Raw genomic sequence first — 72,089 nt, 5'->3', positions numbered from 1 at the left:
AGACGAAAGGCGGCGACTGATCCACGTAAGAGGCGAGAATTCCTGACAAATTCAACATATAATAAATTCCATTTGAAATTTAATTATAATACTGTGTTGGAACCAGGACATTTAACATGGACACATAACACCTGTCACCATCTCCCCTCATCCGAATATATTTCCCAACTAATGAAATAATATTGTAATAATACAACGTTTCTCACTGAGAAAAGCAACAGACACACTTTCCAGTCTGTGGTCAGTCCCTTGTCTCAGACAACAGCCCAATGATAACTGATCCACAGGGGATTTTTTTTAATGAACATCTTAATATTCTGTCCTTCTGCATATCGGGTTCCCAAATCATTCCCGCGCGCCTGAAAGGCTTGGTCTGTTTTAACATGAGATCCAAGCCACGGGCCCCCCATTCACACATCCAGACACAGACATCAGAATTGAGTGTGAGGGGCCGCCGCCGCTGCTGCTGGGGAAGGAGACTGGTCCCAAAGGGATGGGCGCCTCAGGGATGGGGAACTGCCACAGATTCAGAGGCGGCTGAACTCTCAAGTGGAGACCTCACTCACTCACCCGGGAGAAATGCAGCCAACGGCATGAAATAGCAGGCTGCCGGCAACATGACCCTGTCTCTGGGTTGCTTTGCTGCCTGAATGAGCAGAGTGCGGTCCAATACTGCGTCTGGAGGAAGCTTCCTCGACTGCATCTGATGACATTTCATTGCCGTTACTGTGTGGGGCGTCACTTCCTGAGAAACGTGCCCTCCAGCCGAGAACTTTTCTGACCAATAGATTCTAATCGCCCCCCCCCCACCCCCCCCCCCCCGCCCCCCCTCACTGGGTGGGAATAACTCATGACAAGAGATTCACTTCCAGTAGGTATTGTGTGGGGGAGATAAAGACTGTCAGTTGGTCTGGCGGCGTCTTGTTAGAAAAAAATGTTCACAGATAGATGATAGTTGGAAATACTTAGCAAAAAAGTGCAGCTGGCACCCGGGGGGTGGGGGGGGGGAGGTGGTGGGGGGAAATGTTCTCTTATTTCCTGCAGCAACACACTGCGGTCTGTAATACACTGCCTGAACGGGTCATATTAGCGGAATAAGATACATGTTTCTCAGCTGCTCTGAAGCAGTGCAACTTGTGAAGGAGAGCAACATTTCTTTTCAATGTAAACCGCCTCTAAAATAACTTTGCAACCTATTTAAGACCCATTGTAAAATATCTGAAACGCTTCCAGTTCTGTAGTGCGAGGTGGTCCACTTTGGTAGGAATAATGGTAGGAAGGATTATTACTTGCGTGGAGAAAAACTGCAGCAGGCGACGGTGCAGAGGGACCTTGGGGTCCTTGTGCATGAGTCACAAAAACCCAGCCTGCAGGTGCAGCAGGTGGTCAGGAAGGCGAATGGGATGCTGGCCTTCATAGCGAGGGGGATTGAATATGAAAGTGGGGAGGTCTTGCTGCAACTGTACAGGGCACTGGTGAGGCCGCAGCTGGAGTACTGTGTGCAGTTTTGGGCGCCGTACTTACGCAAGGATATTTTGGCCTTGGAGGGAGTGCAGAGGAGGTTTACTAGGCTGGTGCCGGAGTTGAGGGGTTTGAGCTATGAGGAGAGGCTGAATAAACTAGGCTTGTACTCGTTAGAGTTTAGAAGAATGAGGGGAGATCTCATTGAGACGTTTAAAATGATGAATGGGATGGCTCAGAAAGGATAGTAGGACTAGGGGGCACAGCCTCAAGATAAAAGGGGGGCGGTTTAGAACGGAGTTGAGGAGGAACTTCTTCACTCGAAGGGTGGTGAATCTCTGGAATTCTCTGCCCGTTGAAGTGGTGGAGGCTGCCTCGCTAAATATTTTTAAGACTCAGGTTGATGGGTTTTAAGAGAGGGGATTAAGGGTTATGGGGAGAGGGCGGGAATGTGGAACTGAGCCACGACAGATCAGCCATGTTCTTATTGAATTGCGGGGCAGGCTCGAAGGGCCAGATGGCCTACTCCTGCTCCTATTTCTTATGTCCTTATGTCAGAATGTTCCTCGATGGATATTAAGGCCCTGAGTGTTATTGCTTTTTATACGATGGTCATTTTGGAATGTTTGTAACCTTCTCACAAATTTATCAGTGAGGGATATTTTTTGGGGAGGAAAATGACGGTTCGCCCAGGAAGAGGGTCATCCACTCGGTGAGAGACTCTCTCTTTTGGTTCGGCCCAAACCTGTTGGGCTTCGAGTGCCCGGAGTTGTCCCCGGGCCAATTATTGCAGACCGGCCCATTTCACAGCCCAGGACTATGTGCTGAGAGGGATGCACTAAAGCTCGGGGCAGCTGCCGCAGAGCCGCAATTGGGGGGTGTGGGGGGGGGGGGGGCGGGGGGTCACTGTCCCAAAAAACCTTTCAACCCACAGTGAACCAAGGGGAACAGAACCCTCCCCCCCCACCCCCCGCCTCCTCGGGATAAGGGCCAACTGAATGAATAAAGTGAATACTACATATATCTCAGTTACACTGAAGCATCTCGGAGTGCAGCCGTTTCTACGTAGACAACCTTTAAAATAACTTTACAACATTTTTAAGACAATTTCAAAATGTCTGACACGTTTCCCTTTACTGTTCTGAAGCATTGGAGCATGTTTCCTGATGTGTGTAAAGATCCTGAATATCATTTTGCAATGTTTGTAATATCCTCACAGATTTACAAATAAAGTATTTTTTTTTGAGGAAATAAAATTTGCAGAATAAGATGTGTAGATCAGACCGATTACCCACACAAAATTTCTCCATATTGTACAAGAATATGTAGGTTAGATGGATTGGATAGTGTAAATTGCCCCTTACTGTCCAAAAATGTGCAGGTTAGGTGGATTGGCCAAGCTAAATTATCCCTCTGTGTCCAAAGATGCGCAGGTTAGGTGGTTTAGGCGATGCTAACTTGTCTCTCAGTGTGGAAAGATGTGCAGGTTAGGTGGATATGAAAGGTAATTTCCCCTTCGTGCCCAAAGATGTACAGGTTTGGTGGATTGGATATGGTAAATCGCTGCTTCATACCAACGCTGTGTCGATTAGTTCCATTGGCCATGCTAAGTTGACCCTTAGTGTCCAAAGGCGTCCAGGTTAGATGGATTGGTCATGCTAAATTGCCCCTTAGCGTCCAAAGATCTATAGTTTAATTGGGTTGATTGTGTTAAGCTGCCCCTTAGCGTCCAAAGATTTGTAGGTTAGGTGTAGTGGCCATGATAAGTTGTCTCTTTGTGTTATAAGGTGTGTAGATTAATTGTATTGGCCATTTTACATTGTCCCTTCATGTCCAAGGATAAGAAGATTGGCCATTCTTAATTGCCCCGTGGTGCCCAAAGATGTGCAGGTCATGTGGATTGGATATGGTAACTTGCCCCTCCGTGTCTAACGATGGGCAGATTAGTTGGATTGGACAGGTTAAATTGCCCCTCTGTGTTCAAAGATGTGTAGGTTACATCTATGTTTATATCACTGATCTGAAATGTGGGAAGTGATGAATTCAGAAACCAGATACCCCACCCCAAAATTACCCCCATTCCCCTTACCCCAACACTCTTGCTGCCCTGAAATCTTGCTCTATTTTCCTTGGATTCATGGAAATCACAGGACTCCTACAGTACGGAAAGAGGCCATTCGGCCTATCGAGCCTGCACCGACCACAATCCCACCCACGCCCTTACCCCATATCCCTCCACTTTTACACACTAATCCCTCTAACCTACACATCGCAGGACACTAAGGGACAATTTCTTAGCACGGCCAATCAACATAACTCGCACATCTTTGGACTGTGGGAGGAAACCAGAGCACCCGGAGGAAACCCACGCAGGCACGAGGAGAATGTGCAAACAACACACCGACAGTGACCCGAGCTGGGAATCGAACCCATCTCCCTGGAGTTGTGAAGCAGTAGTGCTAACCCACTGTGCCACCGTGCCGCCCCCAAAGCTCTGAGGAAGGGTCATCCAGACTCGAAACCTTGGCTCCATTCTGTCTCCACAGATGCTGTCAGTTGAGATTTTCCAGCATTTTCTAGTTTCTGTCTCAGATTCCAGCACCCGCAGTGTTTGGCATTGATCTTAATCCATTGTTACCACCTCGAGTCTGAGAATGAATCCGGGGCAGGCGATTTTATAACCTGGAGGTTTTTGTCGCTGTCCACCCGCTTTCTCAAACGCTGTGCCACACTACAAGTGCAGAAGTAGACAGCAGCGTAAGATCGGGCGACGGCGGTGATGTTCAGAGTGAACGAGATTTGGCTGAGTCTCCTGGACTCAAAAGACTCGGATGTGTAACTTGTAACATCAGCTCCTGCTCCAGCAGAGTAGAATATTGTTAATATCTTTCTGTACATCTTGACTGTATACTTAATTAAATTTTACTTGATAAAATCACCTTTGTGGGTCATTTGAATTATACCTGTATTTAAGAATCTCATGCTCACCCGAGCCAACTTAAAGTACAAAACCTATCATCCATGTGGGATTTGTAGAACCACGACAGAGTTTTGGGCCTGAATTATGACAAAAAAGGAAGGTTGCTACCTCTATTCACTGCAGCTAAAGCAGAATAAAATTGTGCAAAAAAATCACTGTAAATATTCGCACACCATCGGTACAACGACACACATTTGGGGCTTTTCTTTGAGGCATTTCAGTGCCGTGGTTCGATCCCGACAGCTTGAAGAAGCAGATGTCTATTCTTGGCACACATTCAGCACGCCTCTCCATGCATTGGGACTGAAACATTGCCCACAAACGGGTGTATGGCACAGCGTTTCCATCAGAATTTGGGGGCAGACGTTAAGGGCGATATTGTCTGTTCCAAAAATGTATTCCTGACCAAATTGGCACCAGGAAAACGAACGTGGTGCTGGCAAATAGAGTTTAGAACAAGAGATTGCGAAATAGACGTGAGTCTCGAGCTTGTTAAATTTAAATACAAGAAGAGTTGTAATGTAATGACGTTCATCTGAGAAGTTTTAATCCACCCGTTTTCAAAACAGCAGAAAATTAATTATATTCCTCGAACAGCAACAGCTCATGCCAGATGAAATGATATTTATTTTTTGCAGGACGTGGAAAATACAGAACATTAATATTTTGAATTGTCAGATATGTTCAGATTAATTTTCACTGGAGTTCAGACAAATATGGGGGGATCACGTAGAGACACGGTGGGTCGTGCGTGGGCTGCTCTTGGATGTTTCGAGAGTAGCCTAGTACTTTGTGTCGTTAGTTGACACTTAAAACGGGACCAACTGATGGGCACCACGACAGCTCAGTGACCATCACTGTTTGCTGTGCAGACACATGGATTTGGGCCAGTGTCTGTGTGGGAGTTTGAGCATTCTCCCCGTGGTTGCGTGGGTTTCCTCCGGGTGCTCCGGTTTCCTCCCACACCCCAAAGATGTGCTGTTACGCTGATTGGTGTACCAAATTGTCCCTAAATTATTCTCCCCTTAATCTGGTTTCCAATGGGGGTACCATGAGCGTAGACACGGGGTCAAGGGTGGAGGAGGAAAATCACATTGTTAAGATGGCGGCACAGGCTCGTTGGGCCGAAGGGCCTGTTTCCCGTGCTGTGTTCTTCTTTGTTCTTTGACTGATAAAATTCTAACAGGGCATACAGGGTAGACGCAGGAAGGATGTTCTCCACAGTGGGAGAGTCCAGAACCAAGGGGTACAGTTTCAGGATCCAGAGTAGACCATTTAGGGCAGAGGTGAAGAGGCATTTTCTTTTTTACCCAATTGTGGTGAGCCTGTGGAGCTCATTGCCACAGGAAGTAGCTGATGCCAAAACTTCGAATGTATTTAAGAGGCGTCTGGATATAGCTCTTGGGGCAAATGGGATCAAAGGTTATAGGGAAAAGCAAGATTAGGCTACTAAGTTGGATGTTCAGGCATGATCGTGATACATAGTGGAACAGACTCATAGGGACTAGTGGCCTTCTCCCGCTTCTATGTTTCACTGGGATTGCAAAAATTGCATGCTCTCTCTGAAATGACGTTCAGTCAATGTGGGGGTCCCTCGTGGGTTGACCCTGAAACAAATGGGGGATAAGGTTGATGTCCAGTCCGGCCTGAAATGGCACTGTTCTTTTCCGTTTGCAGATTGGGGCTTTGAGTGTTTTTTTTCACTCTTCCACTAAAAATACTGGGATCACGTATGTGTCATTATCAGTTGTTATGTTTAGCCATTAACTGAACAATTGTAACCGGATATTTCATGGCATTCCAGAGCTGCTCCCTGAATTTGGATTGGGTCAGTCCATAAATAAATGTGTTTGTGCAGCAACTAAAATTTTGCAGCATGAATCCAACTTGCTGAAAAATCAATTCAGGATTGGTGTAACCCCTTGTGTTTTTTCCAGCAATGATATAATAGAAGAACTCTATAACATTCACCAACCACAGACATATGAAGCTGCCAGATATAGTGAAGAGTAATATCACAGACTTCCTTCTGCTCTCCATTTCCCGGTCAGTGCAATTCCCTGTGCTGTGCTGAGACCTCAGACTTCTACGGACTCGACTGGCCACTAAAATGTGTCTGACTGTCAGAGAATTGAGCAGCAGAACTAAGGCAAATGGAACTAATGGCGTTAAAATTGTATCAAACCAGTCTAATCCCACCCAAATCGGATCAGTAAAATAGTCTGGCTTTATATTACAATACCACAACACATTGTTGATTATCGCTCCAGGTTCATATGAAAAATAAAACGGGATGTTCTGTAAACAGAGCAGGATGCATGTTGTTTCAAGAATCAAAGTCGCGGTTTTTCTGGTACAAAAATTCCTTTTCAGATCCTGGCAACAGATGGTCACAAATCGATCGAACGAGAAAATGACGGTGAACCAGACTGAACAGTCTGTGGCCACTTTGATCAAGACAATGCGGGCACTACACAGAGGGGTGATGTCCAGGAAAGATGATGGGAAGTAATAATAATTGATCTGAGTCAGTATGACCTGAGTAATAATGACCAGCAGATCCGCCATTGCCATAGATACAAGATAGAGGGTGGTGCATTTGGAGAGGTCACATTTTCCCCGGGAGAGAATCACGATTCCAAGCACATTGGCTATAGGGAGAGAAAGGAGATTGTAAATCACCCATCAGATGCCTGCCCACTGGAGCCCTTGGAAAACACAGACACTGTGGCTTTGAGGTCAGAATTATTGTCCTTTCCATCCCAGTTATCAGACCCCACCAGTAATAACACTTTCCCTAGAACTGGCCGTTAGCTGACTCAGGCACAGCTTGACGAAATCCCTTCTGGTCGGAAAAGAAAACAGTATGATGGCCCCCTCCTCCAGAGTGCACGCTCTTTCAAATAATGCTCATGTTTGCCACTTTGACCTATCCCCAGTATTGAACATTGTTCACACTTTTGTAAACACATTTCTTGCCCAAAGACCCTGGCCCCCAAGGAGTTGACCCATTCCAGCGTTGGCCATTCCCAATTTTTGACCACCTTCCATATCAGCTCAGGTCACTGAATAGGAGCTGGCTGTGGTTGGATTGTGTAGGCCTGATGAATGTATCACATCCATCTCAGAAACAAAATGTAAAACCTCTGACAAAGGGTCACCCAGACTGAAACATTGGCCCTATTCTCTCTCCGTCCGACCAACTGAGACTTTCCAACATTTTCTGCTTTTGTTTTTGTCTCTTCGGGGTGACATCTGCCTCACGGGATTTTAACAACCCAAATCAGACTTTGCAATATTGAAGCACTGTTCAGCATCAGGTACAACTGTCCAGGACCAGGGACGAGCCTGGATTCAGTGAATTCCTTGGAATACAGCCACTCAGCACAGCGCCCCCTGAGGAGCCCACTGCCAGCAGTAACTTTATTCTACCCTGTTCTTATCCCTCACATCAGTAACACCTTCTTGTGATCAGACAACAGTGAGAGGAGCAACCTCCAGTTTTCCATTCCTTTCCAGGATTTGGAGACCGTCACGATGACATCGAAAGTTTGGTCCCCATTAGGATCAGACCTGTTTCAAAGAATGCCCTCAGCATCAGACACTGTCTTGGATGTGTAGACAGATTTCAGCAGAGGTTAGCCACACATTCCTTCTCTCAAAAAAATCACAAGCATTTAAAATTCAAAAATACGTGGTTTGTACGATTTAATTTTCAATCTTTTTGCAATAACCTTCTCCTTCGCAAGGTGGAAGGGGAGTGACGATCTTCTTTTTGTTTGCCATTGCCTTATGGATGAATCACTCGATTAAAACAGCTGAAAAATCATGTTGTGTTTGTGAAGGGATGGGAAATGAACATAAGAACATAAGAAATAGGAGCAGGAGGAGGCCATCTAGCCCTTCGAGCCTGCCCCGCCATTCAATAAGATCATGGCTGACCTGAAGTGGATCAGTTCCACTTTCCCGCTTTCTCCCCATAACCCTTAATTCCCCTGTTTATCATAAACCTATCTACCCGTGACTTAAATGTATTCAGCGAGGTAGCCTCCACAACTTCAACGGGCAGAGAATTCCAGAGATTCACCACGCTTTGAGTGAAGAAGTTCCTCCTCAACTCCGTTCTAAACTGCCCCCCCCCCCACCACCTTATTTTGAGGCTGTGCCCTCTAGTCCTGCTGTCCCTTTGAAGTGGGAAGAATCTCTGTCCCTCGACCCTATCCATCCCCTTCATTATCTTGTATGTCTCTATGAGATCCCCCCCTCATCCTTCTAAACTCCAACGAGTGCAGACCCAGTCTATTCAATCTCTCCTCATAAGCTAACCCCCTCATCTCCGGTATCAGCCTGGTGAACCTTCACTTTGCCACTTTGTGAACTTGTTTGAGAGATTTTAACAGCCGACAGCGCTGATGTAACGTATATTTGTGATCCTGAGATTCCTGTCAGCTGGCTGTAAAGAGGTATGAAGGATGAGCGTTTGTCTAAAACCAGAAACCAGGTAATCTTTCAGTACAATATGGAGAGGAGCCACAAAAGTAGCTTTTAATTTGTTTTCAAACGTTGCTTAACTCAAAAACAATCTTCACACAGTTGAATAGACAGCTTCTGAATAACTTGATCATTTATTGTACATTAATACCTTTCAGCCGCAGTGCTTTGAAGAAACTAAAATATATCTTGATGCAGATGTAAGTGCGTCTGCTGCATTATTCTTAAATTGAATCCCTCGTTAATTGATAGAATCTGACATACACACAAATGAATTTGTATTTTTTGAATTACAGTAATCCCTCCACAGCATAATCACACACTCGGCATCACAAACCTGGCAAAGTGTGACATAAATCTCAGGATAAATGCAGGATTTGACACCCCCCACCCCTGGATTAAACCCCCCTGGCGAGGAGACAACTCTCAGGAGTAGGTGACTCCACTGGCCAACCTCAGAGACAGACCCCCCTGCGAGGGCTGTATCAGGCACACCATCCTTGGTTTGGGGCTCTCCGAGTGTGGTGAAAAAGCAGGAACAGATCTTCCACCCTGGGAACCTCTCAGGCTCAGAGTCTTGGGCGGGATCAGACTCCCTCAGATTCAGACCCACCTTTCTGGAAGCGAACAGCTCGTAGTTTGAGGCAATGATCCAGGAGATCTCTCCCCATCCCCCTCAAGGTTCAGCATCATCTCTCGCTCCTTCCAGGAAGGAATAACCCGCTGCAGATAAGACCACCCACAGTATTGGACACCCCAGGAACATATGTCCCTAACTGGATCAAACCCACAATGAATCAAAACCCCTCAGTGTCATAAAGACTCCGCAGTATCGCAACCCTTCAGAGAGGCATTGAACCAGAGAAACGTAACAACGCAGGAGGCCATTCAGCCCACTTTGTCCATGCCCTTCTAATCCCATATTCTGACATCCGCCTCATGGTTCTGCAGATTACCATCACAATAGTGATTGAAGAGGAACGTCTTGGAATATTAATTGTAGAATTCAAGTGATGGAGTATCTGGAAAGTGATGTAATATAAAACCATCCTTCTTGATGATCGAATGTCTCACACTGATACAATGTCTGACACGAACAGGGATTGAATATAAAAGCAGGGAGGTCTTGCTGCAGCTGTATAGGGCATTGGTGAGGCCGCAGCTGGAGTACTGTGTGCAGTTTTGGGCGCCGCACCTGCGCAAGGATATTTTGGCCCTGGAGGGAGTGCAGAGGAGGTTTACTAGGCTGATACCAGAGTTGAGGGGATTGAGCTATGAGCAGAGGCTGAATAAACTAGAGTTGTACTCGTTAGAGTTTAGAAGAGTGAGGGGAGATCTCATTGAGACGTATAAGATGTTGGATGGGATGGATAGGATAGAGGTGGAGAGACTCTTCCCGCTCAAAAAAGACAGTAGGACTAGGGGGCACAGCCTCAAGATAAAGGGGAGGCGGTTTAGAACGGAGTTGAGGAGGAACTTATTCACTCAAAGGGTGGTGAATCTCTGGAATTCTCTGCCCGTTGAAGTGGTGGAGGCTGCCTCGCTAAATATTTTTAAGAAGCGGGTTGATGGGTTCTTGAGAAGAGAGGGGATTAAGGGTTATGGGGAGAGGGCGGGAAAGTGGAACTGAGCCACGACAGATCAGCCATGATCTTATTGAATGGCGGGGCAGGCTCGAAGGGCTAGATGGCCTACTCCTGCTCCTATTTCTTATGTTCTTATGTTCTTATGACACTAATACAAGCCCTCACGCTAATACAATCCCCCACACTTCCACAATGCCTTCCCCAAAGCAATTCCTCACACTAATACAGTCCCTCCCACTGATACAATGCCTCAAAATTTTACAATCCCTCTCACTAATGCCGTCCCTCACACGAATACAACACCATCATGGTAATGCAATTTATCCCTCGTTTTAACACAGACTAGTTTACTTCAACTGTAATTTTGAAATCTTTCTCTTGATACAGTGATAATACAACGAGATCCAATGACAGTCAAACTTGTACTGATTCCCATAAATTAGACTGGCGTGGCAGAAAGGTTACAACATAGAACATAGAACATTCCAGCGCAGTACAGGCCCTTCGGCCCTCTATGTTGCGCTGACCAGTGGAACCAATCTAATGACCCTCTAACCTAAACTATTCCAATGTTATCCATGTGCCTATCCACTGACCATTCGAACGCCCTAAAAGTTGGCGAGTCCACAACTGCTGCAGGCAGGGCATTCCACGCCCTTACTACCCTCTGAGTAAAGAACCTACCTCTGACATCCGTCCTATAATTAACACCCCTCAATTTAAAGCGATGTCCCCTCGTGTTAGCCATCACCATCCGAGGAGAAAGGCTCTCACTGTCCACCCTATCCAATCCTCTGATCATCTTGTATGGCTCAATATGGAATGCAGAGACTGTTCGCCAAACAAGCCTGATTTCAGTGTAATGACAAACTATTCCATTCTAGCTGGGACCAAACACTCAGTGTAATGTTAAGAGGACCCAATAATAAATGGTCGCTGGCAACGTATAGTCTAATTTGACTTGGGATCGCCAACACCAAGCACACACACACACACACACACACACACACACACACACACACACACACACACACACCCATACACACACACCCACACACATACACACAAACAGACCCACACACCCACACAAAAACACACACACACACACACACACACACACACACAGACAATACAATTCCACCCTGATAAAAAGACAACCTTGAAAGTCTTCCCCGAGTGAACACCGAAACCCCGATTTGTGTGACACCTGCAGCATGTTCCTGTTGAATCAGTAAGATGTTAATTGGTGGAATTTGTGAATAAAATCAGCGTTTGGTTTTCAAACAAACAAGATTATTGAAACAATTGACAGATAATCGTTCTAAGAACATGTTATCGCTGAGAGTTTGTCTTTAAAAATGTGATTAATCTCAGAATAATGACAGGAAACAACGCAGATGGATCTGGTCACGTACCTGGAACACCAATGATGGCAAGGATCGTGTAGAATATTTTCCCGATGCCAATTGATGGTTCATGCATTTTAATTGCGAGCTGATCTCTCCTTTTGTGCAGTTGGGAAACTGCCCGTGTTAAGCTCTGAGTGATACATTCAATGTGCCTTTAATTTATACCCTGTGGAATCGCCTTAGAGATAACGAGGTTGCACAATTTCAACTGTGTTGTTTTTTTCTTTGGTTTGAACAAATAGGTTGAGACATTAATTAATTTAAGTTTGCACATGGGTACATCAAATGCAAAGTGAAAAACATTTCTGGGCAAACTGACGAACGAATAAAATTGGAATTCGCTCTCCCCCAGCATTTCTACTCAAAAATAATCAGCATGATACCAATTCCACATTTAATTCCGTCACTTGACTCTGATCATTCAGGAATGAAGCTCAACATATCCGAGTGTCTGCCTCAGGCCTGTTCTTTTGCCCCCTGAGCTGTAGTTGGCCTTTTCAAGTGTGTACATTGAAAGTGTGTGTATAAAGTCTCACAACACCAGGTTAAAGTGCGACAAGTTTATTTGGAATCACGAGCTTTCGGGGCGCTGCTCCTTTATCAGGTGAGTGGCTTCTTCATTTACCCGATGAAGGGTCAGCGCTCCGAAAGCTCATGATTCCAAATAAACCTGTTGAAGCTTAACCTGGTGTTGGGAGACTTCTTATTTTGCCCAAGCAGGTCCAACGCAGGCATCTTCACACCATGGCATTTGGTATAGTGATTAAGTGGAAGTTTCTGACCATTAATTGCAGAATTCATGTGATAGGGTATATGGAATGTTCTGAAATATATAACTATCTGTCAGGGTGTGCAAATGGCTCAGGATCTTTGTCCACTCTCTCCACTTCAGTGAAGGAACTCACAGTATTACAATGCCTGACACTAATAAAATCCCTTATACTAATATAGTCCCTCACACTAATACACTCCCTCACACTAATACACTCTGAATTGGTAGTTCAGTGTGCTCAGCGTGTGGAGTTACTTCCTCCTGCATTGTCATCAGTTCAATAACTTTGACTGCCTGTGCTGCACAGTCCAGAGCTTGGGTGCAATTGGTCAACCCTGCTGATTGATGTGGAGACCAAACAGCTGAAGGTGGCTTATCATTAACATGTATGGAAAAAACATCAGCAACAACTTCACCAATTCACACAAAAACAAAGCAACAATAGGAATAATAACAACAATATACAACGCTTAACAAATATGTCTCAGTTGCTCCAAAAAAAAACCCTGCCATGAACAAAAACCGTTGAACAAGTTCAACACAGCAAAGTCTGATGCTCATGTGATAATGGAACCAAGTCATTTTGGTGAATTCTGCAGTTCTCTTAATAAATTCAGAACAGTTTGAAGTCAGAACAGCTTCTCAGAACACCAGGTCAAGCCACCAACAACAGACTTTCCACGCCAGGAAGGCAAGACCTTACATTCAGATAACAAGTATAATTTCCAAATAAAACAGGGAAAGAGACAGAGAGACAGGGAGAGAGAGAGATGAGAACCCATGACGTTCCTCCGAACAATGCAGGGCAATAAAACAACACAAAGTAAAAATAAACAACCCAATTTTAGTCACGTAAGAAGCAATAACAGGACTCTGCAATAATGAAATCTGTTCAGGCTGCAAGCTGAGAGAACATGACGTGGAATAGGTTGCTGCGCAAGATTAAGTTACATGGAGTTGGGGGTAAAGTGTTAGCATGCATTGAGGATTGGCTATCTAACAGGAAGTAGAGAGTTGGAACAAATGGGTGCTTTTCCGGTTGGCAGTTGGTGACTGGTGGTGTGCCGCAGGGATCGGTGCTAGGGCCTCAACTGTTGACCATATATATAGACCATCTGGAGGAGGCGACCGAATGTAGGGGAACAAAGTTTGTGGATGACACAAAGATGAGTGGGAAAGTTAATTGCATGGAGGATGTGGAAAGTCTGCAGAAAGATTTGGATAGGCTGAGTGAGTGGGCGAGGATCTGGCAGATGGACTATAACGTTGGCGAGTGTGAGGTTATCCACTTTGGAAGGAATAATAGTAAAATGGACTATTATTGAAATGGTGAAAAATTACAACATGCTACTGTGCAGAGGGATCTGGGAGTCCTTGTGCATGAATCGCAAAAACTTAGCTTGCAGGTGTAGCAGGTGATCAAGAAGGCAACTGGAGTGTTGACCTTTATCACGAGGGGGGGATGGTGTATGAGAACATAAGAACACAAGAAAAAAGAGCAGAAGTAGGCCATCGAGCCCCTCGAGACTGCCCCAACATGCAGCAATATCATGGCAGATCTGATAGTGGTTCAGTTCCACTTACTCGCCTGCTCCCCAAAGCCATTAATTCCCTTCTTGGTCAGAAATCTATCTACCTGTGACTTAAACACATTTAATGAGGTAGCCTCCACTGCTTCAATGGGCAGAGAATTCCAAAGATTCACTACCCTCTGGGAGAAGAAGATCCTCCTCAACTCTGTTCTAAATTGACTGCCCCTTATTTTGAGGCAGTGCCCTCTCGTTCTTGTTTCCTTTCTAAGTGGAAATAATCTCTCTGCCTCTATCCTGTCTAGTCCAAAAGCAGGGAGGTCTTCCAGCAATGGAACAAGGTACTGGTGAGGCCCCAACTGGAGTACTGTCTGTAATTTTGTTCACCTTATTTGCGGAATGATATTTTGGCTTTGGAGGGAGTGCAGAGAAGGTTCACCAGGTTGATTCCGGAGATGAGGGGGTTAGCTTAAGGAGAGATTAAGTAGATTGGGCCTGTACTCATGGGAGTTGAGAAGGCTCAGGGGACATCTTATAGAGACAAATAAGATCATGAAAGGGCTAGGCAAGGATGCCCATAACCTCTGACCCAAATACTTATGGAGACTGTACGACACACACACACACACACACACACACGTCCAGGCAATAAGGAAGTCCTGCTGCATGGAAAGGCGCTCCAAGTACAAACTTCTGTTTCTGTGTTTTCAATCTGTCGGGATTGATACACAGTCTGGAATTAACTCAAAGAAAAACCCAAATTTGGGTACTTGCCCCGATCAGTTGGTGGATACGAAGGTTTACTTATTTACACAATTTTATTCTGCTCTAGTTGCAGTGAATATAAGCAGCAGACTTTCTTCTGGTGGATTTTTTTCTGCAAATGTCTTTCACTAAAAACTGGAAAGAGTGCACGGACAATTTAGGAGTCAGCACTCATTGCCCTGTGTTACAGGGAACGGTTGGCGAGGCCAGGACTTTATTCCTTGGAACGTAAGAAAATGAGGTGACCTTATTGCGATTAATAAAATCATGACGGGCATAGATAGGATGGAGACAGGGAAGGGGAATTGAAAATAACAGGGCATAGGTAAAAGGTGAAAGGGGAAAGAATTAAAGGAGACCTAACAGGCACCTTCTGAACACAGAGGGTGATGTTTATATGGAATCAGATGCCCGAACAACTGGTTGAGGCAGGTAGGAAAGCAACAATTCTTTTTAAATGGATATGTAAATTAATGGAAAAGTTGAGAGGGATGTGGGCCAGGCGTGCGCAACTGGGACCAACTGGGAGGACACCATGGTCAGCATGGAAATGTTGGGTTGAAGGGCCTGATTCCACACGGTATTGCTCTCTGACTGCAGATATGCAATGCACAGAAATTTAAAGGAAGATATTTGATGTTTTACAACATTGTCATGACATACAGTTAATTCCATCAAACAAACGTTTATATATAACAAAGTGGATTTGCAGTGTTTGTAATAAGTTTCAGCTGAAGACATTTGGGATTTTGTTCTTTATTTTAAGCAGAGTTGTTTCTCCCAAGTTTATGAGTCTCTTTTATGCAATGTTGATGATTAGAAGTCTCTTAACAATACAGCACAGGAAATAGGCCATTCGGCCCTCCAAAGAGAGGGACTTGGAGTGAGGACTTGGAGTGAAATGAGTTCTACATTTGGAGTGGGAATTATGCAACACAGCTATTTCAAATGCTTTAGTAAAGTGTACCCCTCATGATGACGTCTGCAAGCCTCCTGTGAACTGATGTGAGCGATCTATCTGATAGGTATTGCAGAATCCAGTGCAGGCTGAAAATTTGGGATCATCTTCCAGTGCTGATGGGACATCACACCTTTGTCTTGGCTTCTTAAAATAAAAGAAGTTATTTAAATGTTGCAACATTGATGCAGAGATCATGAGCGAAGAGTCAGCAACATGCAAAATCTACAATGGACATGACGAACACTCACCGCGCTTCCCCTGACCATATTAAAATAATTTACAGAGATCTCAATCAAACAACAAAACCTTTGTTAATTTATACATATTAAGATATTCCTCATTAATCATTTGGAATTACATTTGGCAGGAGACATTAACAAAGGCAGTAATCACTGAACAGAAATAGACACAAAAACAGCATCCCTTTATAATAGCAGGGAAACCGTTTGATCTCTGTTCTTTGACTTTTAAACTGCTGTTTCAAAGCTAGACCTTGGGCATTCCCAATCCACCCCATCACAAGTGGTCAAGGCGAGAGTGAACTTGCGTTGTGTTGGGGCCTGCTGAAAGCTGAAGACTGATGCTCCAAATGGGAGCTGTCTCTCGATTTTTCAACTCAGTGAAATTGGTAACAAGTTCTACTGTTTCTCGTTGTTCATGGATTTCCAATGTTAATTGGGAAGTTTGGGCCAAAGTTTCATCCAAGAGCCACCTACCACAAGATTTTTCATTAACATTTCAAATATCCCAAATTTTAAGTCACCATTACCAATTAAAACCATCTAATTCTCACATGTGTATTTGAGTCTGAATTGAAATTCTCACATGTTCAGCAAAATATCTTGGAATCATGCTGCTGGTCCATAACCATTGTACAAGATTAATGACTTTTGAAAATGAAGCTTTATGTAATACAATTTTTCTTCTTTATCTGTTTGTCTTGTTTCTGTGAGTGAGTGAAATGACCACTCCGGGCTCAGGGTGCAGTTAAATAACCGCACAGCTTTATTATCTTTTACATCAATGGAGGTGCAGTCAGGACATACAATCGGACTGTCCCGGAAGCGCTCTAACGATCCGCCGCAGTGGGCTATAGTTATACCTGAACTTTGGTGTAGTGTGCAATTCAAATGCTAATACTTTATTTACAGTATTCAACCTTAGCCATCCTGTCTCGATGTTTTCAACTGTTAGAACGATTGTTTTAAGTGTGTGTTAATCGTTTTTGTCTGATTAGTTATTAATGGTCTAGAATCTCTGGGGTTTGAACAATGGGTGTGTGATTGATCTCAAAGAGTTTGAGGGGCCAGGGATGTTTCCTTAGCGATGCTAATTTTTAGGTGTCTCCATAGGTTATTTGACTGGTTTGGAAGTGCTGATTTGGTGGGGTGGGGATGTGTTTTTTAATTTAGTTCCTGTCGGTGCCATCCTGTCCATCTTCCCTTGTGTGCTAGCCCTCATTTGCATTCTAAAAGCATGCTCTTGCCTGCTAATCTGTGTCTGTTACTTTGTGATTTTCACTGCAGAGGCTCTGAGTGTAATTTTAGACCGTTTCCATATTGTGTGGCCAATTTCAAAAAATTTGTTGTCCGATAACAAATTGATTAGTGAAAACTGCACTGAAGCAAAGCTTGATTGGTAATGATTGGCTGAGGTGGCAGCTTTTCATGAATTTGGATGACTTGCATTGCTGCTGGTTGAGGGTGACAACAAGCTGATACATCCTGGTTGGCTACAGAATCTGTCAGCCAGTCTGTGTTTGGCAGACATGGCTGTCAGGCTGAGAGCAATCTGATTTCCTGTGGTAACATTGAGTCACTGTTTAGATCTTACTAAAAGCCTGAAGTGGTTGATGGTCAGTGGACAAATCATTACAATTGGTGGTAGTTGATCACCAATAATCAGCTTTGTCTCCTTGATTGGCTGAGAAGAGAAGTGTGATGCTGTCAGTTGATGTATTTCTTCACTAATTCAATAATTGATGTGAGTGGATATTTCACTCTGATCCTGATCTGTTCTCTGAACTTGGGCTGAGTCACCACGTAAATCAATGTGTTTGTGCAGCAATTCAAGTTGCGCAACATAACTGCAACATGTTGAAATATATATTCAGAATATGTGTAATAACTTGGATCCTTTCCTGTAATTTTATTATGTAAAAAATGCATTACATCTCCCAACCACAGGAGAATAAAGGAGCCAGATATGCTGAAGAGTAGTATTATAGACTTCTTCCTGCTCTCCAGCTCTGGGTCACGATAGCTTTCCCCCTGAACCTGGCCCCTCAGTCCCTTCCGGACTCGACTGGTCACTAAAATGTGTCTCACTGTCAGAGCATTGATGAATGGAATTAAAACAAATGGCAGCAATGGATTTAAAACTTTATCAAACCAAGCAAATGCCCCCCATCTGTGGTCCGTATAATAACTCGTTTTATCAATACAGAACCATGGCACATTTTCGATGATCTCTCCAGGTTCCACTGTAAAGTACGAGGGTATGGATTTCAAACAGAATAAGATGCCAGTTGTTGAGAGGACCACAGTCGCAGTTTTCCCAGTGCAATATTTTGTTTTCATCTTCTGGCAACAAATGGCCACAAATCGATCAAATGAGAAAGCGGTGGTGAACCAGACAGAACAATCAATGGCTGTAAAAATTATTGCATTCAGAACGGTGCACACAGGGGTGATGTCCAGGAAAGTCGTTCCAAAATAATAATAAACCATCCTCCAAAGTACGGCATTAGAGATTACGAGCAACAGATCTGCCATCGCCATAGCCGTCAGGTAGCGAGTGGTGCAGGTGGAGAGGCCACACTTTCCCTGGATTAAGATCACAATCGCCAGCAAATTAACTGCAATAGAGACATAGCAATGTAAACTGGGCATTGACTGCTCACTCATTCTACCTATGGAGAGGAAGGACAGGATTATGTCATGGAAGTAACTCAGTGAGGACTTTTTCCAAATTAGAAATAGTGGGGTGGGTGTGTTGTGTGGAGGTTGAGGGCTTGGGGGATCAGGCTGGGATGAGGTACAGTAGGCATTGCAGTGTCCCAATTTAGTGGGTGCCCTTGGCCTCGTGATTTCGGAGTTGATGTGAGTTTAAGAATCAGGGGTGGAGAATTCCATTTGTTTTATTTTTATGGAAAATGCAAGATAATAATGGGTGTAGGGCATTTTGGTATTTTTGTTGTTTAGGTGGGTTGTGGGTGCTCTGCACTTGGGATATTGGTCGGGACTGAGGTTGGGAGGGCTGGGAGTGAGCCCCTCACGAACTGCTCAACATCACTGAGGACATAACATCCTGTTTTATTGGCTTCCACGCAACAATAACACATTCACAACATTCACCACCAATGGACATGCGCACCTGTGCGTTCCAACTAAAAGATGCACAGAAATATCTCACAAAACTTAGTGGGACAGAACCTTTCATTCCACAAGCTCTATCATCCTGAAGAACAAGGGCAAGGAATACAAGGGAACCCAAGCAGAGAGAAGTTCCCCTCAAAAGAACACAACATCCTGACTTGGGGTTACATCAACGTTCGTTCACTGTCCCTGCATCAAAATCATGGAACTCCATCTCTCATAGCACTGTGGGTGTAACTGCACACCCGGGACTGCACCAGTTCCAGAAAGCAGGCCTTCATCACCATCTCAGGGCGAATTGCAGCTGGGCAATAAATTCTGGTCTTGTCAACGATGGACACATCTCAAGATTATATAAAACAATATGACAATCAAGGTCATATTTGGACACATTTCTGTTTTTTTATGTATGAGTGACTCGCCGAATTTGAAAATTATAGTAAATTGTCAGGTGCAAAACATTTTAATTTTCCAAGGTCCTGCTGGCAAGTTAGAAAACACAGACTCATGAAGAATCTCAGAACAAGTGGAGTTTGAGGACAAGCAGCAGAATGGTCAGCAAGCTGGCAACAATATCACTTTATAGGACCCTTGTCAGACCCCAGTTGGTGTACTGTGAGCAGTCCTGGTTGCCTCACTACAGGGAGGATGTGGAAGCTATTGAGAGGGTGTAGAGGAGATTTACAAGGATGTTGCCTGGATTGGGAGTCATGCCTCATGAAGATAGGCTGAGGGAGCTGGGTGTCTTCTCCCTGGAGAGACGAATGTTGAGAGGCGACCTGATAGAGGTTTATAAAATGTTGAGAGGAACAGATAGGGAGGATTCTCGAAGGTTATTTCCCAGGGCTGAAATGGTCGCTACGAGAGACACAGGTTTAAGGTGCAGGGAGGCAAGTACAGAGGAGATGTCAGGGGTAAGTTTTTCACTCAGAGGGTGGTGAGTGAGTGGAATCGGCTGACGTCGGTGGTGGTGGAGGCGAACTCGCTGGGGTCTTTTAAAAGAATTCTGGATGCGTATATGGGATCGAACGGCATTGGAAGTTACAAGTAGTTCTACGGCTTGGGAGGTATAGATGTCATCGGCACAACTTGTGTTTGTGCTGTAGTGCTCGATGCTGTGTGTTCTATAAACAGGGAAATATATTTGCAAGTAGTTGTTCCGATTGGTGGTCAGTAGGAACTGGAAATTCAGGGGGTCAGCACTGGGATCACGGTCCTTCACACTTTAAAGAAATGCTGTGGTCTTGGGAAACTGAAATGTGTTTTCAACTACTCCAGCCAAATCCAAATTGAGAGCAGATAAAGCAGAGGAACAATGGAAACGAATTCCATTAACATATCATTAGTAGTAACTGATGACTTGCACATTAAACATTTCAGTAAGAGTTTAATTACAAGCTTTCGATGTGACAATTGCTGCTATCTGATAGGAAAATCAAGATTCTCAACACGCTGCTAGGAAATTAAGGGTTTGAATGGGGTAAAGGGTTTTTGTGGTTGAGGGTAATCGATTTACCAATCAATTAAAATAGCAACGCAGGTTCACAAAAATATCTTATTTTAAAACCTGCAGTCGAGTTCATTCCTCAAAGTGTGGAATTGGGAATCAAAACCACAACCATGTGTTTCATTCTGCCACAGTCCTCTCAGAGTTTAAATGCCAGTTGCTCTTTGACATTTGTTTATGTTGGAACCGTTCAATTGTAAATTGAGTTATCGAGACAATTCAGTTTACACTCACCAACAAACATGTTCAGTCCACAGTGAATCATTTCCCCTTGCAAAATCTATCAGATTGTGGAAGCACAGGGACAGCTCCATTGAATGTAGATATCACTGACCAGGAAACAATAATTTCCTTATAGAATAGTCCATTCCAGTTCGAGTCTCACGCTCAGGACATTTCTACATTGGCACATATTCCTGGTATACATGTTCACTGGAGTCAGTATTTCCTTTCTGGAGAGTGACCCAGACTCAATGCATTTCGACACTGACAGATCCCGGTATACATGTTCTCTGGAGACAGAATTTCCTTTCGAGTGAGCGACCAACACTCAATACTATTCTACACTGACAGATAATCCCAATTTCGATGATTACTGGAATCAGCATTTCCTCTCATGTTCGTGATCCACACTCAGTACAACTCTACACTGACAGATGCTCTTGTTATACATGTTCACTGGAGATATTTTTCCACTCGGGTTAGTTATTCACACTGTACAAATCCACAATGACAGACATTTGGGTATATTTGTTCACTGGAGTTCGTTTTCACATCCTGGTTGGTGAGTCAGTGTAAAATCACTCTGTATGATTTTACTCTAACTCCCACAAACAACGTCTTTCAGTGAGCTTGCTGGAACTCAGGGCTGGTTCAACATTACAGAATAATCCAGTAAATGTACAATCTGATACAATGCAATCTGTTTCCTCATCATGATCGAAAACAACACAAATTGTTTCCACATCTCTATCTAAGACACTACAATAGGACTAGACAGAAAAATGGTTCGGCACAGCCAAGAAGGATCAAAAGGCCTGTTTCTGTGCTGTAATGTTCTCTGATTCTATGGTTCTATCTCATCATAATACAGCATAATAAGATTCCACATCTCAATCTCACTCATCAATATAATATGATTCTACATCTCAATCTAATTCAACAACATGATGCGAATCCACATCATAAGCTAATACATCACATCACGTTTCTACATCTCAATCTGATATAACATCACAATATGATTCCACATCTAATCCTAACGTAACACAATAAGACTTCACATCTCAACTGAATACATCAATATCATATGATGCCACATCTCAATCTAATGCATCAACACGCCATCATTCCACATCTCAATCTCACACAGTTTTTGCTTTGCAAGCATAGAATAGTGGGGGAATAGTGAAAAGCCATAGCGGTAATTCATTTCACCCGATGACTGGAATGATATGGTTGACCAGATGTTTGTATATCGGTGACAATCAGTTCACTCACAGAGTGAAATATTTGTTCAGTTCGCACACCGTATCAGACAGCTACCATGGATATAATCACTTACCAGGAACTCCAAAAACACCCAGGAATGAATAGAATATTTTCTTCGCCGTTTCAAATAGAAGTCCCATTTCCTGTGTGGTGTCTTTTTGAACTGCGTGCAATCTCTATCTTAACTCTGAAGTAATGCAATCTCCTTAATATATACCCTGGGTATCTTCTGGGATCCAGGCGTTACACACTGACTCAACTTATTTTCTTTTCTTTAAATGACCAACACATGACAGCATTGGATTAGTCTGGGGAATATACATGTTTCTGCACTCGAGATGCCGTGTTTCAAAGACCAGGCAGTATTGATGACATGAAGTAACTAATAAAGTTAGAGAGTGCATTTTGCCATCAATGGCGCTATCATCTCAAACATCAAATCTCTAACTGTCAAGTTGATCCAATATTATCCTTCACCTGGCTGTGACCAATCAATAATTCAACTTCCAAGAGAGAGTTTATTTCTCAGGGCTGTTCTGCACTATCCTGGGATATGTTTACTCTGTTTAACTGTAACATCAAGTTGAAAAATACAGCTTTATGTCGGTGATCCGTCATTGCAGGAATCGAATAATAAAGTATCTGTGTTTCAACAGCACAATATCATGTGATTTCTCATGCCAGTCTAATACAGTGCAATATAATTCCACATCGCCATCTGATAAAACATATTTTCCCACATTGTAATTTAATTCAACAACACAATCTTTTGCACATCTCAATATAATGCGTCAGAATATAATTTCAAATCTCAACTTAATGTTACACACAGTAAGATTCCAGATCTAATACAACACCATATGTTACCATGTCTCAACTTAATCCAACACAATGTGCTGCAACATCGAAATCTAATTCAATAACACAATATGTTTCCACAAGTCAATCTGATACATCATAATATTATTCCACACCTCAATCTAATAAAACCTCAGAATCCGATTCCAGGTCTCAATCCAATACAACAACACCTTACAATTCCACATCTCAATATAATACAGCAACACAGTATGATTCCACGTTTCATCAAACATAACACAAAACGGTTCCATGTCTCAATCTAATAGAACAACACAATATGACTCCACATCTCAATCTGGTAGAACAGTACAATATGATGCTGCATCTCAATGTAATACAAAACACATCATGATTGTGCCTTTCCATCTAATACAACACAAAATGGTTATGTACCTCAATCTAATAAAACACAAAATGATTCCACATCTCAGTCCAACACAACGGCACAATATGGTTGCACATCTCAATCTAATACAATACAAAATGTTTGTGCATCTCAATATAATTCAACACAGTTCTGTTTCTTAATCTAACACAAAACAACATGTTTTCCACATCTCAATCTTTTTTAACAACACAATACTATGCCACATCTCAATCTAATGCAACATGGCAATATGATTCCACATCTCAATCCAAAAGACCAACTCAATATGATTCCAGATCTCAGACTAATACAACACAATTTGTTCCAATATTTCAATTTATTGCTCCAACACAACATAATTCCACATCACAGTCTGATACAACTCAATATATTTCCTCATCATGATCTAATACAACACAATATGATTCCACAACTCAATCTAATATAACACAATATGATTCCATATCCCAATCTAATATAACACAATATGATTCTACATCTCAATCTAATACAACACAATATGATTCTACATCTCAATCTAATACAACGCAATATGATTCCACATCTCAATCTAAAACAACACAATAGGACAGGAGAGGGCCATCTAGCCCTTCGAGCCTGCCCCGTCATTCAATAAGATCATAGCTGATCTGAAGTGGATCAGTTCCACTCTCCCGCTTTCTCCCCATAACCCTTAATTCCCCTGTCTATCAGAAACCTATCTACCCGTGACTTAAATATATTCAGCGAGGTAGCCTCCACCACTTCAGCAGGCAGAGAATTCCAGAGATTTGCCATGCTTTGAGTGAAGAAGTTCCCCCTCAACGCCGTTCTAAACTGCCCCCCCTCCTTATCTTGAGGCTGTGCCCTCAAGTCCTGCTATCCTTTCTAAGCAGGAAGAATCTTTCTACCTCTACCCTATCCATCCCTTTCAATGTCTTATACGTCTCTATAAGATCCCCCCCTCAGCCTTCTAAACTCCTATGAGTACAGACCCAGTCAATTTAGACTCTCTTCATAGTCCAGCCCCCTCATCTCCGGTATCAGCCTAGTGAACCTCCTCTGCATTCCCTCCAAGCCTAATATATCCTTCCGCAAGTGCAGCGACCCAAACTGCACACAGTACTCCAGCTGTTGACCAGAATTTTGTCTGAATTCTCTTTACTGGGGTACAATGCTTTTGAAATCATTGCGAATTTAGACGTGGATATCAAAAATATTCGTGAACAGAATTTTGAGAATGCCATGAACATGGCGACAAAAATAGACAGTCAAGCATTTCTGAACAATAAAAGCCCCTGTGCATTACTCGTTACATGTTCCAATCAGCATTTCATCTGTAATGCTGCTGTTACAATCCTGTGAAGAATCTATACATTTTGTTTTGACTTTGTTGAAAATGTTTTCTTTCAATCAGTCATTGAGTCTCACTCAGTCTGTCAGTCGGCCTCACTCAGTCAGTCAGTCGGCTTCACTCAGTCAGTCAGTCGGCTTCACTCAGTCAGTCAGTCAGCCTCACTCTGTCAGTCAGTCAGCCTCACTCAGTCTGTCAGTCAGCCTCACTCAGTCTGTCAGTCAGCCTCACTCAGTCTGTCAGTCGGCATCACTCAGTCAGTCAGTCAGCCTCACTCAGTCTGTCAGTCAGCCTCACTCTGTCAGTCAGTCAGGCCCAGTCGGACAATCAGTGGGGATTGTTCGTTCGTCAGTTGTTCTCACTTGGTCAGTCAGTCAGACCTCACTTGGTCCATCAGTCTGCCTCGCTCAGACACTCAGCATCTCTGGATTAGTCATGGTTTGTAAGGGGCACGGTTAGTAAGTGTGCAGATGACACTATGATTGGTGACATAAAAGACAGTCAAGAAAGTTCTCCCCAATTGCAAAGGATCTTGGCCAATTGGGCTGACGAATGGCAGATGGAGTTTAATTAAAATAAATGTGAGGTGATGCATTTTGGTAGATTGAACCAGGGCAGGACGTACTCAGTTAACGGTAGGGCACTGGGGAGTGTTACAGAACAAAGAGACCTGGGTGTATATGTTCATAGCCCCTTGAAAGTGGAGTCACAGGTGGACAGAGTGGTGAAGAAGGCATTCAGCATGCTTGGTTTCATCGGTCAGAACTTTAAAGACAGGAGTTGCGATGTCTTGTTGAAGTTGTAAAAGACCACACTTGGAATACTGTGTGCAATTCTGTTCACCCTATTATCGAAAGGATATGATTAAACTAGAAAGAGCGCAGAAAAGATTTACTAGGATGCTACCAGGACTTGATGGATTGAGTTATAAGGAGAGGCTGGATAGACTGGGACAATTTTTTCTCTGGAGCGCAGGAGGCTGAGGGGTGATTTTATAGAGATCTATAAAATAATGAAAGACACAGATCAGCTAGATAGTCAATATGTTTTCCCAAAGGTAGGGGAGTCTAAAACTGGAGGGTATAGGTTTAAGGTGAGAGGGGAGAGATACAAAAGTGTCCACAGGGGCATTTTTTATTCACACAGAGAGTGGTGAGTGTCTGGAACAAGCTGCCGGATGGTATAGTGGAGACGGGTACAATTTTGTCTTTCAAAAAGCATTTAGTTAATTCCATGGGTACGATGGGTATCGAGGGATATGGGCCAAATATGGGGAGTTGGGACCAGCTTAGAGATTTAAAAAAAAGGGGCAGCATGGACAAGTTGGGCCGAAGGGCCTGTTTCCATGCTGTAAACCTCTTTGACTCTATGACTCGATGTGGCAGTTGGCATCACTGGGTCAGTCAGCTGACCTCACAGGGTCAGTGAGTCGGCCTCGCTCTGTCAGTCGGTCAGCCTTAGTCGGGCAGTCAACCCACCTGACCAGGTCAGTCTGGCTGGGTCAGTCAGTCGGCATCGTTTGGCCAATATGTTGGCCTGTCTGGTTCAGTCAGTTGGCTGACCCTGTCCGTCTGGTCAGCTTTGCTTGTTCAGACATTGGCCCTCGATCACTCGGTCAGTTTCCCATCACTGGGTCACTCCCTTGGTCTCGCTCAGTCAGTCAGTCACCTCACTCAGTCGGCCCCACTCTGTCGGTGAGTCAGCCTCACTCGGTCACTCAGTTGCTTTCACTCATTCCTTCAGTTGGCCTCAATTGGCCAGCCAGTCACTCTGGCTCGCTCAGTCAGTGAGTAGGGCCTCGCCCTGTCAGACTCTCAACCTTGGCCAGTCACTCACTCAACCTCACTGGGTCAATCAGTCGGCCTCGCTCGTTCAGCCCCTTGGCCCCGCTCGCTCACTCATTTGGCCTCATTTGGACAGTCGGTTGGCCTCGCCCGGCCCGTCCTTCACTCAGTCAGCCTCACTCGGTCACTCAGTCAGCTGCACTCAGTCAGTTGGCCACACTCAGTGATTCCCTCAGCCTCCCTCGTCCATCCAGATTGTCTCACTCAGTCAAACCTCATTGTTCAGTCAGTCGGCCCTGCTCGCTCAGTCAGCCAGCATTTCTCCCTCACTCATTTGGCCGTAATTGGTCAGTCAGCCTCGCTCGGTCAGTCAGTCGGCCTTGCTGTGTCAGTCATAGAAATCATAGAATCCCTACCGTGCAGAAAGAGGCCATTCGGCCCATTGAGTCTGCACCGACCACAATCCCACCCAGGTCCTATCCCCATATCACTACATGTTTTACTCACTAATCCCTCTAACCTACACATCTCAGGTCACTAAGGGGAATTTAGCATGGCCAATCCACCTAACCCACACATCTTTGGGCACTAAGGGACAATTTAGCATGGGCAATCCACCTAACCCACACATCTTTGGACACTAAGGGACAATTTAGCATGGCCAATGCACCTAACCTACACATCTTTGGACACTAAGGGACAATTTAGCATTGCCAATCCACCTAACCAGTACATCTTAGGACACTAAGGGACAATTTAGCATGGCGAATCAACCTAACGTACTCATCTTTGGACACTAAGGGACAATTTAGCACGGCCAATCCACCTAACCCACACATCTTTGGACACTAAGGGACAATTTAGCATGGCCAATCTACCTAACCAGTACATCTTTGGACACTAAGGGACAATTTAACAAGGCCAATACACCTAGTCTACACATCTTTGGGGACTTAAGTGACAAGTTAGCATGGCCAATCCACCTATCCTACACATCTTTGGACACGAAGGGACAATTTAACATGGCCAATCCACCTGACCAGTACATCTTTGGACACTAAGGGGTAATTTATCATGGACAATCCACCCTAAGCTGCACATCTTTGGACACTAAAGGGACAATTTAGCATGGCCAATCCTCACTAACCTGCATATCTTTGGACACTAAGGGGCAATTTAGCATGGCCAATCCACCTAACTTACACATCTATGGACACTAAGTGACAACTTATCATGGCCAATCTACCTAACCAGTACATCTTTGGACAATAAGGGGCAATTTAGCATGGCCAATCCACCCCTAACCTTCACATCTTTGGGACAATAAGGGACAAGTTAGCATGGCCAATCCACCTAACCTACACATCTTTGGACACTAAGGGACAATTTAGCATGGCCAAACCACCTGACCAGTACATCTTTGGACAATAAGGGGCAATTTAACATGGCCAATCCACCTAACCAGTATACCTTTGGACAATAAGGGACAATTTATCATGGCCAATCCACCTAACCTACATATCTTTGGACACTAAGTGACCAGTTAGCATGGCCAATCTACCTAACAACTCACCTTTCGGACTGCGGGAGGAAACCGGAGTACCTGGAGGAAACCCATGCAGACACGAGGAGAATGTACAAACTTCTCACAGACAGTGATCCAAGGCGGCATTCGACCCTCAGTCCCTCGAGCTGTGAAGCAGCAGTGCTAACCCACTGTGCTACCGTGCCACCCATGAGTCATTGGGTCCCCCTTGTTGAGGCAGTCAGCCTCACTCAGTCAATCAGACAGCCTCACTTGGTCAGTCTGTGACCCTTCGCTCAGTCAGTTAGTCGGCCTTGCTTGGTCAGTCAGCCAGACAGACAGACATGCTCAGTCAGCCAGTCGACCCCACCCAGTCAGCCTGTTGGCCGCGCATGGCATATCACTCAGCCTCACTCGGTCAATCGGTTGACTTCACTCAGTCAGCCTCAGTCAGTCGTCATCGTATGTCCGTCACCCGGCCTCGTTCCTTCAGTCGGTCAGGCTCACTCGGTCAGTCAGTTGGTCTCACTCCGTCGGTCAGTCGGCCATACTTGCTCAGCCAGTTGGCCTTGGTCAGTCAGTCAGAAGGCCTCGCTAAGTCAGTTGGCTTCACTCAGTTGGCCTCGATCAGCGTTGCTGGATCAGTCAGTCAGCCTCGTTCCCTCAGTCAGTGAGACCCGGTTAGTCAGTCGGTCACACTCACCCATTCAAACAGTCGCTCTCCCTCGGTCAGTCAGTCAGCCTCACTCAGTCATTTAGAAGGCTTTATTTGCTGAGTCAGTTGGCCTCACTCGGTCAGTCAGTCAATTTCTGTCACGTTTGATACAAGAGCCATAATCATCGACCAGTGTAGCCACAAGTTGGGGAGCAGATCAGCTTTGCCGTGTATCATGTGTTCAATCAGTGGATGGTTTATGAGTTTGGGTGGTTTGAGTGCCCAATCAGAAGAAAGATAGAGAGAGAGACGTCTTGTATACAAGGTTTCCCATCAGGGATTAATGAATTGATTAATTGCTGAACAGGGAAATTTCAGCACATTTTTCAACTGCTGCCTGAACTGAGTCTGTGTCACGGCATAAATCCCAGTGTTTGTACAACAACTCAGGAGCTGCAGCATGAAGCCCAATTCCATAACAAAATAATCTAACCAGACAGACTTATACCCCAAATAATACATCCTGCTCCATATTGAATATAACATAAGTATTGACCATAACACGATGAAATTGGCTGAGACAACAAACAGTAAAATTATGCATTTCCTTCGACTCTCCATCTCTGGGTCCCTGGAGTTCTCCCAACTGTTGTGAGCCCGGAGTCTCCTGCGGGCTCTGCTGCTCAGTAAAATGTGTCTGACGGTGAGAACATTGAGCAGCAAAATCAGGACAAATGGGAGACACGGGTTTAGGATGTTGTGGAGGAACTGGATTGCTGACCAAGCTGGAGAGAACAAAACTGCCCACTTGTAATTGCAAAACCAGGGGTCGTTCCCCAGCAAATATTCACCTAACAACATAAAATACCAGTAAATGTTCTTTAAACAACTCAAGACAGTCACTGTTCCCAGAACCACAGCCGCCGATTTCTGGCTGCAATATTTACTTTTCAGCTTGGGGCAGCAAATGGCCACAAATCGATCAAAGGTGAAAGTGACGGTGAACCAGACAGAACATTCAGTGGCGGAATAAAGCAGGACGGCGTGGATATTACACACGAGCATGGACTTCAGGTAATAAAATTGTTCAAAAAAGACAATGGGGATGTGTCTCATTAACAAGTCAAGGATAACGACCAGTAGATCCCCCACTGACATGGCCACCAGGTAACGAGTGACACACTTGGAGAGACCGCAGTTTCTGGTCCTCAGGGTCACAATTGTGATTATGTTCACTGTGAGCAAGAGAAATTAAGAATGAAATTATACTTTAGCCAGGGAAGCAATTACCTGTTTGAGTGAGGTAAGGACACCCTCTTACACACACACACACACACACACACACACACACACACACACACTCGCAAACGCACACACCCACACACACACACACCCACACATACACATGCACAGAAACACATACACACACGCACACACACACATACATGCACACACACACACCCACAAACACACACACAAACACACACATGCACACACACCCGCACACACACACACACTCAGACACACCCACCCAGATACATACATACACACACACATGCACACACACACACACACATACACACGCACAGAAACACACACACACCCCACACACACACACCCACACACACACAGACACACACCCACCCCCCCCACACACACAGACAAATACACACCCACACACACAAACACACAGACACACTCCCCCCACACACACACAGAAACACACACCCAAACACACACACACACATACACATGCACAGAAACACACACACACACACACGCACACACACACATAGATGCACACACACACACCCACACACCCACACACACTCGTTCACACACACACCCACACACACGCACAAACACACACACGCACACACACCCACACACACACTCAGACACACCCACCCACACACATAGATACACACACACATGCACACACACACACACACACACACAGACACACACACGCACACATACACTATAACTTATATTGAGACACGGAGACACATAAACACGTTCACACCCATGCTCACACAAACTCAGACACCCTCACACAGACACACAAACAAACACTGATGCTATAACTCACAAACAGATATGGACAGACAGATACGGCAGCACACAAACACGTACACACACATTATCACACTGACACTCTCACACACTTACCACGGACAGTATTAGTGAGAGGCAACATGGTTTTGTGAAGGGGAGGCCGTGTCTCACCAACTTGATCGAGTTTTTCGAGGAAGTGACGAAGATGGTTGATGAGGGTAGGGCAGTGGATGTTGTCTACATGGACTTCAGTAAGGCCTTTGACAAGAACCCTCAGGGCAGATTGGTGCAGAAGGTGAAGTCGCTTGGGATCAGAGGTGATACAAAACTGGCTCGGTCAAAGAAGGCAGAAGGTAGCAGTGGAAGGGTGCTGTTCTGAATAGAGGGCTGTGACAAGTGGTGTTCCTCAGGGATCAATGCTGGGACCTTTGCTGTTTGTAATGCATATAAATGATTTGGAGGAAAATTTAACTGGATGAATTAGTCAGCTTGCAAACGACACAAAGGTTGGCGGATTTGCGGATAGTGTTGAGGGCCATCAGAGGATACAGCAGGATATAGATCAGTTGGAGACGTGGGTGGAGAGAAGCCATTTAATCCAAACAAATGTTAGGTGATGCATTTTGGAAGGTCTAATACAGGTAGGAAATATACAGGAATTGGTAGAACCCTTAAGATATTAATAGGCAAAGGATCTGGGTGGACAGGTACACAGGTCACTGTGGAAAGTAGTCAAGAAGGCATACGACATATTTGCCTACAATGACCAAGGCATTGAGTTTAATAATTGGCGAGTCATGTTGTAGCTTTATAGAGCCTTAGTTAGACTGCACTTGGAGTAGAGTGTTCAATTCTGGTCGCCACAGGACCAGTAGGATTGGAGGTTTTGGAGAGTGTGCAGAAAAGATTTACCAGGATGGTGCCCTGGTATGGAGGGCATTGGCTATGAGGGGAGATTGGAGGAACTTGGTTTGTTCTGATGAGGACGATGGAGATTGAGGGGCGCCCTGATAGAAGTCTACAAGATTATGGGAGGCATGGACAGTGTGGACAGTCAGAAGCTTTTTTTGCCCCCAGGGAGGAAGAATCAATTACTCGGGGGCACAGGTTTCAGGTGTGAGGGGCAATGTTTGATGGAGATATACGAGGTAGATTTTTCACAGGGAGAGTAATGGGTGCCTGGAACACGTTGCCGGGGAACAGAGTGGGAGCGGATACAGGAGAGACTTTTAAGGAGTGTCTTGACAAATCCATGAATAGGATGGGAATAGAGGGATATGGTCCCCGGAACAGTAGGGTTTTTTCAGTTAAGTTGGGCAGCATGATCGGTGCAGGCTTGGAGGGTCAAAGGCCCTTTTCCTTTGCTGGAATTTTTGTTGTTGTTTGTTCTTTATTACTTCTCCATTATGACCACTGATATTTCTCCGTAATACACCCTCCATCATTGCTCCCCCATCAGGGCCCACAACATTACTCTCCCATCAGGACAGCTGGAATGATTCCCCCATCAGGACTCCCGAAATTATTCTAGCATCAGGACCCCTGACATTGCTCCACTATCACCACCCCTGACATTAATTACCCATCAGAATCCACAACATTCCTCCCCCAGAAGGATCACGACATTACTGCCCCATAAGGAGCCCCAGTCATTGCATCCCCATCAGGACCCCAGTCATTACATCCTCATCAGGATCCCAGTCATTTCATCCCCATCAGGATCCCAGTCATTACATCCCCCTCAGGGCCCCCGACATTATCCCCCCATCAGGACCCTCCACATAACTTTCCTTCTGTCACCCTGACATTACACCCCCATCATGACCCACGACATTGACCCCCATCAGGAGACCCTACATTACTCCCCCATCAGGTCCCAGATAGTTCCCACAATCTGGGTCCCTGACATTATTCCCCTGTCAGTGTCCCCGATATTACACCCCCCATCAGGACTCCAGGCAATCATCCCCCATCAGGAACCCCGATAACATGCCCCAACCAGGACCCCTGAAATTATTCTCCCATCAGGACTCACAAGATTATTCCCCCAGAAGGATCCAGACATTAGTCCCTATATGGAGCCCTGACAATAGTCCCCCCATCAGGACCACCGACTTTGCCCCTCCATCAGGGCCTCAGAGATTAACACACATCCGTTCGAATGCCCCACCCCAGGCAAACTCCTGGAGTCTGTGGCTGGGAACAGGGAATGGGAGTGGAACTGAATACAATAAAATCCATCCTCCCAATAATTTAATAACAAGATGAGGAATGGAATGAAAGATGGATTTTAAATACAATAGCTGATGTAGAGACTGACTGGGGAAGCAAATAGGAGCAAAGCCGAGCAAATGGAACACCAGATACACTGAAACATTCATCAGTCGGGTTAGTGACTGAATACAGATATTCTAAAGAAACAACAACTAAGGCCAAGTGCGTAAGACCAGTAATAAAATGAAACAGGGTGAATTGAATTAATAACTGGACATAGAAACTTACCAGGGAGAGCAACAATAGCCAAGATCGGGTAGTAAACCCCTTGAATAACCAAGAGAATACATTAGATACGAGATACTAATGATATCGAATCTAGAGAAAGCCAGTAAAAACCCTCGGTTAAACTCCTGTCAATTATTGAAATATTCCTGTCTATTGTTCCCAGTTTCTGATCCATTGCTGCAAAGTTCCAGTCCGTTGTTTGCAGATTCTGATCTTTTTCTCCCTCTGTCTGCGGTCGCTGATTCTACTAGTGACGGATTTGACCGTCCCAGTAACTGTGTGGGATAACATATTGAATGGAATCACTTATTAATAGACGAGGGAAACCCTCCAGTGACAGGAAGCGGATCCACGGAGACTGACATTAATCACACTCGCTGAAAAAATGGCTTTAGTTAACGTCATTCAATCCAACCACATTTTGTCTGACAAAAGGTGTGGAATATTTAAACAGTCTGGGTGATGGTGGGGGTTAGGTTTGGTGCCATGCCCAGCTGTCTGCTCAAATTTGACTCTGTCAGTGCAGAGAACATCTTCATTTTCCTGGGGATGTTTTTGTCGTTCATGAGTCTCTCCTCTTAGTTACAGTATCAGGTTCCATCTCAATCCAATAATCCTCAAACCAGGAGGCAGCCCTCTGATATCTGTTTCAGAACACAGTGAGTGCAGAGATATCGATGACATTGACATTAGGCGAGACTGAGTCACTGAGCAGGATGTTGGTTGGAGTTCAGAAGAATGAGGGTGATCTCTTTAGGCCAGCCCAGGGTAACACCCTGGTGAATCACCTCTACACGCTTTCTACTCCAACCACATCCTTCCTACCGTGAGCTGACCAGACTGTAGAGAGTACTCCAGCTCTGATCAAAGCAGCATTTCACACAAAATCCTATAAACTTCTAACCAGCCAAGACAGTGTCAAAGCAAGAAGGATGTTCCTTATGGTTCTGTTTCTGATGCACAGTGTTTGTAGAGGGCTGTATTATATATCTGTCATTGTCTGGATGTGTGCGAATGCATGACTCACTCCTCATATGGACTTGCATATTGTATGTGAAAGTCCTGCCCTATCTCGGGCACAGTATATGAGTGTCACTCTTACCGTTCATCAATCAGTCTTTGATCAATTCTGTGAGTGCATGTTTCACTCTTACCAGCTCTGCATCTGGTACAATGTGTGAGTATGAGATTTATTGTGTGTCTGTCTGACCATAACACTGTGATTATTCCGTCCGCATTGTTCTGTCTGGGGCACAGTCCGAGTGTAGAACTGGTTTGGATGTGAAAGCCTCTGACAAGATGTGTGAATATATTCATCACTTGTTATTGTTTGATACTTTTATCACCGATTTCTTACAAGCAAATCAAAGGAGACTCAGAATAGGCCAGGAGCACTTTCCTTTTTAAGCAAATGCGGTGAGAACAGTTCTTCAGAGATTCCGCTGCAGCAGGCTCTGCATCTTTCAGTGAAGCCCACCTCCCCACTGCCACCCCCACCCCCCCGATAATTATATCATGCTGCACACGCACACGGGAGTGAAATCTCCATCTTAAAAACATCCAAAACAGGCACATCTTGCATTCGTCTCAATTAACGTTGTCTCTGTTGTAAATACTTCCAGATTAACTTGCTCTGCCCGCGACCACTTGTGCCTGACTCCAGATCTTTCGTTAACAACACAAAAAGAGTTGCCTTGTACTGTTCCTGCAGTTTGGAAATTCTGTTGAATGTAAGGTGCTAACCTTTGTAATAGAAAGAGAAGGTGACTTTTGGTAACAAGGTAATCTGCAATCATGTTCTATTATTTTCTTATTAATTATTCATTCTCAAACCTCACTATGCAATCATATTATACCTCAGACTTTGTTACTTTTATTCCTCACAACCCATTTCTTTGACTGGATATATATCTATATATCTCTATATATATCTCGGTGTCTGCCCATTTCCATGAGTGTATAAGAACATAAGAAATAGGAGCAGGAGTAGGCCATCTAGCCCTTTGAGCTTGCCCCGCCATTCAATAAGATCATGGCTGATCTGTCGTGGCTCAGTTCCACATTCCCGCCCTCTCCCCATAACCCTTAATCCCCTCTCTTATCAAAAACCCATCAACCCGCGTCTTAAAAATATTTAGCGAGGCAGCCTCCACCACTTCAACGGGCAGAGAATTCCAGAGATTCACCACCCTTTGAGTGAAGAAGTTCCTCCTCAACTCCGTTCTAAACCGCCCCCCTTTTATCTTGAGGCTGTGCCCCCTAGTCCTACTGTCTTTTTTGAGCGGGAAGAGTCTCTCCACCTCAATCCTATCCATCCCATTCATCATCTTATACGTCTCAATGAGATCTCCCCTCATTCTTCTAAACTCCAACGAGTACAAGCCTAGTTTATTCAGCCTCTCCTCATAGCTCAACCCCCTCAACTCCGGTATGAGCCTAGTAAACCTCCCGTGCACTCCCTCCAAGGCCAAAATATCTTTGCGCAGGTGTGGCGCCCAAATCTGCACACAGTACTCCAGCTGCGGCCTCACCAATGCCCTATACAGCTGCAGCAAGACCTCCCTACTTTTATATTCAATCCCCCTCGCTATGAAGGCCAGCATCCCATTCGCCTTCCTGACCACCTGCTGCACCTGCAAGCTGGGTTTTTGCAACTCATGCACAAGGACCCCGAGGTCCCTCTGCACCGTCACCTGCTGCAGTTTTTCGCCACGTAAGTAATAGTCTTTCCTACCATTCTTCCTACCAAAATGGACCACCTCACACTTGCCAACATTAAATTCCATTTGCCATTTCCTGGCCCATTCGCCCAGCCTATCTAGATCCTTCTGCAGACTCTCCACACCCTCCGCACAATTTGCCGTTCCCCCAATCTTGGTGTCATCAGCAAATTTCGACACCCTACACTCGGTTCCCTCCTCCAGATCATCGATATAAATGGTAAAAAGCTGAGGCCCCAGCACCGACCCCTGGGGCACTCCACTAGTCACCATCCGCCAATCCGAATAGCACCCGTTGACCCCGACTCTCTGCCTCCTATTTGACAACCAATCCTCTATCCACGCTAACACCCTACCCCCAACTCCATGTCCCCCGACCTTCTGCAATAACCTCTTGTGAGGTACTTTGTCAAACGCCTTCTGAAAATCCAGAAAGACCACATCCACCGGCTCGCCTCTATCCAATGTGATTCCACATCTTAATCAAATACAACACAATATGATTCTACACCTTAATCTAATACAACAAAATTTGATTCCACATCACAATCTGATGGAATACAATATGATTCCACATCTTAATCGAACACAACAAAATTTGATTCCACATCACAATCTAATACAACACAATATGATTCCGTACCTCAAGCCAATACAGCAATGTAATATGTTACACGCTAAATGCAATGCATCAGCAAAAAAACCCTAAAGAATATCAAACAATAAGGACCCTCCAAGAGATTGAATACATTACATGAAGGAATTAAGGTTTGTGATTGCACAAAGATAAGTAGATTGGTACATTTTAAAAGCAATATAAGAGACAACAACAAAATATAATTTCTCCACACAGTGGTGCAGATCAGCCTGGGTTCCAAGAGTAGGAATGACAAAAACGAGCATGCAGGCACGCTGAGAAATGAAGTAAGGTAGTATTATGTGGGTAGCACTGATACCTCACAGAGCCAGGGAGCTGGGTTCATTCCCAGCCTCGGTTCATTGTCTGTGTGGATTTTGTGCATTCTCCCCGTGTTTGTGTGAGTGTCCTCCGGGTGCTCCGCTTTGCACCCATAGTCCAAAGGTTTGCAGATTGTGTGGATTGGTCATGTTAAATTGCCGCTTGGTATCTAAAGTAGCTTTGGTGGATTTGCCGTGGTGAGTGCACGGTTTATGGTGATAGGGTGGGTGGTGAGCCTGGGTAAAATCCTCTTTAGGAAATTTGATGAAGCTTCGACGAGCTGAATGGTCTCTTTATGAACTGTCGCGAATCGATCGTTCCAATGTTAGCATTTACTCTGTGGGAAATTGAATAGAGACGGAGGAAGGTTGCTCTTCAGTTGTACTGTGTACTGGTCAGCACTTATTGGAGCATTGTGTTCAACATTGGGCTCTTCATTTAAGGAAATGTGTACATCCGTTTGAAGCATTTCAGACAAGTGTTGAAGACCAGAAAGGTTAGTAAGTCTCAATTACAGCGATAAAACATCTTGCCTGCCTACACTTCCAACACGGTAATGGCATGTTTAGATAGATTCCTGGCAAGCAAGGCAATGATATGTTGTCGGGCGCAGGCGAAATATAAATTTGAGATTATTTTCAGCACAGCCACCATGTTATTAAATGGGGGAGCAGGTTAGAGGGGTTGAATGGCCTGCGTCTGTTCCTTAGCTCCTCAATCGATATCGCTGCAAGATTCTGTAAAGAAATAGCGATTGCTACAGACACTCCAATGAGTCCATGCAATCCAACTGCAGTAGATTCTTGTGCCTTTATTCATGAGTCATTTCATGCCTATTTTCTGACAAAACTGCTCCCCCTCAAGGTGGGGTGCCCCCCCACCCCCCTCCCCCACACCTTCGTTCATCGTCTTCCAGCCGAATTTTCCGATACCTCAAAAATTCTGGTCTCTCGCTCAAATTTTGACAGCCCTTCCTCAATACTCACTTCCCTCAGTCCTGCTGGCCTGTCGAACAAACCACCCCCAGCCAAGCCGCCTCAGTTTGTGGAGCTCTACCTCGATATTCCCCACTTCAGAATCTTTGGCCCATTTCCAATTTTGGAATTCTTTCCTCTACTTAAAAGCCCTCCCCTTATTGGTCTCTTTACTTCCCACCTTCTGGCATAACAGCTCTCTCTCTCTCTCCTGTCTCTCTCTCTCTCTGCCCTCTCAATAATTTGTATCATACACACTCAATGGAGGGCAGCATGTTGGCTCAGTGGTGAGTTTTGCTGTGTCAGAGCGCCAGGAACTCGGATTCAATTCCGCCCTGGGGTGAATGTTGAGTGGGTTTTGCACGTTCTCCTTGCGTGTCCGTGGGTTTCCTTTGCGTATTCCCGTTCCCTTCCACAGTGTGTGTTCGGTTGGTGGGCCATGCTGAATTGCTGCTTTGTATCAGGGAAATTACCATGGTAAATATATGGAGCTGTGGAGATATGGTCTCAGTGGGATTGTTTACAGTGCAAACTCAATGAGCCAAATGGCCTCTTTCTGCACTGTAGGGATTCTATGGTTCTATGAAATAGTCCCAACCATCTGAATAGCCCCTATCTCAGACAGTCACCCCACTTACAAAGTCCCTCTATTCCCATTGCGGGATGTATTGTCCTCTTCTTCTGTCCTCTTCACCTACTCTTTGTTCCTGTACCTCTCCTTCACGTCCCCACACTATCTGTAGTTTTATAGCCATCCACACTCACATCATCAGGCTGTAAATTGTCCATTTAATTTACCGTGTTGGATCAGAGCAAAGCACACAGTCTAATTTGAACCTTTGAACGTTCTTTCCCTGTCAACAAACAACTTCTAATCTTCTCCTTTGGCTGAGCATGGCACTAGCTCCACCACAACAAGTGTGTTCACAGAAGTTTCCTCAGGCAGCGTGTGGAGGGTCCGACTCGGGAAAGGGCAAAACCTGACCTACTCTTTGGAAATAGGGAACGGAAAGTGAGTGAAGTATCGATGGGGATCCACTTTGGGACCAGTGACCATAGTCCTATTAACTATAAAATAGTTATGTAAACTGGTCCGCAGGTGCAAGCCCCAATTGGTACCAAACCATTTGTGATGGAATTAGGCAGGAACTTGCAAGAGTTTGTTTGAGGGCAACCGGACCTCCGGCAAGTGGGAAGCCTTCAAAAGACAAATAGCTAAACTTCGTGGTCTGTGTTTTCCAGCTCGGGTGAAGGGCGAGGCTGGCAGAAGCAGAAAACCTTGGATGACAAAACTTCTTGAGTTTTGACAGCGAAAAGAAGAGGCACGGCCCAGGTACAAGCCGCTGGAATCAAGGAATCCCCTCGGGATGTACAGGGGATACAGGAATATACTCAAGAGGGAAAATAGGAGGTCGGTGACCAGTGGAGTGTCCCAGGGACCTGTTCTAGGACCCTTGCTGTTTGTCATTTTCATAAATGACCTGGATGAGGAACTGGAGGGATGGGTTAGTAGGTTCGCAGACGATATGAAGGTTGGTGGTGTTGTGGATGGCCTGGAGGGATGTCAGAAGTTGCAGCGTTGAATAATCAACATGCAAGACTGAGTGGAGAAGTGGCAGATGGACTTCGACGCACATAAATGTGTAGTGGTCCATTTTGGCAGGACCAAAGGGTTCAAGGAATACAATATCAAGGGTAGGAGTCTTAGCGATTTTGAAGAGCAGAGGGATCTTGGGGTCTGGGTCCATAGGACTCTTAAATCGGCCTCGCAGGTGGAGGATGTGGTCAAGAAGGCGTATCGTGTACTGGCCTTCATTAATCGAGGGATTGAGTTTAGGAGTCGGGAGGTAATGCTGCAGCTTTATAAGACCCTTGTCAGACCCCACTTGGAGTACTTCGCGCAGTTCTGGTCGCCTCACTCTTGGAAGGACGTGGAAGCTATTGAAAGGGTGCAGAGGTGATTTACAAGGATGTTGCCTGGATTGGGAGGCATGCCTTATGAAGATAGGTTGAGGGAGCTAGATCTCTTCTCCCTGGAGAGACGAAGGTTGAGAGATGACGTGATAGAGGTTTATGAGATGTTGAGTGGAATAGGGTGGATTCTCGGACGCTATTTCCCAGGACTGAAGTGGTCCCGACGAGAGGACAGAGATTTAAGTTGCAGGGAAGCAAGTCCAGAGGAGATGTTAGGGGTACGTTTTTCACTCAGAGGGTGGTGAGTGAATGGAATTGGCTGCCGTCGGTGGTGGTGGAGGCGAACTCACTGGGGTCTTTTAAAAGACGTCGGGATGAGTATATGGGATTTAATGGGATTGGGGGTGATAGATAAGTCTATGGCTTAGTAGGTACAGATGTGATCGGTACAACTTGTGGGCCGAAGGGCCTCTTTGTGCTGTAGTGTTCTATGTTCATTCAGAGTAACAGGCGTGCACCAAATCCTCAGGAAAGTATTTCACCCAGGACGCCCCCCTCTCATATCATCATCAACCTCACCTCAACAACCAGCAAAATTAACGGGCAGTGTAACATGGCTAATCCACCTAAACTACACATCCTCTGAGTTGGGGGGTGGGGGAACGGGAGTGTCTGGAGAAAACCCCTCCAGACACGGGGAGGATGTGCAATCTCTATACAGACAGTTACCCAAGGCTGAAATGAGCCAGCATCTTGTCGCTGTGGGGCAACTGTGTTAAGCGCTGTAACAACATTAATGTCCATATATCGCACTGGGTTACTTCCCTCTTCCGAAATAGAAATCCGCCTATTTTCGGCGAGTTGTCACCACTCCCATTGAGCCTCTTTGGCATCAGACGCGGTCTGCAGCAATCCCACATTCTGAATTGGTAGATCAGTGTGCTCAGTGTGTGGAGTTACTTCCTCCTGCATTGCCATCAGTTCAATAACTGTGACTGCCTGTGCTGCACAGTCCAGAGCTTGGGTGTAATTGGTCAACCCTGCTAATTGATGTGGAGAGCAAACAGCTGAAGGTGGCTTATCCTTAACATGTATGGAAAAAACGTCAGCAACAACTTCACCAATTACACACAAAAACAAAGCAACAATAGGAATAATATGAATCTTTGGAATTCTCTGCCCATTGAAGCAGTGGAGGCTACCTCGTTAAATGTGTTTAAGTCACAGGTAGATAGATTTCTGACCAATAAAGGGATGAAGGGTTATGGGGAACAGGCGGGCAAGTGTTACTGAACCGCTATCAGATCAGCCATCACCTTATTGAATGGTGGGGCAGGCTCGAGGGGCCAGCTGGTCTACTCCTGCTCCTATTTCTTATGATCTTTTGTGTTTTTATTTCAATTGCTTACTGTTATATGAACGGCACAATATCCGATGTCTCAAAACATTAAAGTTTTGCAGTTTCATTTGCGATGAAGCTTTGTTGTGAACAGAATTATTTAATTCTCTGCTAGTTTTAAAAGGGTGGATTATCAGGTGTTGAATAAACTTCATTAAACTATCACTCTTTTAATTAAACCTGACAATCACCCGGTCCAAGAATCACTTCTCTTTAACAGTCTCTTATTTTAAAATATTTTACTCAGTTACCTATTCCAGAATTTTCACTTTCCTTCTGCCAGCTTTGTCAACAATAAATTATTGGAGCAGACAAGGATGGTCATAACCTCTGACCCAAATCCTTATGGACACTGTGTGACACACACAGACACACACACACACACACACACACGTCCAGGCAATATGGAAGTCCTGATGCATGGAAATGCGCTCCAAGTACAAACTTCTGTTTCTGTGTTTTCAATCTGTCAGGATTGATACACAGTCTTGAATTACCTCAAAGAAAAACCCAAATTTGGGTACTTGCCCCGATGGATTTTTGAATATGAAGGTTTATTTATTTAAACAATTTTATTCTGCTCCAGTTTCAGTGAATACAGGCAGCAGACTTTATTGTGCTGTTTTTTTTTCTGCAAATGTCTTTCAATAAAAACTGGAAAGAGTGCATGGACAATTGAGGAGTCAGCACTCATTGCCCTGTGTTACAGGGAACGGTTGGCGAGGCCAAGACTTAATTCCTTGGAACGTAGGAAAATGAGGTGACCTTATTGTGATTAATAAAATCATGACGGGCATAGATAGGGTGAAAACAGGGAAGGGGAATTGAAAATAACAGGGCATAGGTAAAAGGTGAAAGGGGAAAGAATTAAACGAGGCCTAACAGGCAACTTCTGCACACAGAGGGTGATGTTTATGTGGAATCAGATGGCCAAACAACTGGTAGAGGCAGGTAGGACAGCAACAATTTTTATAAATCGGATATGTAAACTGATGGAAAAGATTAGAGGGATGTGGGCCAGCCGTGGGCAACTGGGACCAACTGGGAGGACACCATGGTCAGCATGGAAATGTTGGGTCGAAGGGCCTGATTCCACACTGTATTGCTCTCTGACTGCAGATATGCAATGCACGGTAATTTAAAGGAAGATATATGATGTTTCACAATATTGTCATGACATACAGTTAATTCCATCAAACAAACGTTTATATATAACAAAGTGGATTTGCAGTGTTTGTAATAAGTTTCAGCTGAAGACATTTGGGATTTTGTTCTTTATTTTAAGCAGAGTTGTTTCTCCCAAGTTTATGAATCTCTTTTATGCAATGTTGATGATTAGAAGTTTCATAACAATACAGCACAGGAAACAGGCCATTCGGCCCTCCAAAAAGAGGGGCTTGGAGTGAAGACTTGGAGTGAAATGAGTTCTACATTTGGAGTGTGAATTATGCAACACAGCTATTTCAAATGCTTTAGTAAAATGTACCCCTCATGATGACGTCTGCAATCCTCCTGTGAACTGATGTGAGCGATCTATCTGATAGGTATTGCAGAATCCAGTGCAGGCTGAAAATTTGGGATCATCTTCCACCGCTGATGGGACATCACACCTTTGGCTTGGCTTCTTAAAATAAAAGAAGTTATTTAAATGTTGCAACATTGATGCAGAGATCATGAGCGAAGAGGCAGCAACATGCAAAATCTACAATGGACATGACGAACACTCGCCGCCCTTCCTCTGACCATATTTAAATAATTTACAGAGATCTCAATCAAACAACGACATCTTTGTTAATTTATACATATTAAGATATTCCTCATTAATCATTTGGAATTACATTTGACAGGAGACATTAACTAAGGCAGTAATTGCTCAATAGAAATAGAGACAAAAACAGCATACCTTTATAATAGCAGGGAAACCGTTTGATCTCTGTGCTTTGACATTAAAACTTCTGTTTCAAAGCTAGACCTTGGGCATTCCCAATCTCCCCCATCACAAGTGGTCAAGGCTTGAGTGAACCTTTGTTGTGTTGGGGCCTGCTGAAAGCTGAAGACTGATGCTCCAAATGGGAGCTGTCTCCCAATTTTTCAACTCAGTGAAATTGGCAACAAGTTCTACTGTTTTACGTTGCTCATGAATTTCCACCGCTAATTGGGAAGTTATGGGCCACAGTTTTGTCCAAGACCCACCCAACACAAGATTTGTCATTAACATTTCAAATCTCCCAAATTTTAAGTCACCATTACCAATTAAAACCATCTAATTCTCACATGTGTATTTGAGTCGAATTGAAATTCTCACATGTTCAGCAAAATATCTTGGAATCATGCTGCTGGCCCTTAACCATGGTACAAGATTAATGACTTTTGAAAATGAATCTTTATGAAATGCAATTTCTCTTCTTTATCTGTTTGTCTTTAATCACAATGATCACAATATCAGACAGAAAACCTGAAAAGTTGAAACACACCACCCAAAACTCTCCAATGCAACACCAATAGTAAAGACCTCTTATTTGTTGATTCAATCTCCCAAACACATTATCTCCTGCTAAACCTTTCTTCTTTATCTGGTGTTGCTATGACCATGCAATAACATTCCCAAAGGGATTTTGAACTCCTCCAGACTGTGTTTAAAATGTTTACATTTAACTGATTCCCATCAACTCATAATTGTAATCTCACACTGTTGATATATCTCTGTGTTGGATGGTTCAGTTATCGTTATTCCAGAATGTCATCTGGATACGTGGAACAATTCAACGATTGCAAAAGCAAATTGGGTCTAACTTTATCACACAATCAGACTTGAATGTTCCCCTGCTTCAGGACTCAGTGATATTATCAGGATGTTTCCTGATGCAGAAGAATTCCATGGATATCATTTGAGGTTAGAAAGTCGCATTAAATTTTTCTGACAAATCAGTCCATGCAAGCTGCTGCCAGTGCGATCAAAATTGCAGTCTCCAATTATCTGTAATTTACAATAATTCATGAAATCATTTTTTAAATCTTTGGAAAATGTATATTTGGGAATTGGAAATTTCAACATTTCGTTCCATGCAGTCTGTTGTGATGAAGTTCTTCCAACAAATCACAGGAGACTTTGCTACAGGTTACAATAGTTTATGGTTAATTCAAGCAGAGATGGAACGGCCCCAGAGCAGTTGAGGAGGGGCCCCCTCTGACACATCCCAGGTCTCACTGATTGGTTCATACTGATGTCGCTCTGAGAAGTAAATCTTCCAATACAAAGGGCAGGCTTTGATCAAATGTTGGAGTCTTCCCATTGGTTGGCGGTCACAAATTGAAGCCCCTTTTGGTTACACATCTAGGGGTGTGGGAGCTGGAGGGGGTGAGGATGGTGTGGGGGAAGGTAATGTCTGAATTCTGATTGGCTGTGTCCAACAACAGCAATTGTCCAACGACAGCAACGCTCCCTTATTGGCTGATGTGTCTGTCTGAATTCGAGATTGGCAGGCTCATTTCGTTGACAAAATTGCCGGGAGTCTCCTCATGTGTGGAGTTATCACTGGATCACCCTCCTTGGATGCCTTCCCTTTAGATCTTAGAATGGAATCATCTGATGAGTTGGGAAAATATCAATCCGTCTGAGAGCTCCCTGATTGGGCCGGGTGTTGTTTGTATCATCAGATAAAGTTTGGAGATTGGATCATCCTGTTGTCAGGGCAGAGTCCAGGATAGACAAATGTTTCAGTCTGCCAGCGGGACGGTCCAGTTGATTAGTGAAGACTGCACTGAAGCAAAGCTTGATTGTTAATGATTGGCTGAGTTGGCAGCTTTTCATGAATTTGGGTTACTTGCATTACTGCTTGTTTAGAATGATAACAAGCTGATACATCCTGGTTGGCGACAGAATCTGTCAGCTAGTCTGTGTTTGGCCGACATGGCTGTCAGGCTGAGAGCAATCTGACTACCTGTGGTAAGATTGAGTCACTGGGTAGATCTTCCAAAACGCCTGAAGTGGTTGACAATCAGAAGACAAATCATTACAATTGGTGGAGGTGGATCACCAACCATCAGCTGTGTCTCCCTGATTGGCTGAGAAGAGAAGTGTGATGCTGTCAGTTGATTTGTTTCTTTACGAATTCAATAATTAATGTAAGTGGATATTTCACTGTGATCTTGGTCTGTTCTCTGAACTTGGGCTGAGTCACCAAGTAAATCAAAGTGTTTGTGCAGCAATTCAAGTTCCGCAACATAACTGCAACATGTTGAAATATATATTCAGAATATGTGTAATAACTTGGATCCTTTCCTGTAATTTTATTATATAAAAAATGCATTACATCTCCCAACCACAGGAGAATAAATGAGCCAGATATGCTGAAGAGTAGTATTATAGACTTCTTCCTGCTCTCCAGCTCTGGGTCACGATAGCTTTCCCCCTGAACCTGACCCCTCAGTCCCTTCCGCACTCGACTGGTCACTAAAATGTGACTCACTGTCAGTGCATTAATGAATGGAATTAAAACAAATGGCATCAAAGGATTTAAAACTTTATTAAACCAAGCTAAGGCCACCCACCCGTGGTCTGTATAAGAACTCAGTTTTTCAAAACAGAACCATGGCACATTTTCAATGATCTGCCCAGGTTCTACTACAAAGTAGGAGGGTATGGATTTCAGACAGAATAAGATGCCAGTTGTTGTGAGAACCAGAGTCGCAGTTTTCTCAGTGCAATATTTTGCTTTCATCTTCTGGCAACAAATGGCCACAAATCGATCAAATGAGAAAGCGGTGGTGAACCAGACAGAACAATCAATGGCTGTAAACATCATTCTATTCAGAACGGAGCACACAGGGGTGATGTCCAGGAAAGTCGTTCCAAAATAATAATAAACCATCCTCCAAAGTACGACATTAGAGATTACGAGCAACAGATCCGCCATCGCCATAGCCGTCAGGTAGCGAGTGGTGCAGGTGGAGAGGCCACACTTTCCCTGGATTAAGATCACAATCACCAGCAAATTAACTGCAATAGAGAGATAGCAATGTAAACTGGGCATTGACTGCTCACTCATTCTACCTATGGAGAGGAAGGACAGGATTCTGTCATTAAAGTAACTCAGTGAGGACTGTTTCCAAATTAGAAATAGGGTTTGAATGGGGTAAAGGGTTTTTATGGTTGAGAGTAATCAACTTACCAATCAATTAAAATAGCAACACAGTTTAACAGAAATATCTTATTTTAAAACCTGCAGTCGAGTTCATTCCTCAAAGGGTGGAATTGGGAATCAAAAACACAACCATGTGTTTCATTCTGCCACAGTCCTCTCAGAGATTAAATTCCAGTTACTCTTTCACATTTTGTTTACGTTGGAGCCCTTCAATTGTAAATTGAGTCATCGAGACAATTCACTTTACACCCACCGACAAACATATTCAGTCCACAGTGAATCATTTCCCCTTGCAAAATCCATCAGATTGTGGAAGCACAGGGACAGCTCCATTGAATGTAGATATCATTGAGCAGGAAACACTAATTTCATTAGAGAATTGTCCATTCCAGTTAGTGTCTCACGCTCAGGACATTTCTACATTGGCACATATTCCTGGTATACATGTTCACTGGAGTCAGTATTTCCTTTCTGGTGAGTGACACAGACTCAGTGTATTTCAACACTGACAGATGCCGGTATACATGTTTGGTGGAGTCAGAATTTCCTTTCTACTGAGTGACCAACACTCAATACTATTCTACACTGACAAATTATCCCAATTTCGATGATTACTGGAATCAACATTTCCAATCATGTTCGTGATCCACACTCAGTACAACTCTACACTGACAGATGCTCTTGTTATACATGTTCACTGGAGATATTTTTCCACTTAGTTATTCACTTAGTTATTCACACTGTACAAATCCACAATGACAGATATCCAGGTATACTTGATCACTGGAGTCAGCTTTCCCATTCTGGTTGGTGAGTCAGTGTAAAATCACTCTGTATGATTTTACTCTAACACCCACGAACAACGTCTTTCAATGAGTTTGCTGTAACTGAAGGCTGGTTCAACATTACAGAATACTCCAGTAAATGTACAATCTGATACAATGCAAAATATTTCCTCATCATGATCGAAAACAACACAAAATGTTTCCACATCTCTATCTAAGACAGCACAATAGGATTTGACAGAAAAATGGTTCGGCACAGCCAAGAAAGATCAAAAGGCTTGTTTCCGTGCTGTAATGTTCTATGATTCTATGGTCCTATCTCATCATAATACAACACAATAAGATTCCACATCTCAATCTCACTCATCAATATAATATGATTCTGCATCTCAGTCTATTCAACATGATAATGCAAATCCACATCATAAGCTAATACATCACATCACGTTTCTACATCTCAATCTGATACAACAACATATTATAATTCCACATCTAATCCTAATGCAACACAATAAGACTTCACATCTCAACTGAGTACATCAATATAATATGATGCCACATCTCAATCTCATGCATCAGCACACCATGAATCCACATCTCAATCTCATACAGTTTTTGCTTTGCAAGCACAGAGTAGTGGGGGAATAGTGAAAAGCCACAGTGGCAATTCAATTGACCCGATGACTGGAATGACATGGTTGACCAGATGTTTGTATATCGGTGACAATCAGTTCACTCACAGAGTGAAATATTTGTTCAGTTCACACACCGTATCAGACAGCTACCATGGATATAATCACTTACCAGGAACTCCAAAAACACCCAGGAATGAATAGAATATTTGCTTTGCCTTTTCAAATAGAAGTCCCATTTTCTGTGTGGTGTCTTTTCGAACTGCAAGGTATTTCTATATTAACTCTGAAGTAATACAATCCCCTTAATATATACCCTGGGTATCCTCTGGGATCCTGGCGTTACACAATCGCTCAACTTATTTTCTTTTCTTTAAATGACCAACACATGATAACATTGGATTATTCTGGGGAATATGTATGTTTCTGACCTCGAGTCGCTGTGTTCGAAGACCGGGCTATACTGATAACATTAATTAACTAATAAAAATTCAGACTGCATTTTGCCATCAATGGCGCTATCATCTCAAACATCAAATCTCTAACTGTCAAGTTGCTCCAATATTATCCTTCACCTGGCTGTGACCAATCAATAATTCAACTTCCAAGAGAGAGTTTATTTCTCAGGGCTGTTCTGCACTATCCTGGGATATGTTTACTCTGTTTAACTGTAACATCAAGTTGAAAAATACAGCTTTCTGTCTGTGATCCGTCATTGCAGGAATCGAATAATAAAGTATCTGTGTTTCAACAGCACAATATGATGTGATTTCTCATGCCAGTCTCATACAGTGCAATATAATTCCACATCTCCATCTGATAAGACATATTTTCCCAAATTGTAATTTAATTCAACAACACAATCTTTTGCACATCTCAATATAATTCATCAGAATATAATTTCAAATCTCGACCTAATGTTACACACAGTATGGTTCCACATCTAATACAACACAATATGTTCCCATGTCTCAATCTAATCCATCACAATGTGCTCCGGCATTGAAATCTAATTCAATAACACAATATGTTTCCACAAGTCAATCTGATACATCATAATATTATTCCACACCTCAATCTAATAAAACCTCAGAATCTGATACCACGTCTCAATCCAATATAACAATACCTTAGAATTCCACATCTCAATATAATGCAGCAACACAGTATGATTCCACGTTTCAATCAAATACAACACAAAATGGTTCCATGTCTCAATCTAATAGAACAACACAATATGACTCCACATCTCAATCTGATAAAATAGCACAATATGATACTGCATCTCAATGTAATACAAATCACATCATGGTTGTGCATTTCAATCAAATACAACACAAAATGCTCATGTTCCTCAATCTAATAAAACACAAAATGATTCCACATCTGAGTCTAACACAATGGCACAATATGGTTGCACATCTCAATCTAATACAATTCAAAATGTTTGTGCATCTCAATATAATTCAACACTGTACTGTTTCTTCATCTAACACAAAACAACATGTTTTCCACATCTCAATCTTCTTTAACAACACAATATCATGCCACATCTCAATCTAATGCAACATGGCAATCTGATTCTCAATCCAAAAGGCCAACTCAATATAATTCCAGATCTCAGACTAATACAACACAATTTGTTCCAATATTTCAATTTATTTCTCCAACACCACATAATTCCACATCACAGTCTGATACAACGCAATATATTTCCTCATCATGATCTAATACAGCACAATATGATTCCACAACTCAATCTAATATAACACAATATGATTCCATATCCCAACCAAATATAACACAAAATGATTCTACATCCCAGTCGAATACAACACAATATGATTCTACATCTCAATCTAAAACAACACAATAGGAGCAGGAGTCGGCCATCTAGCCCTTCGAGCCTGCCCCGCCATTCAATAAGGTCATGGCTGATCTGAAGTGGATCAGTTCCACTTTCCCGCTTTCTCCCCATAACCCTTAATTCCCTTGTCAATCAGAAACCTATCTACGCGTGACTTAAATATATTCAGCGAGGCCACCTCCACCACTTCAACGGGCAGAGAATTCCAGAGATTCGCCAACCTTTGAGTGAAGAAGTTCCTCCTCAATTCTGGTCTAAACTGCACCCTCCCACCCCCCTCCTTATCTTGAGGCTGTGCCCTCGAGTCCTGCTATCCTTTCTGAGCGGGAAGAATCTCTCTACCTCTACCCTATCCATCCCTTTCAATGTCTTATATGTCTCTATAAGATCCCCCCTCAGCCTTTTAAACTCCAACGAGTACAGACCCAGTCTATTTAGTCTCTCTTCCTAGTCCGGCCCCCTCATCACCGGTATCAGCCGAGTGAACCTCCTCTGCACTCCCTCCAAGGCCAATATATCCTTCCGCAAGTGTGGCGACCAAAACTGCACACAGTACTCCAGCTGTTGACCAGAATTTTGTCTGAGTTCTCTTTACTGGGGCACAATGCTTTTGAAATCATTACGAATTTAGATATGTCTATCAAAAATATTCGTGAACAGAATTTTGATAATGCCATGAATATGGCGACAAAAATAGTCAAGCATTTCTGAACAATAAAAGCCCCTGTGCATTACTCGTTACATGTTCCAATCAGCATTTCATCTGCAATGCTGCTGTTACAATCCTGTGAAGAATCTATGCGTTTTGTTTTGACTTTGTTGAAAATGTTTTCTTTCAATCAGTCATTGAGTCTCACTCAGTCTGTCAGTCGGCCTCACTCAGTCTGTCAGTCGGCCTCACTCAGTCAACAGTCAGCCTCACTCTGTCAGTCAGTCGGCTTCACTCAGTCTGTCAGTCAGTCAGCCTCACTCAGTCTGTCAGTCAGCCTCACTCAGTCTGTCAGTCAGCCTCACTCAGTCTGTCAGTCAGCCTCACTCTGACAGTCAGTCAGCCTCACTCTGTCAGTCAGTCGGCCTCACTCAGTCTGTCAGTCAGCCTCACTCTGTCAGTCAGACGGCCTCACTCTGTCAGTCAGTCAGCCTCACTCTGTCAGTCAGTCGGCCTCACTCACTCAGTCAGTCGGCCTCACTCAGTCAGTCAGTCGGCCTCACTCTGTCAGTCAGTCGGCCTGACTCTGTCAGTCAGTCGGCCTCATTCAGTCTGTCAGTCGGCCTCACTCTGTCAGTCAGTCGGCCTCACTCAGTCTGTCAGTCAGCCTCACTCTGTCAGTCAGTCGGCCTCACTCTGTCAGTCAGTCAGCATCACTCAGTTTGTCAGTCGGCCTCACTCTGTCAGTCAGTCAGCCTCACTCAGTTTGTCAGTCAGCCTCACTCTGTCAGTCAGTCGGCCTCACTCACTCAGTCAGTCGGCCTCACTCAGTCAGTCAGTCGGCCTCACTCTGTCAGTCAGTCGGCCTGACTCTGTCAGTCAGTCGGCCTCATTCAGTCTGTCAGTCGGCCTCACTCTGTCAGTCAGTCGGCCTCACTCAGTCTGTCAGTCAGCCTCACTCTGTCAGTCAGTCGGCCTCACTCTGTCAGTCAGTCAGCATCACTCAGTTTGTCAGTCGGCCTCACTCTGTCAGTCAGTCAGCCTCACTCAGTTTGTCAGTCAGCCTCACTCTGTCAGTCAGTCGGCCTCACTCAGTCAGTCAGTCGGCCTCACTCAGTCTGTCAGTCGGCCTCACTCAGTCTGTCAGTCAGCCTCACTCTATCAGTCAGTCAGCCTCAGTCGAACAATCAGTGGGGATTGTTCGTTCGCCAGTTGTTCTCACTTGGTCTGTCAGCCAGACCTCACTTGATCCATCAGTCTGCCTCGCTCAGACACTCAGCATCTCTCGATGAGTCATGGTTAGTGAGGGGCACGGTTAGTAAGTGTGTAGATGACACTATGATTGGTGACATAAAAGACAGTCAAGGAAGTTATCACCAATTGCCAAGAATCTTGACCAATTGGGCTGACGAATGGCAGATGGAGTTTAATTAAAATAAATGTGAGGTGATGCATTTTGGTAGATTGAACCAGGGCAGGACTTACTCAGTTAATGGTAGGGCATTCGGGAGTGTTACAGGACAAAGAGACCTGGGTGTACATGGTCATAGCTCCTTGAAAGTGGAGTCACAGGTGGACAGAGTGGTGAAGAAGGCACTCAGCATGCTTGGTATCATCGGTCAGAACTTTGAAGACAGGAGTTGCGATGTCTTGTTGAAGTTGTACAAGACCACACTTGGAATACTGTGTGCAATTCTGGTCACCCTATTATCGAAAGGATATGATTAAACTAGAAAGAGTGCAGAAAAGACTTACTAGGAAGCTACCGGGACTTGATGGGTTGAGTCATAAGGAGAGGCTGGATAGACTGGGACATTTTTTTCTCTGGAGCGTAGGAGGCTGAGGGCTGATTTTATAGAGATCTATAAAATAATGAGGGGCACAGATCAGCTGGATAGTCAACATCTTTTCCCAAAGGTAGGGGAGGCTAAAACTAGAGGGCAGAGGTTTAAGGTGAGAGGGGAGGGATACAAAAGTGTCCACAGGGGCATTTTTTATTCACACAGAGAATGGTGAGTGTCTGGAACAAGCTGCCATAGGGTATAGTGGAGACGGGTACAATTTTGCCTTTTAAAAAGCATTTAGTTAATTCCATGGGTAGGATGGGTATCGAGGGATATGGGCCAAATGTGGGGAGTTGGGACCAGCTTTGAGATTTAAAAAAAAGGGGCAGCATGTTCAAATTGGGCCGATGGGCCTGTTTCCATGCTGTAAACCTCTTTGACTCTATGACTCGATGTGGCAGTTGGCATCACTGGGTCAGTCAGCTGACCTCACAGGGTCAGTGAGTCGGCCTCGCTCTGTCAGTCGGTCAGCCTTAGTCGGGCAGTCAACTCACCTGACCAGGTCAGTCTGGCTGGGTCAGTCAGTCGGCATCGCTTGGCCAGTATGTTGGCCTGTCTGGTTCAGTCAGTTGGCTGACCCTGTCCGTCTGGTCAGCTTTGCTTGTTCAGACATTGGCCCTCGATCACTCGGTCAGTTTCCCATCACTGGGTCACTCCATTGGTCTCGCTCAGTCAGTCAGTCACCTCACTCAGTCGGCCCCACTCTGTCGGTGAGTCAGCCTCACTCGGTCACCCAGTTGGTTTCACTCATTCCTTCAGTTGGCCTCAATTGGCCAGCCAGTCACTCTGGCTCGCTCAGTCAGTGAGTAGGGCCTCGCCCTGTCAGACTCTCAACCTTGGCCAGTCACTCACCCAACCTCACTGGGTCAATCAGTCGGCCTCGCTCGTTCAGCCCCTCGGCCCTGCTCGCTCACTCATTTGGCCTCATTTGGACAGTCGGTTGGCCTCGCCCGGCCCGTCCTTCACTCAGTCAGCCTCACTCGGTCACTCAGTCAGCTGCACTCAGTCAGTTGGCCACACTCAGTGATTCCCTCAGCCTCCCTCGTCCATCCGGATTGTCTCACTCAGTCAGACCTCATTGTTCAGTCAGTCGGCCCTGCTCGCTCAGTGAGTCAGCATTTCTGCCACACTCATTTGGCCGTAATTGGTCAGTCAGCCTCGCTGGGTCAGTCAGTCGGCCTTGCTGTGTCAGTCATAGAAATCATAGAATCCCTCCCGTGCAGAAAGAGGCCATTCGGCCCATTGAGTCTGCACTGACCACAATCCCACCCAGGTCCTATCCCCATATCACTACATGTTTTACCCACTAATCCCTCTAACCTACACACCTCAGGTCATTAAGGGCAATTTAGCATGGCCAATCCACCCTAACCTAGACATCTTTGGACACTAAGGGGCAATTTAGCATGGCCAATCTACCCTAACCTACACATCTTTGGGACACTAAGGGACAATTTAGCATGGCCAATCCACTGAACCTACACATCTTTGGACACTAAGTGACCAGTTATCATGGCCAATCCACCTAACCACTCACCTGTCGTACTGCAGGAGGTAACCAGAGTACCCGGAGGAAACCCATGCAGACACGAGGAGAATGTGCAAACTCCTCACAGACAGTGACCCAAGGCGGGATTCGACCCTCAGTCCCTCGAGCTGTGAAGCAGCAGTGCTAACCCACTGTGCTACCGTGCCACCCATGGGTCATTGGGTCTCCCTTGTTTAGGCAGTCAGCCTCACTCAGTCAATCAGACAGCCTCACTTGGTCAGTCTGTGACCCTTCGCTCAGTCAGTTAGTCGGCCTTGCTTGGTCAGTCAGCCAGACAGACAGACATGCTCAGTCAGCCAGTCGACCCCACCCAGTCAGCCTGTTGGCCTCACATGGCATGTCACTCAGCCTCACTCGGTCAATCGGTTGGCTTCACTCAGTCAGCCTCACTCAGTCGTCATATGGCATTCCGTCAGTCACCCGGCCTCGTTCCTTCAGTCGGTCAGGCTCACTCAGTCAGTCAGTTGGTCTCACTCCGTCGGTCAGTCGGCCATACTTGCTCAGCCAGTTGGCCTTGGTCAGTCAGTCAGAAGGCCTCGCCAAGTCAGTTGGCTTCACTCAGTTGGCTTCGATCAGCGTGGCTGGATCAGTCAGTCAGCCTCGTTCCCTAAGTCAATGAGACCCGGTTAGTCAGTCGGTCACACTCACCCATTCAAACAGTCGCTCTCCGTCGGTCAGTCAGTCAGCCTCACTCAGCCATTTAGAAGGCTTTATTTGCTGAGTCAGTTGGCCTCACTCGGTCAGTCAGTCAGTTACTGTCACGTTTGATACAAGAGCCATAATCTTAGACCAGTGTAGCCACAAGTTGGAGAGCAGATCAGCTTTGCCATGTATCGTGTGTCCAATCAATGTGAGGGTGGATTATAAGTTTGGGTGGTTTGAGTGCCCAATCAGAAGAAAGAGAGAGAGAGACATCATGTATACAGGGTTTCCCATCAGGGTTTAATGAATTGAATAATTGCTGAAAAGGGAAATTTCAGCACATTTTTCAACTGCTGCCTGAACTGAGTCTGTGTCACGGCATAAATCCCAGTGTTTGTACAACAACTCAGGAGCTGCAGCATGAAACCCAATTCCATAACAAAATAATCTAACCAGACAGACTTATACCCCAAATAATACATCCTGCTCCATATTGAATATAACATAAATATTGACCATAACACAATGAAATTGGCTGAGATAACAAAGAGTAAAATTATGCATTTCCTTCGACTCTCCATCTCTGGGTCCCTGGAGTTCTCCCAACTGTTGTGAGCCCGGAGTCTCCTGCGTGCTCTGCTGCTCACTAAAATGTGTCTGACGGTGAGAACATTGAGCAGCAAAATCAGGACAAATGGGAGGCACGGGTTTAGGATGTTGTGGAGGAATTGGATTGCTGACCAAGCTGGAGAGAACAAAACTGTCCACTTGTAATTACAAAACCAGGGGTCGTTCCCCAGCAAATATTCACCTAACAACATAAAATACCAGTAAATGTTCTTTAAACAGCTCAAGACAGTCACTGTTCCCAGAACCACAGCCGCCGATTTCTCGCTGCAATATTTACTTTTCAGCTTGGGGCAGCAAATGGCCACAAATCGATCAAAGGTGAAAGTGACGGTGAACCAGGCAGAACAGTCAGTGGCGGAGTAAAGCAGGACGGCGTGGATATTACACACGAGCATGGACTTCAGGTAATAAAATTGTTCAAAAAAGACAATGGGAATGTTTCTCATTAACAAGTCGAGGATAACGACCAGGAGATCCCCCACTGACATGGCCACCAGGTAACGAGTGACACACTTGGAGAGACCGCAGTTTCTGGTCCTCAGGGTCACAATTGTGATTATGTTCACTGTGAGCAAGAGAAATTAAGAATGAAATTATACATTAGCCAGGGAAGCAATTATCTGTTTGAGTGAGGTAAGGACACCCTCTTACACACACACACACACACACACACACACACACACACACACACACACACACACACACACGTGCACACACGTACACATGCACACACCCACACACACGCACGTACATACACACACACACACAGAAACACACACCCACACCCACACACACACACACAGAAACACACACCCACACACACACACCCACACAGACACATACACTATAACTTATATCGAGACACAGAGACACATAAACACGTTCACACTCATGCTCACACAAACTCAGACACCCTCACACAGACACACAAACTAACACTGATGCTATAACTCACAAACCGATATGGACAGACAGATACGGCCGCACACAAACACGTTCACACACATTATCACAGTGACAATCTCACACACTTACCACGGACAGTATTAGTGAGAGGCAACATGGTTTTGTGAAGGGGAGGCCGTGTCTCACCAACTTGACCGAGTTTTTCGAGGAAGCGACGGAGATGGTTGATGAGGGTAGGGCAGTGGATGTTGCCTACATGGACTTCAGGAAGGACTTTGACAAGAACCCTCAGGGCAGATTGGTGTAGAAGGTGAAATCGCTTGGGATCAGAGGTGATATAAAACTGGCTCGGTCAAAGAAGGCAGAAGGTAGCAGTGGAAGGGTACTGTTCTGAATGGAGGGCTGTGACAAGTGGTGTTCCTCAGGGATCAGTGCTGGGACCTTTGCTGTTTGTAATGCGTATAAATGATTTGGAGGAAAATTTAACTGGATGAATTCGTAAGTTCGCAAACGACACAAAGGTTAGTGGATTTGCGGATAGCGAAGAGGACCATCAGAGGATACAGCAGGATATAGATCAGTTGGAGACGTGGGTGGAGAGAAGGCATTTAATCCAAACAAATGTGAGGTAAAGCATTTTGGAAGGTCTCATACAGATAGGAAATATACAGGAAATGGTAGGACCCTTAAGATATCGATAGGCAAAAGGATCTGGGTGTACAGGTACACAGGTCACTGTAGAAAGTAGTCAAGAAGGCATACGGCATATTTGCCTGCAATGACCAAGGCATTGAGTTTAATAATTGGCAAGTCATGTTGTAGCTTTATAGAACCTTAGTTTGGCCGCACTTGGAGTAGAGTGTTCAATTCTGGTCACCACACCACCAGTAGGATTGGAGGTTTTGGAGAGTGTGCAGAAAACATTTACCAGGATGGTGCCCTGGTATGGAGGGCATTGGCTGTGAGGAGAGATTGGAGAAACTTGGTTTGTTCTCACTAGAATGGTGGAGTTTGAGGGGCGACCTGATAGAAGTCTACAGGATTATGGGAGGCATGGACATTCGGGGCCACCGACATTTATTCCCATCAGGACCATCGACATGACTCCGCCAGCAGGTACCCCAACGTTCCTCCCATGAGGACTGTTCACCAGGACCGTGTCATTACCTTCCCCATCAGGACCATCGAGGTCACTCCCCCCATCAGGGCGCACAACCTTCCTCCTACATCAGGAGTCCCGACAGTTACCAATCTGCATCCCTGATATTACTCCCCATCAGTACCCCAGTAATTGCCTCCCCATCAGGAACGTCAACATTACTCCCCGCCACAGCCCAAGTCTTCATTTCTCATTCAGGAACCCCTGAGATTCCTCCTCCATCAAGATCCAAGAAATTACTCCCCCCATCAGGTCTGAGAAAGTACTCCTCGAACAGGTTCCCTGACATCGCACCCCCGTGAGCACCCCCGACATTAGATCCCCATCAGGACCCACACATTATCATGTGCCCTCATCAGGGCTCCGAGATTGTCACCCCAATCAGAACCCCAAACTTTAATTCCCCGTTCAGTACCCCAACATCACTCCCCATCAGTACCCCCAACATCACTCCCCATCAGTACCCCCAACATCACTCCCCATCAGTACCCCCAACATCACTCCCCATCAGTACCCCCAACATCACTCCCCATCAGTACCCCCAACATCACTCCCCATCAGTACCCCAACATCACTCCCCATCAGTACCCCCAACATCACTCCCCATCAGTACCCCCAACATCACTCCCCATCAGTACCCCAACATCACTCCCCATCAGTACCCCCAACATCACTCCCCATCAGTACCCCCAACATAACTCCCCATCAGTACCCCCAACATCACTCCCCGATCAGTACCCCCAGCATCACTCCCCATCAGTACCCCCAACATCACTCCCCATCAGTACCCCCAACATCACTCCCCATCAGTACCCCCAACATCACTCCCCATCAGTACCCCCAACATCACTCCCCATCAGTACCCCCAACATCACTCCCCATCAGTACCCCCAACATCACTCCCCATGAGTAACCCCAACATCACTCCCCATCAGTACCCCCAACATCACTCCCCATCAGTATCCCCAACATCACTCCCCATCAGTACCCCAACATCACTCCCCATCAGTACCCCCAACATCACTCCCCATCAGTATCCCCAACATCACTCCCCGATCAGTACCCCCAGCATCACTCTCCATCAGTACCCCCAACATCACTCCCCATCAGTACCCCCAACATCACTCCCCATCAGTACCCCCAACATCACTCCCCATCAGTACCCCCAACATCACTCCCCATCAGTACCCCCAACATCACTCCCCATCAGTACCCCCAACATCACTCCCCATCAGTACCCCCAACATCACTCCCCATCAGTACCCCCAACATCACTCCCCATCAGTACCCCCAACATCACTCCCCATCAGTACCCCCAACATCACTCCCCATCAGTACCCCCAACATCACTCCCCATCAGTACCCCCAACATCAATCCCCATCAGTACACCCAACACCACTCCCCATCAGTATCCCAACATCACTCCCCTTCGGGATCCCCAACATTACTCCCCCTTCAGGATCCCCAACATTACTCCCCCTTCAGGACTACCGAAATTACTCCCCCATCAGGAAGCCTGACATTAGTCTCCCAATCAGGTCACAGGCACTACTCCCCCGTCTGATCTGCTGTCATGCCCCCCCTATTATGATCCCCGACACTAATCCCCATTAGAACCCAGGACATTACTCCTCCATCAGAACCCCCGACATTACTCCCACATCAGGAAATGTGGCATTGCTCTCCCATCAGGAACCACAACATTGTGCCCCTCTCAGTACCCACGTCATTCCTCCCCCATTAGGACCTCCAGCATTGATTTCCCAGTCAGGGTTTGACAGGGCTGTTTGTTTTGCCGTTGTCTTGTCCGGTGCTTCGATCGGTGCCAGTTGGTCTGTCCATTTTCATTTCTTTGTTGGGACTTTGCGGCGATTGTTACAGCTGAGTGGCTTGCTGGGCCACTTCAGAGGGTCGGTGAGAGTCAACCAAATTGCTGCGGTCTGGAGTCACATGTAGGCTAGACCAGAGAAGGACGGCAGATTTCCTTCTCAAAAGGGCATTGGTGAACCGGATGTCTTTTTTTTCTGCCAATCAACAATGGTTTCATGGTCATCACTAGACTCTTAATTCCAGTTTTTATTTTGTTATTGAATTCAAATTTGGCAGGGCTCAAACCCAAGCCTCCAGAACATTATCTGGGCGCTAACCACCTGGAACCAGCAAAGGTTCATCGCATTTCACGTGGCAAATCCTTTTGTAAATTCCTGATGGTTCAGTAGATCCTTCCATCTAGTTAAATATACCTATTCTACCTGTTCCAGCTTTTACTAAGGGCGGGTCTGGTCATATAGCTGTGGAACACTCCAAGCAGTTGGACTGCGCCATTGCACCCATCGCTAACGGTTATGCAGAAAAATCTCTTTGATCAAAAGTCCATCAGGAAGTGTCTGCCTATAACATCATTAAGGAAAAGCTGGGAAAGGATAATTTCCTGAGCAGACAGTAAAATCCATTTGACAGAACCTGTCATCACCAAAACTGGCTGTCTTGACAAGACAAGACTGTGCAATCCATCCCGAGTCTCACCTCCTCCACACTGGCTGTCCTGGGAAACAGAATACTACCCGTCCCTTCCCAAACCTGCCTTACCAAGAAGATTGGCAGTTATTTATGTTCAGGTTGACACCGAGCAGATCTCTCTGCTCGATGGGTTATTCCTGGGATCCAGCACCCAATAAACCATCAACAACTGATGGAGGGTCATCAACGCGCTGAAAGGTGCCTGAAATATGCTGGTTTTCTAACCCAGGACTGTGTGTGAGGGATACATTAAAGCTTGGGGCAGCCGCACAGAGGCACAGTGGGGAAAGTTCACTGCCCAAGAGTTCTCACTCAAAACTCACAGAGGGGCTGGAAGCAGTGTTGTAGCCATTCGACTGAACGTCTAACATTGAATGTACATCGGAAATAACAAGTGTGGTAACAGTGTGGGGGAATGTCTGAGTGGATCATCTTGTGTGGAAATAATGAATCGACTGCATCTTCTGCCCTGTTCGATTTGAAAGGTTTTAACATAGAACATAGAACACTACAGCACAAAAAGGCCCTTCCGCCCGCAAGTTGCACCCATCACATCTATACCTACTAAGCCATAGAACTATCTGTAACCCCCAATCCCATTAGATACCATATACTCATCCAGAAGTCTTTTAAAAGACCCCAGCGAGTTCGCCTCCTCCACCACCGATGGCAGCCGATTCCATTCACTCACCCCGCACTCAGTGAAAAACTTACCCCTAACATCTCCCCAGTACCTGCTCCCCAGCACCTTAAACCTGTGTCCTCTTGTAGCGACCATTTCAGCCCTGGGAAATAGCCTCCGAGAATCCACCCATTTTTTGATTTACTTTTACACACTTTATCAGGAAAGGAAAATGTGTACAAAGTTTCTCAGATACTAATCAGTTTCTGAAAATACTGAAAACTTCTCACGTAGCTGGGCTGGTTAGCTCATGTGGTTCGAGTATGGTGCTAATAACGCCAAGATCATAGATTCAATCCTCATACTGGCTAGGTGTGTTTGCCTGTGTGTGTGGCTTTGGGTGTCTTTTTGTCAGTACAGGCTGAGTTGCTTTACATCCTTCCGTACAGTCATGGTTCAGCTTTTGTTCTGGGGCGGCAGGGTAGCACAGTGGATAGCACTGCTGCTTCACAGCTCCAGGGACCTAGGTTTGATTCCCGGCTCGGGTCACTGTCTGTGTGGAGATTGCACATTGCTCTCGTGTCTGCGCGGGTTTCCTCTGAGTGTTCCAGTTTCTTCCCACAGTCCAAAGCTGTGTGGGTTGGGTTGATTGGCCATGCTAAAATTGCCTCTTAGTGTCCTGAGATGTGTAGATTAGTGGGTGGGATATGGAGGTAGGGCCTGGGAGGGATTGTGGTTGGTGTAGACTCAATGGGCTGTAAGGGTCTCTTTCTGCACTGTAGGGTTCGATGATACTTCAATGATCTGTGTTAAATATTTAATCCAGTTAAAATGTTGAAGTATGCTATCTCTGTAATTAAGATAAAGTCTTTATCTGCTAGCCAATAAGCATTGTTTAATTGATCTACTTTCCTGACATTATTAAAGTTAGGCACAGCTTGGCAGGTATTTTGCAACAAAGCCATATTATGTGTGTTGTGTGAAGAATATGTTTTACTCTTTCCAGCTACCTACTGGCCTGTAAAAAGTTCATTGCAAAGTCATTGTTGGTCATGACATTAATCCACGATGTCTGTGATGATGCCAAGTTGGCACAGCTGAGTTCTAACCGCTTGGCAGAGGTCGTCAGTTCCAGTTGGAGTGATGCAATGGCAAGAATTTTTCTCTCTCTCTCTCACACTCTCAGTGTCAACAAATCGAAGGAGATAGTCATTGACTTCAGGAAGCATAGTGGAGGGCATGTACCTGTCTCCATCACTAGAGGTGAAATGGACAAGAATTTCACACATTAAAGTTTCCAAATCACCAACAAACTGTCCTGGTTCCTCCACGATGACACTATAGTAAGAAAGCCCAACAAGGCCTCTGCTTTCTCAGGGGGCTAAGGAAATTTGGTTTGTCCACTATGACTCTCACCAACTTTTACTAATGCACGTAGAAAGTGTTATTTGTGTTTGTACCACAGCTTGGCATGGCTTCCACTCTGTCCAAGACTGCAAGAAACTACAAAGGGTCATGAACAAAGCCCAGTCCATCACCTCAAACCTTCCTGCCACCCCTTCAAAGTGTCCACACTTCCCACAGCCTCGGAAAAAACAATAAGCATAGTTAAGGACCCCACGCAACTTCACAAGGTCTATTTCACCTTCTTCCATTGGGAAAACACATAAAAATCTGAGGACACATCGAACCGAACCGAGAACAGATTCTTCCCTGCCTTTTGAATGGACCTACCTCACATTAAGTTGATCTTGTTTTACACCCCAGCTACGACTGTACCACGACATTCTGCACTCTCTCCTTATCATCTCTTTGTCTGTACAGCGTGCAAGAACCAATACTTTTCATGATGTACAAATACATACGGCAATAATAAATCAACTCAAATAAATCAAAAATAATCATTCCTGACAAGCCTCAGGTAGAGAAGTAACATCATAAAGTGGTGCTGGCCAGTAAAGACCCATTGGCTCATCGCCTTTGCACTAACAATAGTTTCCTGCACATGTCCAATGTCCTGGAATTTTGTGATATTTTAAGTGATCATCTGAATAAATTTTTAAAGATTGTAGGTTTTCTGTCCCCCCACTACCTGCACAGGTAGTTCATTCCAGATTCACACGACCGTCTGATTGGAAACAATAATTCTCAAATCCCCTCTTAATCTCCTGACCCTCAGCCTAAAGCCATGACCCTTTGTGACTCACACCTGCTGTTTCCTGTTCACCCTGTCCATCCCCTTTGTAATCTGATATACACCTCAATAATGTCTCCCTTCAGTCTTCTCTGCTCTGAAGAAAGGAACCCAATCCTATCCAATCTCTCCGTATCGTTCGAATGCCCCACCCCAGGCAAACTCCTGGAGTCTGTGGCTGGGAACAGGGAATGGGAGTGGAACTGAATACAATAAAATCCATCCTTCCAATAATTTAATAACAAGATGAGGAATGGAACGAAAGATGGATTTTCAATACAATAGCTGATGTAGAGACTGACTGGGGAAGCAAATAGGAGCAAAGACGAGCAAATGGAACATCAGATACACTGAAACCTTCATCAGTCGGGTTAGTGACTGAATACAGATATTCTAAAGAAACAACAACTGAGGTCAAGTGCGTAAGACCAGTAATAAAATTAAACAGGGTGAATTGAATTAATAACTGGACAGAGAAACTTACCAGGGACACCAACAATAGCCAAGATCGGGTAGTAAACCCCTTGACTAACCCAGAGAATACTTCTAATACGAGTTTCTAATGGTATCCTTTCTCGAGAAAGCCAGTAAAAACCCTCGGTGAAACTCCTGTCAATTATTGAAATATTCCTGTCTATTGTTCCCAGTTTCTGATCCATTGCTGCAAAGTTCCAGTCCGTTGTTTGCAGATTCTGATCTTTTTCTCCCCCTCTCTGCGATCGCTGATTCTACTAGTGACGGATTTGACGATCCCAGTGACTGTGTGGGATAACATATTGAATGGAATCACTTATTAATAGACGAGGGAAACCCTCCAGTGACAGGAAGCGGATCCACGGAGACTGACATTAATCACAGTCGCTGAACAAACAGCTTTAGTTAACGTCTTTCAATCCAACCACTTTTTATCTGACAAAAGGTGTGGAATATTTAAACAGTCTGGGTGATGGTGAGGGTTAGGATTGGTGCCATGCACAGCTGTCTGCTCAAATTTGACTCTGTCAGTGCAGAGAACATCTTCATTTTCCTGGGGATGTTTTTGTTGTTCATGAGTCTCTCCTCTTAGTTACAGTATCAGGTTCCATCTCAATCCAATAATCCTCAAACCAGGAGGCAGCCCTCTGATATCTGTTTCAGAACACAGTGAGTGCAGAGATATCGATGACATTGACATTAGGCGAGACTGAGTCACTGAGCAGTATGTTGGTTGGAGTTCAGAAGAATGAGGGTGATCTCTTTAGGCCAGCCCAGGGCAACACCCTGGTGAATCACCTCTACACGCTTTCTACTCCAACCACATCCTTCCTACCGTGCGCTGACCAGACTGCAGAGAGTACTCCAGCTCTGATCAAAGCAGCGTTTCACACAAAAACCTATAAACTTCTAACAAGCCAAGACAGGGACAAAGCAAGAAGGATGTTCCCTGTGGTTCTGTTTCTGATGCACAATGTTTGTAGAGGGGTGTATTATGTATCTGTCACTGTCTGGATGTGTGTGAATGCATGATTCACTCCTCATATGGACTTGCATATTGTATGTGAAAAACCTGCTCTATCTCCGGTACAGTATATGAGTGTCACTCGAACCATTCATCAATCAGTCTTTGATCAATTCTGTGAGTGCATGATTCACTCTTTCCAGCTCTGCATCTGGTACAATGTGTGAGTGTGAGATTTATTGTGTGTCTGTCAGACCATAACACTGTGATTATTCAGTCCGCATTGTTCTGTCTGGGGCACAGTCCGAGTGTAGGACTGGTTTTGGATGTGAAAGCCTCTGACAAGATGTGTGAATATATTCATCACTTGTTATTGTTGTGTCTTTGATACTTTTATCACTGATTTCTTACAAACAAATCAAAGGAGACTCAGAACAGGCCAGGAGCACTTTCCTTTTTAAGCATATGCAGGAGAACAGTTCTTCAGAGATTCCGCTGCAGCAGACTCTGCACCTTTCAGTGAAGCCCACCTCCCCCCTGCCCCCCCCCACCCCACCCCGATTATTATATCAGCTGCACACGCACACGGAAGTGAAATTCCCATCTTAAAAACATCCAAAACAGGCACATCTTGCATTCATTTCAATTAACGTTGTCTCTGTTATAAATACTTCCAGATTAACTTGCTCTGCCCGCGACCACTTGTGTCTGACTCCAGATCTTTTGTTAACACCACAACAAGAGTTGCCTTGCACTGTTCCTGCAGTTTGGAAGTTCTGTTGAATGTAAGGTGCTAACCTTTGAAATAGAAAGAGAAGGTGACTTTTGGGAACAAGGTAATCAGTAATCATGTTCTATTATTTTCTTATTAATTAATCATTCTTAAACCTCACTATGCAATCATATTAAACCTCAGACTTTGTTACTTTTATTCCTCACAACCCATTTATTTGACTGGATTATTCACTATATATCTCTCAGTGTCTGCCCATATCCATGAGTGTATGATTCACTTTGTATTGTCTCGAGTCAGCAACAGTGTCACAATCTGATTCAGCACAATATATTTCCTCATCATGATCTGCTACAACACAATATGATTCCACATCTCAATCAAATACAACACAATATGATTCCACATCTCAATCAAATACAACACAATATGATTCCACATCTTAATCTAATACAACAAAATTGATTCCGCATCTCAATCTAATACAACACAATATGATTCCGTACCTCAAGCTAATACAGCAATGTAATATGTTAAACGCTAAATGCAATGCATCAGCACAAACTCCTTAAGAACCTCAAACAGTCAGGACCCTCCAAGAGATTGAATAAATTACATGAAGGAATTAAGGGTTGTGATTGCATCAAGATAAGTAGCATGGCACATTTTAAAAACAATATAAGAGACAATAGCAAAATATAATTTCTCCACACAGTGGTGCAGATCAGCCTGGGTTCCAAGAGTAGGAATGACAAAAACGAGCATGCAGGCGCGGTGAGGAATTAAGTGAGGTAGTATTATGTGGGTAGCACTGATACCTCACCGAGCCAGGGAGCTGGGTTCATTCCCAGCCTCGGTTCATTGTCTGTGTGGATTTTGTGCATTTTCCCGTGTTTGTGTGATTGTCCTCCGGGTGCTCCGCTTTGGACCCATAGTCCAAAGGATTGCAGATTGTGTGGATTGGTCATGTTAAATTGCCGCTTGGTATCTAAAGTAGCTTTGGTGGGTTTGCCGTGGTGAGTGCACGGTTTATGGTGATAGGGTGGGTGGTGAGCCTGGGTAAAATCCTCTTTAGGAAATTTGATGAAGCTTCGACGAGCTGAATGGTCTCTTTATGAACTGTCGCCAATCGATCGTTCCAATGTTAGCATTTACTCTGTGGGAAAGGTGGGGTGCCCCCCCGCCCCCCGCCCCCCACACACACCTTCGTTCATCGTGTTCCAGCCGAATTTTCGGAAACTTCAAAAATTCTGGTCTCTCGCTCAAATTTTGACTGCCCTCCCTCAATACTCACTTCCCCCAGTCCTGCTGACCTGTCGAACAAACCACCCCCACCCAAGCCGCCTCAGTTTGTGGAGCTCTACCTCGATATTCCCCACTTCAGAATCTTTGGCCCATTTCAAATTTTGAAATTCTTTCCTCTACTTAAAAGCCCTCCCCTTATTCGTCACTTTACTTCCCACCTTCTGGCATAACAGCTGTCTCTCTCTCCCCTTTCTCTCTCGCTCTGCCCTCTGAATAATTTGTCTCATACACACTCAATGGAGGGCAGCACGTTGGCACAGTGGTGAGCATTGCTGTGTCAGAGCGCCAGGAACTCGGTTCAATTCCGCCCTGGGGTGAATGCTGAGTGGGTTTTGCACGTTCTCCTTGCGTGTCCGTGGGTTTCCTCTGCGTATTCCCGTTTGCTCCCACAGTGTGTGTTCGGTTGGTGGGCCATGCTGAATTGCTGCTTTGTATCAGGGAAATTACCATGGTAAGTATATGGAGTTGTGGAGATATGGTCTCAGTGGGATTGTTTACAGTGCCAACTGAATGAGACAAATGGCCTCTTTCTGCACTGTAGGGATTCTATGGTTTTATGAAATAGTCCCAACCACCTGAATAGCCCCTATCTCAGACAGCCACCACACTTACAAAGTCCCTCTATTCCCATTGCGGTATGTATTGTCCTCTTCTTCTGTCCTCTTCACCTACTCTTTGTTCCTGTACCTCTCCTTCACGTCCCCACACTATCTGCAGTTTTATAGCCAACCACATTCACATCATCAGGCTGTAAATTGTCCATTTAAATTACCGTGTTGGATCAGATCAAAGCACACAGTCTGATTTGAACCTTTGAACGTTCTTTCCCTGTCAACAAACAACTTCTAATCTTCTCCTTTGGCTGAGCATGGCACTAGCTCCACCACAACAAGTGTGTTCACAGAAGTTTCCTCAGGCAGCGTGTGGAGGGTCTGACTCGGGAAAGGGCAAAACCTGACCTACTCTTTGGAAATAGGGAACGGAAAGTGAGTGAAGTATCGATGGGGATCCACTTTGGGACCAGTGACCATAGTCCTATTAACTGTAAAATAGTTATGTAAACTGGTCCGCAGGCGCAAGTTCCAATTGGTACCAAACCATTTGTGATGGAATTAGGCAGGAACTTGCAAGACTTTGTCTGAGGGCAACCGGACCTCCGGCAAGTGGGAAGCCTTCAAAAGTCAAATAGCTAAACTTCGCAGTCTGTGTTTTCCAGCTCGGGTGAAGGGCGAGGCTGGCAGAAGCAGAAAACCCTGGATGACAAAACTTCTTGAGTTTTGACAGCGAAAAGAAGAGGCATGGCCCAGGTACAAGCCGCTGGAATCAAGGAATCACCTCGGGATGTACAGGGGATACAGGAATATACTCAAGAGGGGAAATAGGAGGGCAAAAAGGGGGCATGCGGTAGCTTTGCTGAGAGCATTCAGGTGAAACCCAAGGGATTCTTTCAGTACACTAAAAGAGAAAGAAAAACTAGAGAAAGAGTTGGACCCCTCAAGGACCACACATGCAAGAGATGGTGCAGGTTTCAATTAATATTTCTCCTCTCTGTTCAGTGTGGGGAAAAGCCTGAAAACTTGGGAGCCTGGGGAAGTTAGTGGTGAGACATTAGGGGTATTTTGGATGTCAGTAGAGGAGGTGATGGATGTATTAAAATGTATGAATGTGGATAAATCTCCATGCCCTGACCAGGTAGATCCAAACACACTGTGTGATGCTAGGGAAGAAAGTACGTGTTCCCTATCTGAGAGATGTTCGTCATCGTTAAAGTAAACATTTATGTATTAGTCACAAGTCAACTTACATTGACACTGCAATGAAGTTATTGCGAAAATCACCCAGTCACCAAATCCCAGCACCTGTTCGGTAACACTGAAGGAGAATTTAACATGGCCAGTGAACCGAACCAGCACATCTTTTGGACTCTGGGAGCATATTGGAGCACCCAGAGGAAACCGAAACAAACACAGGGAGAACGTGCAAACTCCACACAGACAGTGACCCAGGCCGATCCCGGAGCCCTGGCGCTGTGAGGCAGCAGCGCTCTCCATTTAGCCACGGGTGATGGACCAGAAGACTGGAGGGTAGTGGCTGTTGTGCCCTTATTTAAGAGAGGCTGCAAAGAATTATCGACCAGTAGACCTTACATCTGTGGTGGGAAAGTTACTGGAGAGGGTTCTGAGGGATAAGATATACAGGCACTTCGAAATACGGGTGGACTCAGAATAGTCAGCATGGCTTTGTTGATTGGAGATTATGCCTTAAAAATGTGTCTGATCTCTTTGATGAAGTAACCAGGAATGTTGATTAGGGTGGTTGATGGAGCCTATGTGGACTTCAGTAAGGTCTTTGATAAAGTTCCACATGGCAGGCTGATCTGGAAGGTTCCATCATTTGGAATCCCGGGCGAGGTGACAAATTCGATATCAAATTGGATTGAAGGAAGGAAGCAGATCGTTATTGCGGAAAGATGCTTGTTGGACTGGAGGCTCCCTACCTCTGGATCAGTACTGTCCCCATTGCTGTTTGTTATCGATATCAACAATTTGGATGAAAATGTGCCAAGCATGATTGGTAAGATTGAAAATGACACTAAATTAAGGGCATTGTAGACTGTGAGGAAAGTTATCAAAATTTCAGCAGGATTTTGATCAGATTGGGAAGTGTGCCGAGAAATGGCAAACGGAGTTCCATCCAAATTAGAGTGTGGTGTTTCATTTTGGAAAGTCAAATTAAGGTAGGAGTTTCATGGTAAATGATAGGATCTCAGGGAGTATCGGAGAGCAGAGCTGCCTTAGAGACAAGGTGCATGGTTTTCTAAAGCTGGAGTCACAGGGAGATCGGGCAGTGAAGAACGCTTTTGCAAGGATGTGGCCCGGAGTCAAGGCACTGAGTTCGAGGGAGATATTGGACAGGTGAGGGTTTATTCTTTGGAGCGTCGGAGACTGAGGGGTGATCTTCCAGAAATCTACAAGGCCATGAGAGGTATGGATAGGGTGAATGCACTCAGTCTATTTCCCAAGGTTGGGGCATTGAGAAATGGAGTGAATTGGTTTATGTTAAGTGGGAAATATTTACTGGGAACACGTGGAGAATGTTTGTTACACAGACAATGGTACATATGTGGAATGAACTCCCAGAGGACCAAGTTGAGGCAGGAACATTTGGGCAGATACATGGGTAAGAAAAGCTTATAAAGATATGGACCAAATGCAGCCAAATGGGATTCACTTAGATGCACTTTTTGGTGGTCATGACCAGTTTTGACTGAAGGGCTTGTCTCCATGTCATCGACTATATGATTCTATGGTTATTTCTGCCACTTGCTGTTCGTTAATCAACACAAAATAAATCAATATCCTGACCTTTTGATTGAATGTCATCTCTCATTCTAGTGTTTACATCTTCTACAATTAACGTTGCTGCAACGCCGCCATTTTGAATGTTCCTGTCCTTATTGACAATGACATGGGTTTGGACACTGTCTCAGCATTGTTTGCCTTTTAGCCTCGTGTCGGCTGACAGATCATGCATATAAACCCAGGTGTTAGTTCGTAATTCGTCTGTTTTTATAGAACCCTACAGTGCAGAAAGAGGCTCTTCCGCCCATCGAGTCTGTACCGACCACAATCCCACCCAGGCCCTACCCCCATATCCCTCCATATTTTACCCGCTCATCCCTCTAACCTACTCACCTCAGGACAGTAAGCATGGCCAATCAACCTAACCCGCACATCTTTGGACTGTGGGCGGAAACAGGAGGACCCGGAGGAAACCCACGCAGACACGAGGGGAATGTGCAAACTGCACAGAGACAGTGACCCAAGCCAGGAATCGAACCCAAGTCCCTGGAGATATGAAGCAGCAGCGCTAACCACTGTGCTACCGTACCACCCTTACTGCAAAAGGTATGGCATTTAGATACCCATCGCTTCATTTATCTTTTGTTTACTGTTTATGATCAATGTTGCCCTCTCAGTTGGCCAGTTTGCAATCAAAGTTCTTCCTTGCCTCACTCTGATCATCATGATGCTCGTTGTTAATTTGATCACGCTGGGTTGTTTAATTGATTACATTGGGTTGGTGTAGACTTTGGGAAAGTCTAGATGTGGGCAGTATAGTGTCACAAACTGGGTTGCGTCCGGTGCTCGGAAGGGTGTGAAAATGGAGATATTCTGAATTTTGAGAGGTTCTGTGCATGGAGAGTTTCCTGGCCTTCTGAGTGTTATGCTGCTGAGTTGGGATTGATCCAGGAGACGTTTTAACCTGTGGAGGGTCAGCATCAGCTGCATTTGTGCATCTGTAGGTGGTTCACTGATGTGCGGGCTCTGGAACTAGGAAGTTTCTTTGCCTGAGCTGTTACCATCCAATCTTGTCTCATGAGGATTGGTTGGTCAGACTAAACTTGAATCCCCTGGAGTTGAGATGAGTAAGAAGCAATTTTGAATGGACTACATCTGATCCAGATGGCTGGCGACAGGGTTAATTTGGGGAGGATGTTTCCTTTTAAGAAACAAAATCAACAAAGAACAAAGGAAAGGACAGAGCAGGAACAAGCCCCTTGACCATGCGAGCCTCTGTCGATGGTGTTGCCCGAATGGAATAAAATAAAGATGTGTGCCATTACTCTGTCCACATTCCTCTATTCACTCCCGATTTATGCACCCATCCAGATGCCTATTGAATGTTGCTAATGTGCACAATTCCTCTCTGGCAGCGCATTCCAGGCACCCACCACCCTCTGCATCAAAATCTCCCCTGCGCATCTCTCTCAGACTGTCCTCCTTGTGGGAGGATCTCTAATAAATGGGTCATCCTTCATGGGTAAAGTATCGCCCATCTGAAATGGAGATGAGATGATCTTATATTCAGACCCGGGGGAGGGGGGTCGGTGGAGGGGGCATGAGTCTGAGGGAAAATTTTCCTGAAAAGTCAGTGGCTGGAGCCTTTGAGTATTTGGGAGGCAGAAACAGAGAGTGTATTTGTCAGCAACAGGATTCTAATTGATCACAGACAGGGCGCCACAGATTTGAGTTATATCAGAGCAGCCATAATCTTCTTCAGGACGGAGTCTCTCCAGTTGATGAAGATTCCACTCCTGCTGTGTGTCCACATGGTTCTGTACAACAAAGACCTGTTGAACCTGCTTCACTGTCCTCTCATTCTTTGTCCGATTTCTGGCCGTTGGTGACCAGAAATTGTCAATGACATATTTCAAAATGGAAACTACGCTGCGATTCTATCAACAACTTCAGTCATTTTGAAGCATTTTATTGTACTGAAAACTTTGATCCGGCAAGATAATCAGCAATGCTTCTGCTCTTTGGATTCACGTTATATTGTTGAGCTCATATAGTTGGGATTTGATTGTTTTCATACAATGTAAAATGCAACTCGCCCATTTTGTTTTCTTCTGCTGCTCAATGCAGATGGCGTGAAATGACAAACTATTCAGTCACATTTTACAGAAGCGGGGGGGTCAGAACAGAGGAGGGAAACACAGAGACACAGAGGTGGCGACCAGAAGGAAGTGTGTGCATTTACACTCCACCTTATCCAGCTGTATCGTATTTCTGTGGTTGCTCATTTTTACAGATACATTTTATTGTATTTGGAGCAATACCAAAAACTCATTAAAACATTTCTGATTAGAAACTGCAAGAAGTCACTTGAATGCTTTTGGAGAGGGGAGGGAGGGTCTGCTGCTTAAACGGCACATTTCCTGATGAAACAATGCTTTCCTTGAATATGGAGACCAAAAGCTCTGCACATTTTTGCAGATCGATCTCATCTTTTACCTATTCTTTCATTAACAACGAATCTAAAATCACCTGTATCTACTCGTAGAGTTTACATTGAAGTTATTGAGATGAGTGATGGAGAAGTTCTGCTCTAACACGCAGTCAAGAATTCGTAAGATTGGCTTCCTTATGAGGAACCTTATTGGGTTTGCTTCTGAGGAGAGATTGAGTCGATTGGGCTTGAACTCACTGGAGTTTAGAAGGCTGAGGGGTGATCTTGTAGAGACGTAGAAGATAATGAAGGGGCTAGAAAGGGTTGAGGCAGAGA

General features: G+C 44.8%; 2 protein-coding genes across 2 annotated transcripts; both read right to left on the bottom strand.

The window, feature by feature from the left end:
* Positions 1–29,208: 29,208 nt before the first annotated feature.
* Positions 29,209–33,610, bottom strand: LOC145361903 (putative G-protein coupled receptor 139). The gene is given in 2 exon segments (XM_080217891.1): positions 29,209–30,110; positions 33,436–33,610. Coding segments are annotated over 2 exon segments (1,077 nt in total).
* A 21,195-nt stretch (positions 33,611–54,805) lies between these two features.
* On the bottom strand, positions 54,806–63,203 carry LOC145361902 (putative G-protein coupled receptor 139). Its single transcript, XM_080217890.1, has 2 exons — positions 63,029–63,203; positions 54,806–55,707 (listed from the first exon to the last, which is right to left on the bottom strand). Exons 1-2 carry the CDS (start codon positions 63,201–63,203, stop codon positions 54,806–54,808), a joined length of 1,077 nt encoding a protein of 358 aa, XP_080074016.1.
* Between the last annotated feature and the right edge of the window lie 8,886 nt (positions 63,204–72,089).

Source organism: Carcharhinus amblyrhynchos, chromosome X, assembly GCF_965287045.1.
Source record: "Carcharhinus amblyrhynchos chromosome X, sCarAmb.v2.hapA, whole genome shotgun sequence".
In the NCBI taxonomy this organism is placed as follows: Eukaryota; Metazoa; Chordata; class Chondrichthyes; order Carcharhiniformes; family Carcharhinidae; genus Carcharhinus; species Carcharhinus amblyrhynchos.
Note: the sequence above shows the minus strand (reverse complement) of the source record. Positions and strands in the feature narration are given on the sequence as shown.

Bases quoted from the DNA above. Each gene is read 5' to 3' on its own strand.
- LOC145361902 (XM_080217890.1), bottom strand. From the start codon at position 63,203: ATGGATCAGAAACTGGGAACAATAGACAGGAATATTTCAATAATTGAC. The intron at 55,708-63,028 runs GTAAGTTTCTCT...TCTTGCTCACAG, and splicing joins GGCTATTGTTGGTGTCCCTG to TGAACATAATCACAATTGTG.